The 72,089-nt window shown below is 42.0% G+C and overlaps 2 long non-coding RNA genes across 2 annotated transcripts; both read right to left on the reverse strand.

Annotated features, from left to right (window-relative positions):
- Window positions 1-590: 590 nt before the first annotated feature.
- On the reverse strand, window positions 591-26,753 carry LOC131383637 (uncharacterized). The gene is made up of 4 exons (XR_009213802.1): window positions 26,718-26,753; window positions 26,216-26,261; window positions 2,244-2,361; window positions 591-782 (listed from the first exon to the last, which is right to left on the reverse strand). It is a non-coding gene; the product is annotated as an uncharacterized LOC131383637 (long non-coding RNA).
- LOC131383636 (uncharacterized) lies at window positions 22,176-25,821 on the reverse strand. The gene is made up of 3 exons (XR_009213801.1): window positions 25,730-25,821; window positions 24,343-24,481; window positions 22,176-22,212 (listed from the first exon to the last, which is right to left on the reverse strand). It is a non-coding gene; the product is annotated as an uncharacterized LOC131383636 (long non-coding RNA).
- Window positions 26,754-72,089: the final 45,336 nt, after the last annotated feature.

Below are 72,089 nucleotides of genomic sequence, written 5' to 3' on the forward strand. Positions count from 1 at the left end.
TAGCTGATCAGGATGAATACAGAATGCAAGATCTCCTTCCAGCCAACAGACACCAGACACAGCACTAGGGTGGATGCATAAAGTTATAAATGACCCTGTCTCCTTTGTTCAGTGTACTTTTGTGGCAAAACTGCTGGTGAGTGTACCCTTTCCGCAGAAAGTAAAAATGGCCTTGCTGAGGAAGTTAAAATTTATGTTCAAGTGCTATTTACAGCACTGGGGAAGAAGCATTTCTAACAGGAGCCTGCATGCTGAGGATGGCAGAGGGAAAAGACAGAGCCACACCGAGCCCTTGGAGATGCCAACAATGAGCTACGCTAACCAATCCTGGAGGCACCATAACCTAGGACTTCTTATTATACAAGGTAATAACTATCCTTGACATCCACGTGAGTCAGGTTTCCTGTGACTTTGGCTAAAGGCAACTTGTAAGGCAACTTGTAAGGTGTGAGTGTGAAAGATAAAAAGATGAATATGGCAGAACATTGGTTCTCAGTGAGTATAAAATCTATGGCAAAAGGCAGGGAAGTACATTAAAAATTCTGAGAAGCATTTAAGTACAGGCATGGAAAAAGCAGAGTGGAGGCAGATAGAGTGGAGTGTTGGTCATAATTCGACCACAAAATGAACACGTAGATCCATAGTCTTCTTTTCCAAAGTGTGACCCCGGCCAGGCATGGTGGCTCATGCTGTAATCCTGCCACCTCAGGAGGCTACAGTGGAAGAATTGCTTGAGTCCAGAAGTTCAAGACCAGCCTGAGCAATGTGGCAAGACCTCGTCTCTACAAAAAACAAAAATAAAAATAAAAATTAGCCCAATGTGGTGGTGCACTCCTGTAGTTCCAGCTGCTTGGGAGGCTGAGGTAGGTGGATACATTGAGCCGGGGAGGTCAAGCCTGCAGTGAGCCATGTCCCTGCCATAGCACTTCAGTCTGGGTGACACAGCAAGACCGTGTCTCAAAACAAAACAAAACAAAACAAAAACAAAAAAGTGAAGCTGTTTAGTATGTTTTTCTGACAGGCTAAACAATGACATGATGACCTGGGTCTCGCAGCTCTTAAACTAGCAAGTGGCTGGCGGTAGGGCAGTTGGAATTCAGCAGTGTCCAGCAAGGCAGTCACTGGAGGAAAGAACCCCATAGTTTCAAAAACTGGTGCCACCAAAGAACTGAGACTCATGGACAGGACACCATGTGGTGAGCATGCTTGCAGTTCAAAGTCACCCCTAAATCCAGGGTTTTTCTTACTTCTCATCTTGGGCTGTCAATAGCATCTGAGATAGGTTGTCATTACCTTCTGGAAACACTTCTTCAGTTGGCCTTTAGGACATAATTATCTGTTGGTTCTCCTCTCGCCTCACTGGCTGCTCTTTCTCAGCCTCCTCTGCTGATCCATCCTCATTTTCCTGACTTCTCAACATTGGAGTGGCCCAGGACTCAACCCTGCAAGTTTATTCATCTTAGCAGATGGAAAGTCTATGCTTCTAGTTGCACAGGCCACTTTAGTCAGGCCTATCCCAACACCCTGCCAAAGCAAGATGAACTGACTGTTGATCTGTCCCACACATGCCCTCAGGGAGATGGAGTCTTTCTGTGGCTGTTCACCCTAACCCTGTTTCACCTGGCTGCATTGCTAGAGAAGAAGTGGTTTAGAATTGTGATGATGTGTGAAGAAGGAGTCACTTAAACCAAGTGATATCAGTATCATAAGGGGCATATTTAATCTCCCCTTCTCCCCTTCCCTTTCAACCTCTCCTTTTCTGTTCCGTGTCTGTTCTGTTGTGACCTGTGTGTGGGCTCCTTTTATAAAGATTACAAGCTCATCTCTGAGTTCCTACAACACCCAGACTATTTCCTTGAGCAGAATAATTAAATAATTAGATAGAGAACTTTTTATTTAAGCATCCTTTCTTACTTAGGGAATCCCAGCCTGAATATTTTATTTTGGTGAAAATGACAAAAGGGGCTTGGATAAAATGACTGAACCATGTCAGTCTTTTGTCCAGAGGCGTGGATGTGAAGAGGAAAGGGATGAGAAGGCACATATATGACTTCTTTTCCTGACTCTATCTGGTTCCACATTTGGGAAAATCTCCCCACAGTTTCCTGCCTTTATTTTTGTTTATCATGAAAAATGAAACTAAGTTTAAGATGGGTCAGGATCTCACATACCAAGTAAACAGGAAATCAGAATTAGAATGCTTGGTATTTGTGAGTGAGGGCAGTGAGAGAGCTAGGGCTTACCTTTTCTTTCTTTTTTTTTTTAATTATGAAAATCACAAAGTAAGATAAAAATCTTTGCTCCTTGTCTTCTTACCACTGAAGATCTTTGACATTATCCTAGTGGTTGCTTGCTGAAGCTCTGCAGGGAGAAAGATTAGTTTTAAAAACTGATATGGTGTCCACAATTCCATATGTAAAAGGATTTAAGGATCACCAAACAGGGATGGGCCCCAAAGCTTCACTGAGCCCTGATGAATGAATAGAACCACATTATAAGGTTCTCCAGAGAGTAGGGCAAAAGTTACCAATTGTTTTCCTGAAATATATCAACAAGAATGCAGGCCTAATTAACGAACCTCAAAGTTGATTTTTCTTGCTGCCTTTTTCTCTGAAAGACAAATAATAAATGAATAAGGCTGAAAGTAAATGAGAACCATATTGGGAAAGTGAAGCCTAGTCAAACTTTTGGCTGGGCTGGTTGCAAAGAGCTAAAGTTCTTTAATCATCTCACTGGAGATGTAGCCAAAAAATGCAATTTGAAACACACGCACACAGACACACACACAGACACACGCACACAAACACACACACACATCAACACACACATCTAACATATTTCCACACCCACACCCTCCCCCCTTTTTACTGTAGATGAATCAAGATGGTGGGGACAGGATATGATGAGAACCATTCCTGCTCTCCACCTATTTTATGAAAGGCTTTGACAATCAGTAATCTTTGCTGCCTTGGTTTTGGGAATCCATCTATGAATTCTTATTGTATAAACGTTCACTGTGCATTGTGCATTGGCTACAAGAAGCTAATAAGCAACTGGATTTGGTAATGAATTGGGAATATGCTAAGATGACAACCTATTTAAAATCCCGATTCTTCTAATAGATAATTTTTCTAGAAGATAAATTTGTTTGGGCGTAAAAGAATACTACTATCGGCCAGGTGTGGTGGCTTGAGCCTGTAATCCCAGCACTTTGGGAGGCAGAGGTGGGCAGATCACCTGAGGTCAGGAGTTTGAGAGCAACCTGGCCAACATGGAGAAACCCTGTTTCTACTAAAAATACAAAAAGTAGCTGGGCATGGTGGCACGCATCTGTAATCCTAGCTACTCTGGAGGCTGAGGCAGGAAAATTGCTTGAACCCAGGAGGCGGAGGTTGCAGTGAGCTAAGTTCGCACCACTGCACTCCAGCCTGGGCAACAGAGAGAGACTCTGTCTTAAAAAAAAAGGAATACTACATCTGAAGGTGGGAATGGAATGAGAAATGACAACTGTATTATAATTGAGGTAGTTTCTTATTAGTTGACAAATTGACGAAACACAGAGAGGTTTTTCTTGTGTCAGGGTCAGTCAGGTCAATTTTATACAGAGGCAGAACTAATAGTTGAATATGGTGGTGTGATTTCAGGATGGTTTAGTATACACTCCATTTCACTCTACTTCACAGTACTTCAGAGTTTAAGGCTTGAAAAATTGCTATTGTCTTTGTTAACAGAGGGGCAGAAGGCATCTCTATCTGGCTTAATGGAAGTTGGATGCGTGAGATGTGGACTTTTCAAATGAGGCCTCACTTAGATTGACATTAAATAAATTTGGCATATTGTAAGAATATTTTTACCCAACTCATGATGTTTCCTTTTGTTAAAGGGAGCTCATTTAGTGTTACTCCTGTCCTCCTCCGCTCCATTGCTCACCCTTCCAGGGTGGATGGATTATCTTACCTGACTGATACATCTGGGCTTGCTCGGCTCCATGTTCCTTCCTATTGGGAGTGAGTTGCTCACAGAGAGAAAGCATTTTATTTTGCTTTTCTAGGGGAGGGTTTTTCTTTATTGGGGTTCAGCACAGGCAGGCCAACTTGGCTAACAGATTGCCACATCCTCCACCCTGGCCTCTACCAGAAACAAAGGATATTTCAGTTTTCCATTTGCCAGTCCTTTTTCAATTTGTACAGAACATAGGCAAAGAGGAGAGCTATTTCTTGGGATTCCTTAGACACTCCAACATGGCTTAAGCATCAATCAAACTGAATGGAGAACTTGAAAATTTTAGTTCTGATCCTAGTTCTATCTTTCCTTAGGTGTTTGAATTTTGGGGATACATATAACATTTCTCTGCTTCATTTTTCTTAAATGTAAAACTAGTTCATAAAATCACTACCCTACAATTATACAGCAGTTTCCCTTTATCTGTGGAGGATATATATTAAGACCCCCCAGTGGATGCCTAAAACTGTACATAGTACCAAACCCTATATATACTTTTTTCCATCTGGTAACTGAAACAGCTGCTAAGTGACCAACAGGTGGGTAGCATGTACAGAATGGATATGCTGAACAAAGGCATGATTCACATCACGGGCAGGATGGACTGGGTGGCATGAGATTTAATCACATTAGTCAGAATGACATGCAATCTAAAACTTAGGAATTGTTCATTTCTGAAATTTTCCATTTACTATTTTCAGACTGTAGTTGACCACAGATAGCTGAAACAGTGGACTGCGAATAAGGGGGGAACTACTGTATGTGTAGTAGAGTGCCACACCATGACACATGTATATAATTCAGTGTATTGTTGGAGACGTTTTTCTAGACAGAGAAGCTTTCAAGGTTCTATAAAGGCATAGCCTGAAAAATACCTGTGAGTTACATAAGAATTGGCTGATCAGATTATCATTTCTGGGAGAAGGATATAATTAGACTTTCTGATATTTGAGCCTTCACAAACTTGCCTATCTCCTTGGGAAGGGAAGCTCTGGCAAGGGGCTACGACGTTTTTGGGAAACGGTCAAGAGGGCTTCTGGGAAAACAGGAGCTGAGATCTTAATCCTGTGTTCCAAGGACCAACGTTATAATGATCCATAGAAGGTAGGCTAGGGGAGCCCCTAACCAAGGCCAGGGATAGGGAAGACCAATAAATTCCCTGAATACTAAATTATATTGAGGAAGGGGGGAATCATGATGGCCTGGGCTCAACACAGAGTGATAGTCCATGGACCAATTAACAGTGACCACACTAATGCTGTAAAACAAACAACCACAAAATATCAGTGGCAAAATCAATAAACAGTATTTTGCTAAGGAGTCTTTTAGTTGACTAAGGGTTGGCTGATATTTGCTAGGCTCAGCAGCAAGGCTCTGATGATTTCCAATAGGCTCATTCAAATGTGTGCGGGTTTGCTGGAGCTCAGTCGATCTAGGCTGTCCTTGACTGCAGTGGCTCAGCTGAGTTCTGCAGTCAAATATACATGAGGCTTCTTAAGGCTCAGCCATAGAACTAACACACTATTTTCAACTTTTTCTATTGGCTAAGGCAAGTCACATGGCCAAATCCAAATTTAAGAGTGGGAAAATATATTCTGCCCCTCCCTGCTATCCTTGTTTTGAGACAGGGTCTCACTCTATTGCCCAGGCTGGAGTGCAGTGGATGGTTACAGCTAACTGCAGCCTTGACCTCCTAGGCTCAATTGATCTTCCCACCTCAGCCTCCTGAGTAGCTGGGACTACAGGTGCATGCCACTGTGCCTGGCTAATTTTTGTATTTTCTGTAGAGATGAGGTCTCACTATGTTGCCCAGTCTGGTCTCAAACTCCTGGGCTCAAGCAATCCTCTCACCTTGGCCTCTCGAAGTATTGGGATTATAGGCATGAGCCACCACAACTAGTCACTCTGCCCCTTTAGTAGAGAAATTTCAAAGTTACGTGGCAAAGGACATGGATATAAGGAGGGATGGAGAACTGACTAACGATGCAATCTGTCAGAGTAGAGGAGGATAGTTTTGGGCACACATCATGAGGTTCATAGTGAGAGGTCCTCCAGACACAAGCACCTGGGCACCAATGTTTGTGCTGTTAAAAGAAAAACTTCAGCTGAATTAAATTTAAAGGAGTTTAATTGAGCAATGAACAATGTGTGAATTTGGCAGCCCCCAGAATCACAGTAGATCCAGAGAGACTACAGGGATGCCCCATGGTCAGAAAAACTTTATAGACAAAAAAGGAAAGTGATGTATAGAAATCAGAAGCAAGGTACAGAAAGAGCTGGATTCATTACAGGCTGGCATTTGCCTTACTTGAGCACAGTTTGAACACTTAGCAGTGTATGAGTGGCTGAAGTATGGCCACTGGGAGTGGTCAAGACTCAGCTATTGTTACAGGTGCACACTCCTAAGTTTTCAATCTTGTCTGCCTATTAAGCTAGGTTACAGTTCATCCACAAGGACTCAAATACAGAAGTACAGAGTCCTTCTCAGGCCATATTTAGTTTGCTTTAGCAGTGCTCTGGAGAATGATGGCTGAGTAAGGAAATGTGAGCTTAAAAGGGTTGTAATTATTGCATGGAGAACTACAGTGACATAAGCAAGGCCGTCTTAACATCAGAAGCCAAGGGTAGCTGTCAACTCCTGTAAGGCCTACAGTGATTAGTGGATCTGGCATGTTCAATTCTTTCACCAGAAGATAATGTGTAAGTTCTTGGAACTCTTGGACAATCTGAGGGTATGATTGAGATGCAGGGGAGGATAATTAAAAAACAAGATTCTGGATTTCCTGATAATACATGCATAAGCTATGGGTTGTTCAAACAAGTTTAGCCTAAAGCTGCCTCCTTAGATATTTTAAGTTCAACCTAAAGGTTTCTCTAGACATCATGAACTCTAATAAGTGAAGGTATAAACAGACCATAGCCTACACTTGTGCCAGTCACTGAGTTTTGGCCAGTGAAATGTGGCCAACTATTTGAACTGTGTTCAAATAAGGCAAATGCTGAGCTATAACCAATCCAGCTTTTTGTGCCTCATTTCTGTTTTCCATATGTCACCTTCCTTTTTTTCTGTCCGTATATCTTCTTCCACCACGTGCTGCGCTGGAGTCTTAAAGCCTATTCTGGCTCAGGAGGCTGCCTGATTTGGGAATCATTCATTTCTCAATTAAACTCCTTTAAATTTAAGTCAGCTGAGGTTTTTCTTTTATCAGGGTTAAATGGAAAATTTAATGGAGAGATAGTTAAATATGCACCCTGAATTAGTGATACAGACAATTTCATGTACAAATGAAAACCACTCACAAATGAATCCCCCTCATCTATCGCTGCCACTCTCCTCTTTTTCCTTTCATTCTCTTTTTTCTTTCTGATTTTCCAAAGTTTATAGTTATAGATATTGAAGAAGGTGTCAAGATTCGGTGAAAGGAAAATATCTTGGGACCCTTCAAGCTAGGCACTATTCAGGGCAAGTCTCTCTCCCATTCTATTCAAAGTCACCCCTCTGCTCACAGAGAAAGATGCATATTCTGATTGCCTCCTTTGGAAAGACTTATTAGGAACTCAAAAGAATGCAATCATTTGTCTCTTACCTACCTGTGACCTGTAAGCCCCCAAGGTTGGAGGCAGGAGGGCCTTGCTGGATGGAACTAATGTACTTCTTACATACGTTGGTTGATGTCTCATGTTGCCCTAAAATGTATAAAACCAAGCTGTGCCCTGATCACCTTGGAGACATGTCATTAGGACTTCCTGAAGCTGTGTGAGGAACTGGCACATCCTCAACCTTGGCAAAATAAACTTTCTAAATTAACTGAGACCTGTCTCAGATTTTGTGGGTTCATATTTTGGTAACCATGGGGGATTCTGACTGGAGATGCCCCTGACCTTTCACAAATCTCCTGTCGGTGCTTGGTACCAGCACAAACTAACTTTATGACTCAAGCCAATAGGACAATTGGCTGAGGTCTGAGTGCAGCCCCTCCAGAGAATCCCTGATCTCCCACAATTTGGTTGAGATCTAAAGTTTATTTTGCTGTACAACTCCTCTTTGTTTTTTGGAGCTTTTCTTGCTTCCAACACAAGGAAGGCAAGTTTTTCCTGCTTCTGTGATGATGGAAGGCAGGTAACTCCTTTATGGAGTTTGAGCTGGCTTCCAACAAGGAAGATGAGTTGTTTTGTTTTGTTTTTTTCCCTTCTAGGATGCTAGAGAGCAGTCTTTAGCCTGAGACCCATCTCTAGGTCAGTAACTGAATTGGAGCTTGTCTTGGCTAAAGTTAAGATTAACAACAAGCTGGTCTTAATTTCTCCTTACCATTAGAGGGCTCAGTGATCATATTGTTGGGGTTTTTTGTTGTTGTTTGTTCCTGTCTGAAATTGTTGTTTAAGGATCCTAATTGTAGTTTGGAGATGCATTCTAAAGGGTCTTCACTATTGTTTTTTCTCCCTAATTTAATCTTAATTTGGTTTGTCTGTGTGCATTTGCAGGAGGAATAGAACTGTTGTTTTCATATGATAATGAGAGACTGAGCTTTTTCAGCTCTGAAGGAAAGGGCATTTTGCTCCTCCCAGACAAAGGGTGTCCCTGGGGGACCAAGGCCTCATGGGAGTTGACCCCTCCATGATGTGAAGTAGCCCTGCAGGGAAATCCCCAACAAAAATTAATTTTAAAAATGGCTCATCCAGGAAATGCATATAAGGACTGATCACCCAGCGTTTTGAGCCCTCTATGAGGTCATAGACCTTTGGAGAGAGAAACTGAGACATGTAAAAGGGTGGAAATGACTCAGTGGTGACACACTGTGGAGTCCTGCCCACAAGCAGCACATATTGATCCACCACACAAAAACCCCAGACCATAGCTCAGTTCCTTCTTTTTTTTTTAAAAAAAAAAAAAAGGCAGGAAGCAATCTAAGAATGAGGAGAAAACAAGGAGAATGACCCCCTTTTGAGCACTCCATAGGTTTTATGGCACCTCTACTTGCCAAAGTTTATGTAAAATGGAAATAATATGGTCTTTGTGCACATTTACATTAAGAAAAAAGAGCCCTAAAGTCGACCTGCAAACTATGAAGTTCCTAAGTCCTATTTTTCTCTGTTTTTCTTTTCTGCCTGCTCTAAATCTGCTGTTATATTTCCATTAAGATAAAAACCACTGTTTAGACCCTAGAAGTTCTTTTTGCAAGCTGGTAAATTTGTATTTACCTCATGGCTAAAAGTTCTGAAGTAAAAGCTGTAGGAACTTCCTGTATGTGTGTGTGTACGTGTGTATGTATATATTTAAAAGGCCTTTATAATTTATATAATCCAAACTTTTTCTCTCTGCATCTTACCATGTAAATTTTGCTATTTGACTTTCACATGAACAGCTTCCTTTAATATGCAAATTTAAGACTATTTAGCTGACAACTGCCCAGGGTGGTAAAACAGGTTATCAAGAATCTGAAATTCTAAGATAGGAAAAAAAAATGTTTTTATGAATCTATAAAATATACTTTTATCAGCATGCCTAATATGTCTCTGTATTTATGTGTGTGTACACAATGTTTCACTACTAGAAAAAAATAAAAGAGCTCTAATTAATTGGCTTAAAAAAATAAAAGTGCCTAAATCAGATACTAAAAAAGCAAAGGCTAGTCAAATACTTTTTCAAGTTTATGTGACTTAAGTAAAATCTTTAATAAATAAGCTAGCTTTAAAATTATTGGTAAAGTAATATGAGAAATGTCTTAAGAATTGCCAGCATACATTTTTTATTTGCATTTACTAGTCAAGCAATTTCATTCTCATCCCTGCCAAATACTATAAGGTGTCAAAATTTGGCACAGGGGTTACAAAACTATAAACCTGGCCCCAAACAGAATGATCTTTGCTTTTGTAAATAAATAAGACATTGATATTGGTTTAATGAAAATAGCTGCATCTTAAATTTAGCAAGATTACTATGAATTCTAATCTTGTGGCTTTAGGCAGTCTAGTCCACAGGCAATAAGGATGTTTGTTTTGGGTAAGGACTGTTTGTTTCAAAGCTAAACTATAAACTAAGTTCCTCCTAAAGTTAATTTGGCATATGCCTACAAATGAACAAGTATAGCTTGGAGGTTAACAGGAAGATGGAGTCAATTAAGTCAAATCTGTTTTTCACTGTCTTTGTTGTAATTTTGAAATGGTGGTTTTATCACTTTAAATCATGACTATCACAATTTTCATAAATAATGTAGGCAAAAAATTAAAACAAAATAATTAGGTAAATGTAATGGGATAAACACCTGTAGACAAGCTGGTCATAATTTAGAATATAAAGTTATATTAAATTAAATAATAGATACTTTATTTTTTGGAGTATTTTCCAATAAACATATCTTGTAGGAAAACATTCTTGCTAAAAAAAAAGAAAGGGGGGGTGTCCTTTTTTAAGAGAAAGGTGAATAAGTTTCATCTAATTCAAAGCTTATTTAAAGGTTATGTATAAAACAAAATAAAAAAACAGAAAATAAAAAGAGACATAAAGAAAGTCATAACAATAAAGAGGTTTGTTTTGCGATAAGAAAACTTAAAGAGAAATAATTTTATATGACAAAGAATCTTGTATGGTAAACGCAGTTTTAAAATAAAATAATTAAATGACTGGTTGTTTAAGAAAGAGAGATGTCCAGGACAAACCAGAAAGTCCAAGCATGTCATGAACAGTCTGCATAAGTCACAATACAAGGCTTTATATTAAAAAAAAAAACCTTTAATATGATCCAGCTGTCGTATTGTCATTAAGTTTTGGTTTGCTTAGGAAAAAAAAAAGAGACAATTTTTTTAAAAATTAAGGTTATTACATCCATGTATCTTCCTGTACATACTTTTAAAGTCCATGTGACATTGAGTTACAGGATTTTGACTCCTGGGTCTAAAAAGGACACCAAGTCCAGCTAAATCTTAAACACTGACAGCAATTAAAGCCTCATCTTCAGGCCCAATAGAAGGTGCTAATCAAAATAAAATGCATTCCTGACACATGGGGCAATAAATTAAAGCTATTCAACTCCTCAAGGCCCAGGCACTATTGAGGGAGAGGTGGACACATAAGATTGTAAGGGTTGATTTTGAAAGATAAAATAAGTTCTGTTTCTCTATAAGTTAATCATTAATGATAAAGGCATACTGATGCAAGACCAACACATGGACCCCTGTGTCAGATTAGCAAGGTTTTCTTGAAGCATTAGCCAACAACTATATAAAGGTTATAAATGTTATAAAAAGCTTATGGAAGCTATATCTTACAGTCAATATTAAAATTTTATAGATTGTTTATAAAATTTTGAAAAAATTAATTGGCTTCATACTGTTTTTATTAGGGCATACTGTTTGGAAAATTAAGCCTTCTCTCTCAAAGAATAAAGACTTTTGCCTGTGTTTTTTTTTTAAATCTTTGAGTTATCACTTTGGTTAAATGAATGACTTATTTTACTATGACCTGTGATCGTATTTTATGATATCAAATGTTTAAAACCTTTGATGTTTGACAAACTTTCCAAAATCAAATTATAAATTATGTCTTTTTATGACCTAATTAATTCTTTAAGATATTAGGTTCCCTAAAGTCCAAAAAATACCACATAATTTGGCTTATTTGGTACAAAAATTATACAGGAAGCATTGTCAAATATGAAATGGTATTTGGTTTCCTTTGGGCTATATTTGTATAAATAGGTTATTGTTATATGTTCCAAAATTATAGGAAACTCCTATAATTCTGATATAACTTAGTGTACATTATCAGTAATAATCATAATTATTATGTTAAAATTATTGTGTGCTACAGAGGTAACAAATTTTCTTGTCAATTTTGTCTTTGACTATGGCTGCCCTAAAACTTTTTGTTATCCACGGACAATTGTTGTCTTGTTTTGGTCCTCTTTAGAAGGTGGTTTTATAGCACCTGTAGTCCCAGCTACTTGGGAGGCTGAGGCAGGAGAATGGTGTGAAACTGGGAGGCGGAGCTTGCAGTGAGCCGAGATCACGCCACTGCACTCCAGGCTGGGCAACAGAGCAAGACTCTGTCTCAAAAAAAAAAAAAAAAAGGTGGTTTTATAATCAGCTATAAAACTCTGACAGGTGCTCTTGAATGCGGGTTTCCGATAACTTTGGAGACTGTGACATCAGAATAGAGGAAAAACTTTCAGGACTCATGGGCAGCTAAAATGTTCATGAATATCAAGAAGAACAGGAATATACTACATGGACTGAACTAATCTTTTTGACTTTTTTGCTTAAAAAGTTTGCTGATCCTTTGTTTTGTTTTTCAGAGTCTTAATAACTTTCTTGTATGCTATTGACAGCTTCTAACAACTCAGTATACTCCTATGAACAAAATTTGGAGCATATTTGTTTCTCTCTACCTGATTTCTTCAGACTGTGGAAACTATTTGTGAGTATTTTTAACTTATGGCAATACAGTTATTTGCATAAGTGCAATAAGAATCTGTTTTCATTTGTAACAGGAAACAACTGGAGAAACTCCTTATTTCACCAAGGCTTTGACTGGAATGGTGTGCTTTTTTTTAAGGAATCAAACTTGACTTATGGATCCAATAAAGCCCTTGGAAAAACTGGCCTCATATTTTGTGTACACAGTCCCTGTACGGGGTTTCTGACTTGTGGTAAATAATGAATGTCACTTTCCGACAGGCCCAGAAGCCCCAGGTTTATCTTGAAACCTCAAGAGGAGAGGAAATTCACCCAACTCATAGATATTTGATGACACAAATCCATGCCTGGTTTGGCTTTAAAAGTCTCATCTGAGATTCTTCTTATGAACAAGTTCCATCAAAGCCAATTTAAAAGCCTATGTTTTATATATATATTTATATATAAATATATATATGAATTTATATAATATATATAAATATATATATAAATTTATATATATACACACACATATATATATATAATTGCCACATTATATACAAATAATTAGGCCAAGTATAATAAAGCAAACCTGTCCTGCCATAATTTGTCTTCAGTACAAATGGGAAGTTGGAGAGAGAAAAATTATGTTTCAAAACTATAGTACCCCTGTTGTTAGATTGTAGTCTTGCCTAATGTTTTTTTCAAGTTTTATTATTTTCTACAGTTTGAACTGAATTCTAATTTTTCTTGGCTACAAGTCTTAAAAATAATGCTTTCAATTATTTTTCCTTCTTTTTTTTCAAGTTTTCCTAATTTGGAATCACTGAAAACTAAGTTTTGATTTCTTAAAACCCTGTGAACTGAAGCCAGACAACTTAAACTTCAGAAGAAAATAACAGCAGACTATTTACATACATAAGCCACTTGCATACCTGCCTACTAATATATGGACTTCAGAGTAATGTGGCCGATACACATTTTTCCAGGATTGTTCTTTGGTTTATTGTTGTTTTTCTCCCTTCTTCCCCCAATTTTCTCTTCATAGGACATGAGACTTCACAGCCTGCTAAAAATAAGCTTTTGGGACCTACCCATCTAGGAATAAACAGTCCTAGCCTTGAGAGATCAGATGAAACCTGAGGCCAGAGACTCATTTTCTTCTAAAATGCTTTCTCCAAAAGATTTTTAAATAGAAAAGGGAGAAATGTGAAAGGAAAATGTCTTGAGCGCCTTCAAGCTGGGAACTGCTCAGGACAAATCTGTCTCTCATTCTATTCAAAGTCATTTCTCTGCTCAGAGATAGATGCATATTCTTATTGCTTTCTTTGGAAAGACTTATCAGAAACTCAAAAGAATGCAACCACCTGTCTCTCACCTACCTGTGACCTGGAAGCCCATAGGGTAAAAGGGGCTTGCTTTGAGTTGTCTCTACTTTTCTGAATGGAACAAATGTACTTCTTACATATATTGATTGATGTCTCATGTTTCCCTAAAATGTATAAAACCAAGCTGTGCCCCAGCCACCTTGGGCATGTGTTGTCAGGACTTCCTGAGGCTGTGTCACAGGTGCATCCTCAACTTTGGCAAATAAACTTTCTAAATTAACTGAGACCTGTCTCAGATTTTCTGAGTTCATGATTCCTACTTGGAAAATTGTCAATATTGTGAATGAGGGGGATTTGAAGTATCATTCTCTTTCTCTCCCTCCCCAAAATCAGTTTTGGAATTATCCTTTCTCTCTCATTTCCAAAGATTAGGTATGAAATGAAAATGTAACCCCAAGGCTGCATCAAATCAGGGCAATGATTTTCTGATTTTTATCTCTTGTTCAGGTGAGGAATCCATTTTTCTTGTAGCACTATGGGCAATGTGATGATAGGAAAACAGTGGTGCTGGTTTTGAAACTGCCTTTGCAAAATTATAACTGAGGAAATTATAACAGTGAAAGAAATCAGACCTGACTGACTCTATCTTGCTTCCAACCCTTAAGCTGTCATTTATTCCTGGGCATAGGTGGAACTAACTTTGGGAAGGATTTCAATTCATGTTTTGACTCTGAAACAAAATTGATAACGGCCCTTTCTGGAAAAGACCCCCTTCTTGTCTGAGGCCCAGTCTGCCTTTGCAGGACTAACAAATTAGCTACAATATTAGATCACTATTGTAAAACCTAAATTCAACACTTGAGATATTTTGCAGACCCTGCACTCGATGAATCAGCTGACACCACCCAGACCTGTAATCTGGCTCAACCAGTTCTGCCATCACACCCAGGAATAAAAGACGTTAAGAAAATCTAACTTCAACCCACTATGACTCCATCTCCATCCTGACCAACCAGCAGTCCCCACTTTCCAAGCCCCTACCTACAAAATTCTTTAAAAACTCTGATCCCCAAATGCTCGGCGAGACTGATTTGAGTAATAATAAAACTCTGATCTCCCGCATAGTAATTCTGCATGAATTACTCTTTCTCCATTGCAATTCCCCTGTCTTGATAAATCGGTTCTGTCTAGGTAGCAGGCAAGGTGAACGCATTGTGCAGCTACAGTTGGCTATGTGTTTACAGGAGGACGATTTGAGAACAAGAGATCTTCTGCTGTGTACAGTGCTCCCCTTTCCCCAAACATGTGAGGTCAGCCAGCATATCTCTTCCACATTCTCACACTGTCCAAAGTCTGAAGTCACATAGGTAATGAGCAAACATGTTTAATGAGTAAAGAACTGCTGGTCTTACAAACCTTTTAAAGGGCTTGCCCCCACAAGTTTAATAGTCTTGTTTGCTCTCCAGGGCCTGTGAAGCCCTCTCAGCCTACCCTACCTGCTCATCTCTACTAAAGGAAAGGACAGCTTTGAAAGCTGAAGTCTAGTTATCAGGTGTTAGTGCTTTTATGCACACCTGTAAAGAAGGAGGGGAAAGGAATTCAGTGCTTTGAGAATATCAATATGCTTTTGTGTAGAGAGGATATGTAGATGTGGCTTGCAGAGTACAATTAACAAGACTGAGGTCTGGTATAAAGAAAGTGATTTAATCCAAAGCCAGTTTAGGGGAAAAAGTACAGGCTTCCTGCCTAAGGGTACCACTTTTCTTGTGGGGCAGAAACCGGGTACTTTTAAAGGGGAAGGCACACAGAGGAGGAAGTCAGCAGGTAGGAGGGCATCCAAGTGCTAGCTCTGGTGCTTTATCTACTGAGCTGTAGAGCTGGTGACTGCTGGTGCCTTTGTGGGCAGGACTAGGCCAAAAACTCCCCAGGTGGGAGAGAGTTTTTGTAGCCGGACTTTGGGTTGTAAATCAACTGTTTTCTCTTGAAGCTTTCTCCTGGTGGGTGAGAGTTCCTTTCTGGAGTATCTAAGAACATAGATAAACTTGCCTTATAGGGAGTGTCTGGTGAAGGGGAGAAAAAAGACTATATTTGCATTTCTAAGGGCCAAGTAGGAAGTGGCTTAAAAGACAAAGGTACAAATGGTGTATTGGAAAATCTCTCCCCTCCAATCCCAGGAATGCATGTTTTGGATTCATATAGATGCAGATACAAATCCTGGCTTTGTTGATGATTAAAACTGACCAAGGGTAGATAACTGAGTCTCTTCCATCTCACATAGTGGGGACAGTAATGAATACCTCATAAATTTATTATGATTGGGTGAGATGATATGTATAAAGTACTTGGCATAAAATAATAGCTAATATAGCAACTAGTCATTCACAAAACACAGATAAAGGTAAGCAAAAAAGTGTCTTTCTTTACTCTTCTTGTTTTTGGCCTTACTCTCTATCTTGAATACTCATTACATTGAAAGAGAAAAATTAATGTAATTATTTGTTATTATTATTATTTGAGACAGAGTCTTGCTCTGTTGCCCAGTTTGGAGTGCAGTGGTGCAATCTTGGCTCATTGCAACCTCCACTTCCCAGGCTCAAGGCATTCTCTTGCCTCTGCCTTCCAAGTAGCTGAGATTACAGGGGCATGCCACCAAACCTGGCTAATTTTTCTATTTTTTTTTTTGTAGAGACAAGGTTTCACCATATTGGCCAGGCTGGTCTCTAACTGCTGACCTCAAGTGATCCTCCCACCTTGGCCTCCCAAAGTGCTGAGATTACAGGCATAAGCCACCATGCCCAGACCAAAATTAATTATTAACATTATGCTTTAGGGTTCAGGGTAAACCCAGTAAATTCACCATTTTCCCAGTCATTATGGGCAATTATTATTTAATATAACCAAGTTACAGTCAAGAGTTTCTTCTACCACTTTATCTTATCCTTGGTTGGTCTTTGTTCTAGTAGGAAGAGGACCTTCAGCCACTAATGTCTGTCTCTTCTCACACTCGACCAACATAGTGTTGGGTGACAGGGGAGGAGGTAAGCTTGACACCTTTTCAGCCTCAGTTTTTCTTGGTGCTTTGTTAACCTACTGCTTCAGATGTACCCTGTCCTGTATCCACCCAAGTTACCCTCCCATTTACCAGCAACCCTCCAATATGCAGCTGTGTTCTCCTAGAATCTAAGCAGTTCTGTCCTCGCTGGGCTGCATTTTTCTGACACGATGTTCCCTTGTGCTGGCCCCAAGACCCCATGGGCTTGCCCCAAACCAGATAGCTTTTGTGTCTCACTCAAGGCCTTGGGTGTTTTCATATGGCCATCCACACCCCTCCAAGGGTATAGGAAACACAGGGTAGCCTCTGGCTTTATTATGTCAGGACACCATTTCCTCCCCACCGTTGATCTATAACAACAGGTCAGGCTTGCATCTTTCTGGATTTCATGCAGGGAGCAAGATGCAGTCCTCTCCATTCTCAAATCCCAAAATTTAAAAGGGGTTTCTTTGTGTATTCCCACCAGACACATCTGCATCTGTGCTCTGACCATGAGGGGAAAGATTGGAAAAATACACAACTTCTACACTGCATCTGATCCTCATATTTCCTCTTCAACTCTCTTCTCTCTACCCAGCTTAGACAGCATTATCTATTGGGCTTGGTAGTGGAGGAGGATGCAGATGAAGGGAGGGCAGGAAAAAATGAATGCTGCTGGCTCATAGCTCTATTCAGATGCTTTCTGTCTTATTTCTGGATAATGCCTTCTGAAGTCAAGGAATTTGATGTTCCTGCTCCCTATTTCTGCAGTATCTGGATTATAGGCAGCTATTCAGGGCACAGGTGAATGATGTGTGTGAGAATATGTTTGGGAATGTGTTCATTAATACTACATATTAGTCCATACCTAGTTTGCTATCACTGCTGAAGCGTCTGGTTGGTCTTTGTTCCAGTAGGTAGCGAGCTCTCCAGTGATCTTCAAGAGGAGGGGTTTTATTTTCTAAAAAGGCATCTACTGATGAAGAAGAGCATTGACCTTGGTGGGAGGTGACCTGGGTGGAGTACAGACACTGCCTCTTTATTGCTACATTGCTAGGTGACCTTGAACATTTAATCCCTTTGAGCCCAGGTTTTCTCATTTTAAATTAGGGCAAGGGTCATAATAATACCTTTCTTTCAATGCTGTTAAAAAATTAAGTAAAGGCCATTAAAACTGCAGGTACAGTTTTTCTAAATCTCCCATACAACTTAATTATCTTACTATTGAAGTCTGCACATATAAAACAGGAAGTGAAAAGTTAACTGTCCTCCCAGACATTTTGGTAAGAATACTAAGGTGATAATGATACCAACATAAATAAGTAATTTACAAGAATAGTTCTATAGATTTCTGGTGTTTAAAGTTATCTCGAATAGGATTTCAAAAATATTAGCAAATCTTGATGCAGTCTGTATTATGGACTTGACACTCTTCTGAGCATTTCAGATATATTATTTAATTTAATTCCATGCGAAGCAGTATAATCTTAGAGAAAATTTAGCTTTGATTTGAAATTTGACAAAATCATTTATATGTCTGCCATGGACTGAATTTTGTCCACCCAAAATTCACATGTTAAAGTCCTAGCCCACGATATGATGGTTTTTGGAAGTGGAGCCTCTGGGAGGTAATTAGTGTTACATGAAGTCCTGACAGTGGGGCCTTCATGATGGGATTGGTGCCCTTATGAGAAGAGACACCAGAGTGCTTGCTCTCTCTTGGGCTGTCTCTCTCCCTGTGATGTGAGGTTGCAGCATGTTGGTGCTGTGTACAAGCCAGGAAGACACCCTCGCCAGAAACCAACCACGCTGACACTTTGATCTTGGACTTCCAGCTTCCAACACTGTGAGAAAATAAATTTATGTTGTTTAAGCCACCTAGGCTAGTATTTTTTATGGCAGCCCAAACTGACTAATACAATAATCTTCATGCTCTCTTTCTCTATGGTTGGTTCTCTCCCATTGGCCGTGGGCAACATCTGTTGATAGAACTTTCCTTCAATGTAATTGAAAAAGCAAGCAAACATGTATCAACATCTGTAAACGTTTTCATTTAGTCCACCATGGAACTAAAATACATTCTATATTTACCATGCCTTTATCCTCTTTTGCATCCACCTTCAACCAACACAGTTATTTCTAGAAAGAATTTGGGCAAGCTTCTGCCTTTGTTCAAATATGCATGTGGCCAAGAGGTGTTTTTCCTCCATTTTTTTTTTTTTGAAAGAAACCTAATGAGTTCTTTTCTCATCCTCTCTATGAAATTATAAATTCCTTGAAAACAGTATCATTCTTGTTATTGAGTGATATGCAAATTCTAGTGTGGCAACCTTTTATCTCTTGGACACTCAACACATATCTGTTAAATTGTGCCAAATTTTTTAAAAGGGGACCTCAGATCAGTTTTGGCTTAGAGGAATGGTGGAGTTGGGAGGAGGGTGTGCCAGAGGGGTGAGTCCAAACCTGAGGCCTTGAGAACAAAATGCAGGGAAAACCAAAGCGCAAACAACAAGGCCAAGTCCCAGGGCAAGAGAAGCAGCCTGAAATAAGGAGTCATTTGAAATTGGAGGGGAGTGGGAGCCACTCTAGAATGCAGAGAGGAGGTCTGCCACAGCTGCTAAAAGTATTGCTGCTGTCCCTGGGCTTCCTGATAGGTCAGCTGGAGTATGAGACATGCCACTCACATAAACAAGGCTGTTTATGTACAGGCTGGGGCCTGACATTTCATTTTTGTATTCATCCTCATGCCGTTCTTTCAAGGGCGATTACGTCTTATCTTGGTTTGTTTATAAACATCCAGCACAGCAGTCCCCTGCACACTGTAAGGGTTAAATGTTTGTTGTCATGGATTGCAAGTCATTGTCCATAGGGCTTGGGTGGGGAGGGAAGCTGGGATTAGCCTGGAGCCTCCATAGAAGATCTGCTTCATCCTAAATTACATTCAGAACAGTAAATAATTCTTAGAATGCATTTCACAAGTGCAACACACTCATTTTAGTGTCCTGGATATGGTCCAGGGAATTGTAATCTAAATTCTCCATTTCATATGGTCATGTTTCTAACATTGCCCAGAAAGGCCATTCCTGGGTTGCAATGGCTTGAAAGGCAGGAAATAAGAACTCAATCTTGGCCCCACCACCAAATCATTCTGTTGTTCTAGGTCCCTGAGCAAGCTGTCTCCCGACTCTGCTCTCAGTTACTCTATCTGGGAAATGGGGATAACAAACTCCCTGTTGAAAACATGCAGATGAATTAGAGATAGTATTTTTAAAGTGATTTCCCAGCTAGAAAGAGAATGCTGCATATTTCACAGATGCTCCCAGGCACAAAATCACACACATGTAGTAGTCATTTTCTTTCCTCTGGAATTGAGAAAATATAGAACTTGAACTGGGCAATTCATTGTTCTAATGTTTGAGAGGGTGTGGATAGTGATCTTAAAAAATCAGCCAGTCACAGCTGATGTTGAGAAAGGGTAAACACTAGTGGAATCAATTGGCTTTAGAAAGAGGCAATGAAACCTCCAATCAAATAGCTCACTAAATCCTAGTCTTGGCTCTGGCTCAAATCCCCTCACTAGGGTCTTAAAGTATGATGAGAAGCTTCTGGCGTTATACCTGGCACGGCACCACCCGGGGGTCCAGCTGGCCTTATAAAACTCTTTCACTCATACACAAGGCTGCTCCTGTTCACCATGTAGGGTAGGCACCCACTGTGTGCTCTCCTGGTGGATGCAGGTGGTAGCCAAGGCGGAATGTCACATTGACTCTCCAAAGCATACGGCCTGGTACCTTGCGGGCACTTGGAGATATCTGACCCGGAAATAAATGAATGAATGAAGGTACCTGTTCCATGCAGCTGAAAGTTTGGGCAGCTTTCCTTACGCTCTCCTGGAAGAAGACACAAGTCTGTGCACACTAAAGGGACATTTGGTGGGCACCCAGAGCTTGAGAGAGGTTCGCAGTAACAAACTAACACCTATGTAGTACCTGCTGAATGTGCCAGGCATGATTAGAAGCATTTTTAAGTTTTTAACTTGTTTAATCTTCACAATAATCCCATGAGGTATGCTCTGTGATTATTATTCCCATTTTACAGATAAAGTCAAGGCCCAAAGGAGTTTTGTAACTTGCCTAATGGTTAGGATGCTGGGTGATCTGAATGCAGGCAGTCTGACTTTGGATCTCACCCCCTTAACCACTCAATTACAGTGTACTTCAGTGACTTATGACTCCTACCACAGCAGCAGACTTCGGGAGAAGATACCACTCGGTGCACTGTGCCGCCATCCCAGCATGAGACCAGAGCAGTGCTCAGTTTCCTAACATACTGGGGTAGGTTGGGCCTGGTGTTTCTGTTTCCTAACGGTGACACTGAGACTGAGGTGCAGAGCAGTTGTGTGTCTCACTCATAGTCACTAGGCTAACAGCGGCAGAGCAGGGATCAGGAATCGGGTCTGCTGGTCCCTGCCATGCTGCTTGGGGCTCTGCAGTTCAGCCACTCGTGCCAGAGACACTCACCTAGCATACTTCTCAACCCCGTCCCCACCAGACTCCTTTGCCCAAGGCCAACAATACTGGCCATGTCTGGGTAATCAATTGATAGACACCTGCTTTGTGTGAAGGACTTTGGGCACTAGAATAAAAAGCCAGAAATGGAAGACTTTGAGGAACATTTAATCCAACCTCTCATTTCACAAATGGAGAAATTGAGGCAGCTCATCCAAGGTCCCAAACTAGTTGGTAGCAGTCTGGAACAGGGCCCAGGTCTCCCAACAAGACATGTCATATGCATTTGCTACTCTGCCGTGCTGTGCTGGGCAGCGGCAACGGGAGGTACCAAGAGCCTCTCTGTACTGTCTGTAGAGCCTCTCCTTTCAGCCTCTCACTGCCTCACTCCATGGGTCTGGCTGCAGCCTACTCACTGCATCCTGTGGCTGTCAGTGCATGGGGTAAGCCCTGACATGTGGAGGGAAATAGGCACCCAGACTAAGGGATTCTGCCAGGCCTGTGTATGAAAAGGATCCTCAGCAAGCCATCCATTCCCACTGCCCTCCTCCCGCTCCTCACCAGAAACTTAATTAATCATGTTTGCATCTGGATCCAGACAAGACAATAGCAGGGATGTGTTTTTGGTTAGGAACTGAAGCTGCATTCGCAAAGGAATGTTGATTAGTTAGTGGTCGGTATCATTTTTCATGCCTTTTTAAGTTACAAAAATTTTAATATCAAAGCATTTCTCCCTGCACTGCACGTATCTATTTCTCGTAAGTGCATTATGCTGGCATAATTTTCTCTTCCTTCCTGCAGGCTCTGTTTATGAGATGATCCATCAGGTTGTCTCAGAGTCTCCATCCAGCCCTTCAGCAACGGGAGGCATTCCAGGTGAGCTCTGATCCCACAGCCCCTCCCCATGTGGAGGGGGAAGGAGAAAGGCAGGCTTAGGCTGGGATATGATACACTGTTGATCAGAGAGACAACAGTCACCCACTGCAGAGACAGCAGGCTCTCCCCTCTCCCCCGCATTTCCTGGGCCCTCATTATAAATGCTGCTGCTCTTTACAACAGGAGTGGGCCCCTGAAGAGAAGAAAAGAAAAAGTCCCAAACCTCCTCCAGACCCGTAGACGTTGAGGTCAATCTGAATGCCTCAATTCAGTTTTCAATTCTGCACCAGGAAAATGCCCTCAATATGGGAAAATCTTTGAATGCAAGAAGCATGTCTCAATGTGTACAACATGCCCATGTGTGCAGAACATGTCAAGTCACAGATGATAAGTCATGGCAGAGAAGCAATGTGGGATCTATATGGCAGAGTCAGAAACCTGTCTGTGTGCTCAGCCCTCCAGCTAAACTTCCCTTTAGACAAAAGTGGTGGAGAGGTAACAAAAGAGAATAAGGTGCCTCCTCCTTCTCTTCAGTGACCTTTCTGAAGACAGGCCTGCAGTAACAAATCTAGCTTAGGCACTATGTGTACAGCTTGGACAGGATTGACCAGTGGGAACAAAATAACAACATGTTCTAAGATGCTCAGATGCAGACTGACCTTCCCTCCAGCTGAGAAACCATCCTGTGGTCACTGATTTCCTGAATGCACTGGACTGAGGGGATGGGGAGGGCCTGTTACAGGACAGGATCACCAGGGGGAATTCAGGGGATTCAGTATACATTTGTGTCACATTGGTCCCCAAAGCAGTTTGGGTTTGTTGAGTCAGGGTTTGACTTGCTGAGAGCCCAGCCCCAGGTCATTGCTGTTACTCCAGACACTGGGAAATGTGGATTGTGGGGTGATACTGAAGCTGGGGACTGGCCTGGAGACAGACAGTACTCTGCACAACTCAACAGCAAAGTCACATTCCCAGAGAGCAACCAATTGATCCAAGAGTTATTTATTCAGAAAATAAACTGCAACTGTGTGCCAGGCACTGTGCTAAAGGTACACCACACTGGGCCCACCTACCTGCAGGCCTCACCCCATGGAGGATGGCCTGACTTGGTCTCATTATTTGTTCCTCTGTCCCACCTCTTCCTTGGTGCTGGCTAAAGGCTAGGCTGGATGTTTAGTTGTAGCCCTAAGGAAAAATTTTAATATGTCCACTTTTATACACAGAGGCACAGATGGTAAGCAGCTATGAAAGTTGTCTGAATCAAAATGGAGTAATTTATGTTAAAACCCTGGCAAATGGAGCCAGGGAAGGCCTTCAAGGGAGGGTTCTTACACATGAATGCCTGATAAGAATTGTCACAATATTTATTTGGCAGGGGAGATACCATGATCATGAAGATTTTCCGAGGGCAAGGCTTATCCACTGCAGTACGGTTGTACTGCCCCCTGTGATTTACTATAGCTTTGCAAAAAGGCCACTGCAAACTTATACAGAAAATACTTCTGTAAGGATGTCTGTCTAGCAACTGCTTGTTCAAGCTTGGACTTGTGCCACCCTTGTAGCCAAGGATAATTGATTCAAACAATTGTAATCCTCTTCATTTTGCCTTTATAAACTTCCCCTTGCCCCAATCTCTTTGAATACGCTCATAATTTGCTATGGCACACATATTCCCATTGCAATGCTACTCCCAAATGAATATCATCTTTTTAAAAGAGTCTCCCTCTCTGTTTGTTATTATTGAGTTTGACAAAGCAGGGGTCGGAAAGCTATAGCTTGTGGGCCAAATCTGGCTTGCTGCCTATTTTTGTAAATAAAGTTTTATTGGAATGCAGCCATACTTGTTGTAGTATTGTTTGTGGCTGCTTTTATGCTATGCTGAAGAGTTAAGTAGTTGGGAGGTCCACAATTCCTAAAATATTTGCTGGCTGGCCCTTTACTGAAAAATTTGCCCTGGTATAAAAGATTTGCCTGTTTCCACTAGAGAATCAATGGTCAAATAGCAAATATAGTCAGAGTTCTTGATTTCTTTCCAAAGACCCAAACCATGGACTGACCTTCTTATTAAAAGTTATTTTGTTTTGTCTTTAATATTTGTAATCTTCATGATTCCTGCCTTCTGGCAGAAAATATCTAAAATATTTAATGGCTGTTATAGAAAGCAAAGAAGGATAAATGTCTTGAAATCTTAAGCCCAATAACATACTTTAGAAACCAGAGGACAACTGCAGGCTCTGAATCTTCTTGGGGCCTAGACTGAACTCAGGACCGTGGCCCTCCTCGGTTACTGACTTAAGGCAAAGGTCAAACTTTGGGGTAGGTTCATGTTGACTCTAGTCAGCCACCTGCAGAACACATAAAAAAATCAGGTAACTTATACTCTTGTATTATAAAATTTTAAAGTATTTATGTATCTTTTTAAACCACAGATACAGGTCTATAAAGCATGCATAAACAAACTCTTAGGATATTGTGGTAATCTAAAAATATCCTGGGGGAAGATGAAGCAATATGTAAATATTCCATTTTATTATCCTCTGAATAAAAACAGATATTTTTGTGGTACTTTCAGGACCTTGGGGTAGGTAAACAGATAAAGAATGAAGCCCATAGATATTAAGTCCCTTGCATAGGGCCACGTCATCCTTAGTTCCGCTAACCCAAGTCAGCCTCACTTGAAAGCCCGTGTCTTTAACATTCTGCTTGCTCTATAGCCTTGCTTTCTAGGGGAGGGGAAACTTGATGGCTCTGTAAAGTTGGGCTCATGAACTGGCTCTAGGATGCCCCTTGCAGCTGGGCTCATAAAGAGTCTTCCAGGCTGGCTTCTGCAGATGCCTGCACCCTCAAGTCAAACATGAAGCTATTTTCTTGGCTCATCTCCCAGCCCCGGGTCTTTTTTCTGGTTTTGTTGGGATGCTGCTGAGTGAGAATTGCAGGATACCCAAGAATTTGCCAGAACTGAGGGTGCCTTCACACTTCTCCTAGATCACCTTCTTTTTGGACTATACATGGTGTGGTCCAAGAGGAATGGGTTCTACAAAGATGAGGCGGGTCGTTGTGTTCACACACTCATGAATATCAAAGAAGAGGCACCAGCTAAGTCTTCTGGGAAAATTTCCAAACTGACACTGCAGTGAAGGAACAGCTGCAATCCCTGCACCTCCCGTTCTGCTCAGCCCAGCATAATAGCCTTCACCGAGAATCTGCTCAGAGACAAGCCTGTATGGAGTGTTGGGTGCCAGGGTATCTAAGACCTTGGCCTATCCCTGCCAGGGATGGAGTGGCAGATACAGCAATGCAGCCTGCAGTGGGAGGATCTGAGGCAGCTCCAGGGCTGCTGTTGGGCACCTGCAGAAAATATCCTGCTGTTGGCAGGGCCTGACCACCTGCTGTCCCTTTACTCACTCTAAGGCCCAAGACAGACACAGATATCTCTTAAAGGCCCTTCCAGCTCAAAGATTTAAAATCATCTCCTAATCCTTCATCTTGTAAAGAAGGAGTGTCATTAGCTAGGATGGGCCTAGAATATCCAGTTGAGTGCTCAATGGAAACCATTTCACCCTCACAAAGCCATGTGAGAGAAGTAGCCCTACCTCCATTTCAGAAAAGAAAGTAACTCAGAGAGATGAACTGATGGGCCCTAATCATACAGTTTGTAAATGGCAGAGTAGGGAATCCGTAGCTCCGGATGCCAGGTTTCAACAATGAGCTCCAAGGGAGGCCTGTCAGGGAAAGACAAGTTACAGAAGGGCAGGTGAGGGCCGTCCTCCAATTTGGTTGTGCAGGCTGACCCCTGTACTAAAACCTCATAGGGATTGAAATTCAGCCTGGGTTCTGCTCCCCATGCCATGAGTCCCAGCAAGGTACTGAGCCCTCCAGGGAAGACTCTAATATGCACAGAAGAGCATTGGGGGCTAGTGCTGCCCTGCTTGTGGGTGTGCAGGTAGTGAAGTCAGGTGTAGGGAGGGATAGCAGATCCAGTTCTACCTGGATGATGCTGGCAGGGTTATGGACTGACCTTATGACTACCCCCTTCATACTGTAGGTTTTGCTGTTGTCACTTTGAGTGTTCTCCTTACCTCTTCAGCCACTCCTCTTCATCATTGAACACCTTTATGAGGTCATCTAGCAGGACATTTACTCAGCAAATGTTTTTTTCAAGACCAGCGCAGGAGATGAAAAAAGAGGGAAGATGAGAGACAAGAGCATACTGATGCTTTAAATTAAATTTATCTCCTAATTTGGCTCATAATTTAATTAATCCTAATTTAATTAAATGTATTTCCTAATTTAAAAAGCCTATCAATGTCCCAATTTGGAATATTTACAAAATTTTTGCAAACAAAATGTAGAGTTAGCCCATTTCCGAAGATCATGACAGAATGGAGTTTTAGGAGAGAGTAACAAGCACATATTTCAAATATTGTGGGCCCAAGAATAAGCTTGCACTCTAATTGAAGACAGAACAATTAGTGATAGATGAGATCCAATTAATCAAATTGGTCAAAATCATAAAACTCTCATTGGCATGGGGTACAAATGCAGTTTATATCTCTTTTTTTCAAGCCCTTCCCCACCTACCTCGTTAACAGTAAACCCAAGGTCCTCTTCCTTGCCTCCATCCTTACTCTGAATTGTCTGTGAATTCAGGGACTTACAGTTTCAAGATATAAGACCTGGAGTCTGACCGGTAGACTAAACATCCACTCCAGCCCCCCACTAACCCCGAGGAAGAAGCCTGGAGGTAGAGGGAGGAGAAATGAGACCAGCTCAGGCCAGTGGCCATGGTAAGGCCTGCGGGTAGGGGGCGCAGTGCCTGGCACACGAATGGCACTTTATTTTCTGAATAAATAACTGATTACTTGGTTCATCTCTGGGAACATTGAGTTTGCTACTGAGTTGCCCCATCAAACTCTTGGTCCACAGGTCAATCCCCAGCTTCAATATCTCACCCCACGATCGACCTCTTTCGCTGAAGTCAGGAGTAACAGCAATTAACTCCTGCGCTGCAGAGTCCCCAGGGCCAGATGCCACGTGAGAGACCCCAGGCTGGAGCGAGAACTTGAGGGCCCGGAGCTCTGGGGCAGGGTGGAGGGATAGCGACCTGGGGCATCCGCTGCTTGCAGGCCCGGCTAGGGCGGCTGTCAGCCACCGGGGAGAGGCGCTGGCAAGAGCCAGAGAGGATCCCCTGCAAGAAATATATCGCGTGCTGACACTTTTACGACCCGGGCCGGCTTACAGTACACAGGCCGGTGCACAGCTCCGCTTTCCTCTGCCCAGCTTGACATCACATGCTCGCCCCGGGGCTGCCATTTGGAGTCAGGAAAGCCCATATATTTCCCTCCTCAGATAGGCCTAGTGGTTCTCGTCAGGTGCAGAAAGCCAATAAATCACCAGCGAAGTCTCCGTGTATCTATCAGTCAGGAGCTTGTCATCCTCCAGCCTTGATCCACATGAAAGCCGGGAGTAGGAGGGGCAGGGTACAGGGAGGGGGGAGCGGGGGGGGGGGGGGGGGGGGGGGGGGGGGGGGGCGCGGTCGGGCCTCGGACACCTGGCAGGGAGCTAGCGGGAGGGCTCGGGGAATCTGCAAATGTTCACAGTTCCAAGGGACCGCGGGGGAAATTTACACCTCCTCCCGCTACTGCTTGTGGTTCCTTTGGCTTTGAAGTTCTGTGGCTCCGCACTGGAGTTGGGGAGGCAAGTCCTCCAGTCTGGGGCTTTTAATATTCATATCACGTCCTCTTTGCAGCTACTTTGGGAGGAATGAAAGCTACACAGGACCTCCCAACAACACAAGGTGAGGTAGGGGGTTTCAACCCACACTGCCCCGTCTTGAATCGCCATGGATGACCAAGTAGTTGAAACACGACTGGGGATTTGGGTGCCAGTCGTTCTAGGCAGAAGGGCTCTCTTGGGTAAGTCCCTTTTCAGTCCTCAGTGTCTTCCAGATGCAGTATAGTATCTGTGGAAACCGATGGACCTTGGTTTAAATCCCACCTCTGACACGTTCGCCTTTTGGATTTAGTACATTTACGTATACGCTTCACTTTCAATTTCCCCATGTCTAAATGGGAATACAAGTCCCTAGTTCACAGAATTGGTGTGGGAATTAAATGCGGCATATGTAGCAATTGCTCAGCACTGCATTTCATGTAGTAAAATCATGGAAAGGAGATAGTTGCATTTTAATTATTTTCCTGATCTATGAAATGTTGGTTTGGAACTAAAGCCATTCTAGTTTTCAGCTGCTCGCCCTGAGCCGATAGTGCAGCTTGGGCACTGGGCGCTACCGGTGCACGGCTCCCACTCTGCCAGGAAGGCCTGACCTCATGCTGCCATTTACCATGAGGCTCCTGAGCATCATAGGTCAGCGAGGTCTGGCTCTGCTTTTGATGAGTGCCTTTCTTTGGAGCCATTCAGGGGGCCTCTTTCTATGTCCTGGTCACAACTGCATGAGAAACACTACAGGTCGTTGAATAGGAGACCCCATGTCTCACACTGAGAACCTGAGTCTTCAAAGATAACAAGGGAAGGGTTCTTGATCACATGGTCAGCCGTGCACCTGGGACTGGAACTCAGTGGCCTTTTCCCATTCTGCGGGCCACACCAACATGTACAGGTGTTACTGGAAAGGGGTCCCCATCCAGACCCCAAGAGAGGGTTCCTGGATCTCACGCAAGAAAGAATTCTGGGAGAGTCTACAGAGTAAAGTGAAAGCAAGTTTATTAGAGAAGAAACAAAAGAATGGCTACTCCATAGGCAGAGCAGCCCCAAGAACGGCTGTATGCTAAATGAGGGGTGGATTATTCATGAATTTTCCGGGAAAGGGGCAGGGAATTCCTGGAACTGAAGTTTTCTCTTCCTTTTAGACCATATAGTGTAACTTCTGGACATTGCCATGGCATTTGTAAACTGTCTTGGTGCTCTAAGGAATGTCTTTTTTGCATGCTAATGCATTATTATTAGCGTATAATGTGCAGTGAGAAGGATCAGAGGTCACTTTTGCCATCTTGGATTTGGTGGGTTTGGGCTGGCTTCTTTACTGCATTCTGTTTTATTACTGGGGTCTTTGTGACCTGTATCTTGTGCCAACCTCCTACCTTATCCTGTGACTAAGAATGCCCAACCACCTGGGGATGTAGCCTAGCAGGTCTCAGCCTCATTTTACCCTGCTCCTATTCAAGGTCGAATCACTCTGGTTCCAATGCCTCTGACATAGGTACTACATTCACCATGTAGAGGAGCAAAAGCAGAAAGTTCCCTTAATGGACTGCATTTCTCTTTTTTAATATCTCTCACTCAAGAAACAGTTTTTTATAATCTACTATGTGAAAGCCACCTGTCACTCACCTCTCTGTCTTCAGTTTCTTCAGTTGTAAAATGAGGGGGCAGGAATACCTGTGTTTTTCAACTGGGAGCTATTAGAATCTCGGGCCAGGATTGTCATGCACATTGGAGAATCTTTAGCATTTGGAGCTTCAGACATTAAATGCCAGCAGATCCCCCAGGCATTGTGACAATCAAAATGGTCCTCATGTTTCCAAAACCCTTGAGTTGAGAACCGCTGGATGATCCCGTTTACTTTCTAGTTTTAATATTGTATCAATTGAGGAGTCGTGGTTCAGGTACTACCCAATTACCCCTGCTGTGACTTTGGCTAAGCTCTTTAACCTTCTTCTTCTTTTAAATATCTGTATCATGGGAATAATCAAACTTGTCCCATACTGTCTATGTTACAGAGCTGTTGTGAAGATATGATGACAAGAAAAAAAAGTCGATGTGAAAACATTAAAGTAGTCTCTGAAGGTAAGATACCATCATTATTATGCAAAATTTTTTTGCAAAATAATTTTTATTGTATGAAAATAAATAATTGTCCTTAAATTTTAACAAATAATTACAATACCCTTTAAATCGATTTTCTTTTTTTATAAAAAAGAAAAGAGATCAAAAGGGTAAATTATTTCCCCAAGGCTATGAAGCTAGAATTTGAGTTCAGACTGTCCGACCACAAAACCTGTGTGCTAAATAGTGTCCTCTATTTCTTGTTCATGTGGGTCAGAAAGGGCTTGTCCCCAGATCAGCACATTTTCTGTCCATAAGTGAGTTACGTAGGAAGCTAATATTAGATTGTTGCTTATCGGGACTTTCCATCCAGGGGAGCTAGTGATCTGAAGAAGGGCTCTCATTTTTGAAGGGAGGTGAGTCTTACTCTGTTGCCTAGGCTAGAGTGCAGTGGTATGATCACAGTTTACTAGAGCCTCCAACTCCTGGCCTCAAGTGACCGTCCTGCCTCAGCCTCCTAAGTAGCTGGGACTACAGGTACGCACCACCATATGCCTGGCTAATTTATTTTTTATTTTTTTAGAGAGGGAGTGTCACTACATTGTCTAGGCTGGTCTTAAACTCCTGGCCTTAAGAGATCCTCCCACCTCAGCCTCCCACATAGCTAGACACCCAGCAGAGAAAGGCTCTAAGCCACTCTGCTCAATTGCCTCCCTTAGTGTGACTCTCACTTTTTGGTTTCTTGTGCCTTCTCCACTTCCTCTGTGAAAATAAAGCCTTCTTAAGTTCACTTAAATCTTTAGTATATCCCATTACTTGCACACAACTCTTTGCTCCTGCTGTCTACTCTAAACGCACACACACACACAACTAGAACCAGGGTTGCCAGATTTACCAAATAAAAATAAAAGATTCCCAGTTAAAATTGAAGTTCATATAAACAATAAATTTTTAGTATATCTCAAATATTGCATGGAACATACTTACGTTAAAAATTACTCATTTTTATCAGAAATTCAAATTTAATTGGGTGTCCTGTATTTTATCTGACAACTCTAACTGTAACTCATATTACAGTGCTCCCCAGCCTCGCTCTGCCCCTCAGACAGAGAGCAAGAGAGGAGCAGGGCTCTGTATGAGACATGATCAGAGACCTCCAGAACACAGAAGTCTCTGTCCTAAGGGCATTTTCAGTCTGGCTGAGAATACAGAAGTCATAAGAGGCAGCTGCTTGACATTTGACTTGCATCTCATGTCAGCACCCTCTGGGAGTCTCACTGGACCACTTCCTCTCCTGCTACCCACATCCACTCATCTCTTACTCCCCTCTCCTTTTCACATCCTCTCAGATATTTTCTTTTCTCTGCATCTCCAATTTTGGTCCACTTTCTCAACAATTTGCAATTCTCCTAACTTGGCTTCCTGTTTCTATTCCTGATACTGAATGTTCTCTACCCTCCATATGGACATCAGGCAGATTTTGCTTTCTTTTATTAAAATAACATGCTTCCTCTGATGAGTGTAGTCATCCACATTAATTACAGAAATATTCCCACAGGAATATTGTAGAAAATTCCCATAAGAATACAGAAAAAAAAAATTGCAAAGTTCTCATTTCCTACACCAAAAAAATCCAAGCTTTGAGACTGAGTGGACATGGCCCCTGAGATATGGCCTTTCTTGACTATCCTGGCTCTGCCTGACATAATATAGCTTATAGCCCAAACTCGCTCTACACAACCATGTTCCAGTTCTCTAAATAACAAGCCATGCTTTTTGTCTGGTACGCCTTTGCAAAGCCTTTTTCTTCTCCTCCCTAGAAGCGGCTTCTTCCATTACCCACCAGTGGACTCTTAATTATACTTCAGAACCCAGTTCCAGTGTTATTTCCCTGAACTTGGCTTCCTGAAACAGTCTTAGCTATCTCCTTAGTGCTCCTAAAGTCATCTGAGCTTACACAGTCCTTGCAAATACTTTTCTTGCAGATATTTAAAAAAATAATGTGTTGCAATTATTTATTTCCACATATATCATCCCATCTAAACTTAAGATCCTTAAGGGTAGAGACCATGTATCTCTCAAGCCTAGCAAAATGCCTCATGCAATTAGGAGCTCAATAAAATGTTTGTTAATCGTTAAATTACTTAAATAATGGGGCCATTTATTTTCCTGTGCGTTTTATGCATTTCACTGATGGCCTCACACTAATTGTCCTACCAATGAAATGCTGGTTTAAATGCTGCTGTTACTTAACACTTGTCAATCCCATTAGATTATAAATATCTGTGATCCCCCACAGTGTATCTTTCAGGGCTAGCCATAAATAATTGTTGAATGACTGAATTATCTTCCTGCAGACCTAGTGGATGATGCAAATGGTTAAAAGGTCCCAGATAAAGATTCAGGGACTTGGGTTCCATCTCTGCTTTTCCAAGCTGAGTACATTACTATGGCTCTCTGGGTCTTGGTTTCCTTGCCTATAAAGTGTGAGGGTGGGTCCAGGTCATTTGTTGGGTCCTCTAAATTTTTAAAGGGCAATGAATTTATAAATAATCTTATCAGTTGTGACTTGCTAATAAGCTGCTCCTTCTGTGTTCATGGGGGATAAAAGGAACTAATGTTTGTTGCATACCTGGTATTTGCTAGTCAGCCCCTGTCCTAGGAACTTTCCATGTTTCCCCATTCAAGACAAGAAGAGAGCATTATGTGGCACAGGTGACATCTGCAAATCAGAGCATATTCCTCTGCACCCTCATCTACTCCCACATGTTGAATATTAAATACTGTATTAAAAACCTCATGAATTCACCCAAATGTATTGATTAAGTGGATTGCATTTCCTAATGTGGGTGGGCCTCATCTAATAAGTTGAAGGTTGAAAAGAACAAAAAGGCTTACCCTCATGTGAGTAAGGGGGAACTCCTCCTGCCTGAGCTCTTGAGCTGGAACACTGGCCTTTTCCTAACTTTGGACCAAATTGGGGTTTTCTTGCGTCTTAAGTCTTCAGACTTCAGACTGAACTATGCCGTTGGCTCGCCTGGGTCTCCAGCTTGCTGACTGCAGATCCTGAGACTCCTCAGCCTCCATAGTTGCATGAGCTAATTACTTATAATAAATCTCTCTCTCTCTCTATCTCTGTGTGTGTGTGTGTGCGCGTGTATACACACACACACATATATATGTATACACACACACACACACACACACACACACCTTGTTAGTTCTGTTTCTATGGAGAACCCTGATTAATACAACCTGTCAAGCAATGATCAGCCAGCCAGATGTCAAGGGCTCTTGCCAAGTTTAATAGCTTGGGAGAGGAATTCAAAGCCTGCCCTGTTTCTACCCTCCTCTGGCCCATCCATCTCCTTGGATGACCTCAGCAGGGCCAGCCTTTGACTTCAGTTTGAAACCCCCTTTCCCCTGCCATCTACTCTCTGTAGATATTTTCCCCTGCTAACTGTTCAATGTCGTTCCATTCTGATTTAGAAACTTCTTGCAGAAAAGGGAGCTACCTCAGATTTCCACACTATTATAACTAATATATCATCATCGATTATAATAATTACACTATAATGTTAGTGCTAATGGCTAACATTCATTAAGTGCTGTAAATGAATACTCTCATCTGCACTCACAACAACTCTGTGTAGTAACTACTGTCAGGCATGTTATAGGTGATAAAATTCAAGCACAGAGAAGTTAAATGCTTTTCTCAAGATTCAACAGCAAGTGACAGACCTGGGTGTGAATTCAGTAAACTTGATTCCCATCTTGGGCTCTTCAACAGATAATCTTTAAAGTCTCATTTCACCCTGATATTCCCCAAGTCTCTAAAACCATTCATACCACGGCATGAGTTGCCTGCCTCTACAACTCTGTATTAGGCCCCAGGTTTCCAGGGCCTGTACTGCTGCTAGAAAGTAGCAGAGGTTACGTAAGCATGGGGGAGCAGAAAGAGACTGGGCCCGGGAGCCACAAAGCTTGAAAATGAGCCTCCGCTACATGGCAAGCCATCTGTGGGAACTTGGGCTCTTAAACTCTGAATCTCAGTATTTTCTTCTCTTAAATGGTAATAATCACGATCATGCCTGCTTCTCGTAACCCACAGCACTATTCTAAAGATCAGGAGATCAAGGGCATGTGAGAGTGCTTTGTAAATTGTAAAGTGCCATACAAATAAGAATTATTATTGTTTCCAGCTGGAGTTGTCTGGGCCTACTTCAATGAGGGTATTATAAATGATTGATAAAACTTTATGTGGTATCTGTATCTGTGCTTTAAGGAGGGAACAAGTCTTAAACCAAATGGCTAAAAACTCTGGTATGGAATGTTGGTTGCAGCACCCTAGACAGAAAGATTTGGGCACATGAATAGGGATTGGGCCCAGATCCAAGATACTGGTCAGCTTAACTTAGATTCCAGGGTTAGAAAGTGCTATTAAATGTTGATTGCTAGTTAGTTATTCACTGAACAGATCAAAGAAAGTAGTAATAGAAAATGTGTATTTGAGTGCTTACCCTATATCACACATTGTTCTAAGTAGAGAAGGGAAAGAACAATGAAAGAAGGAAGGAAGGATGGAAGGAAGGGAGGGAGGAAGGAAGGATGGAAGGAAGGGAGGGAGGAAGGAAGGATGGAAGGAAGGGAGGGAGGAAGGAAGGAAGGAAAAAGGAAGGAAGGATGGAAGGAAGAAAGGAAGGAAGGGAGGAAGGAAAGAAGGAAGGAAGAAGGAAGGAAGGGAGGAAGGAAAGGAGGAAGGAAAAAGGAAGGAAAGAAGGAAGGAAGGGAGGGAGGGAGGGAGAGAGGGGAGAAGGAAAAGGGAGGGGAGGGGAGAGAGGAGAGGAGGCAAGAAGACTATATACTGAGTACTCCTCAGGTAGATTATAATGAGACCTAAGGAAGGAAATGACACAGATTTGGAACCAAATAATTGCCAAATAAAACATGTATTGAGGGAGTCAAAAAAAGATCCTTGGTCTATTTTTGCCTGTCAAGAAGTGCATGTTCACTCTCATGTATATGAACAACAGTGGAGCCACAACACTGTAATAAAAATTGAAATTGGGTGCTATGGAAATACAGAGGAAGAGTGAAGGTGAGGACTGGGGAAGGCCCTCTGGCAGAGATGATGTCCAGGTAAATCTTAGATAATTGATATGGTCTAGCCAGGCACAGAGTCAGGAAAGGAGGCATGAGACTGCACAACGCAAGTGCAGCTATAAGGAATTAGGAGGTATTAATATTACAATTACAAAAGGCAATGTGGCAGAGGTCAGACAGCAGGCCAGAGGTTCAAGTAGGGTCCAGGCCATGTGTGCTAGGACGCCTCTGTGACAAGCCAAAAAGTTCAGGCTTTATTTTGTAGGTGACAGAGACTCACAAGTGGTTTTAAACATGGTCGGACTTGTAATTTAGACTATCTCCTCTGACTAGAGTGGGGAGGGTAGATTTGACGGGTGGAGGTCAGGGCAAGAGAGAGAGAAGAATGGTCAAGATTCGATTCCACTAGTCTGGGCAAGAGAGAGAAGAATGGTCAAGATTCGATTCCACTAGTCCAGGCAAGTCTTTACAGAGCCAATGAGGAAGATGAAGAGATATTTAGGAGGTATTTTTATAAGCATTTCGTGATTCACTGGAGTGGGGTGGCAATGGAAGGTTTCTGGGCTGATTCTTGTTTCTTGGTTCAATAACTTGAGAGTCTGCTGTGCTACTAACAGAGGTATGGAATGCTAGAAGAGGAGCAGTTCTGGGAAATGGACTTCTCCAGAAGCAGATGGGAACAATAAATATGAAACTCTGGGAAGCAGTGAGGGATAAAGATGGCTATTTGTTTTGTTAATAAAAATTGTTTATTAACTACTAGATATTGATATAAGGCTAGGTACTAGACTTGGAAGTCAGGACAAGACAGGTCATGTTGCAGTAACAGACTATCCCCACATCTCAGTGACTTAATGCAAAAAAGGTGTTTATTTCTTAACTCATGCTGTCAAGTGTGTGTTATTGAGGGAATCTGTTTCCCATCATTACTTAGGGACTCAAGTTGACAAGGTTGCATCATCTTGTAACTTCAGTATCTAGAACATGAGTGCTTCTCAGTCACTTGGGAAAGAGAAGAGAAAGACTAAATAATCACACCTATGCCTTTTACTCCTCAGCCTGGAAGTGACACAGATCATGTCTGCTCACGTTTTATTGACAGAATTGGTTTTATGGCCCCACTTAACTGCAGGGGCTGAGAAATGTAGAGCTGCGAATGTAACTTGTGGTGAGCGTTACTGTCTCTGCTGCATGTCATCAGCATATGGGAGGTGATTAAATCTGAAAGCGAAAGGACAAGATCAATCAAGGTAAAGCCTACAGAGCGAAAAGAGAATAGTCAAGGACAAACCCCAGGGAATCACCTTCTATAAGTAAAACGAGGAAGAGAGGAGCCCAAGGATGACACCGAAAAGTGACATGAAAAGAGTTAAGAATCATGAGCCAATAGTGTCACTCGATCCAAGGAAGTATGTCTATACAGAGGTGCAGAGCAGCAAATACAGCCTGGAGGAGCAGTAGGATAAAGACGGAAGTCTCCACTGCATTTGGACATCAAGAGGGGGCTGGAGAACGTCTTAATAGAAGTGTCTCCTTGCAGTGAATATTTACCCAGGTGTTTGTTCTAGAAAAAAATGGTCACTTCTAGAGCTGTATGGGACAGGGCTGTGTGCCTGAGGCCATAACCCCCAGAAGTCTTCTGAAAGTGATGGTGGCAATTCAGTTAGGTAGTCCGTCTTTAGCTCACAGTATCATTTGAAATGTTTAATAAATTTGCAATTGATGACTAGCTAACGGGGTGAGATAAGACCTGTAAAAGTACAGACCCTGATAATTGAAAGAAACCTTAAGCTGTGTAAACTGAAATGAAAAGTGATGTTTACCTATTATTCATTAGTATTCTTATGGAGTGGCAATATCATAACTTGGGAAGTTTACCTGAAGTGCAGTTATTATTACACTCGATCTTAGCCAAAAGGCCAAGAAGCAATTAAAGGTCAGTTACTTTTAACTAATAAAATTCCTTAGATTGAATTAAGAATTGCATTTGTGGTTTCTTCATCCAGGAGAAGAAAGTGTTATTTCATTTTTGTATTTTCACTTGAAAAAAACTGAGAAGAGTGTGACTAGTCGATGATATTTTGACCATACAGCTGTTGAGCACTTCTGAGGAAGAGGAACATGGAAAAGACATTTGTTGAGTACCTATTACATGCCAGGCAATTCCCATACATATTTTACTTACTCTTCACAACCGCCCAGAGAAAGAGATCTCTTTTATCCTTATTTTACAGACATGGCAAAACTGAATAGAAGGCCCTAGTTTACAAACTCCAGGGGCTCCACTCCATTTGCTATCAGCTAAGCATACTCGGAGCGTGGACCCCTATTTCTGCTTCTCCCGGGACACTGTAAATCTCTCCATCTGCCATCAGTCTGGAGCTGTGGGCATGCAGATGAAAGGCATTGTGGATCTGTGAACTACCGCTCTACCTTCAGAGGAACTGACTTTCAGCTTTCAGCCACATGCATAAGAGGGGCTGATTCCATCTGTCGACCTGTCAGGCCGCCTCTCCTTTGGACATCTTTCCTCCCTTCTTGGAGTTTCTTCAATAAAACATTTCACTCCCTTGAAAAGCGTCTGCCCTGAGTGGCTGAGGGGGGCCCAATATGGTTCCATTTAGCTCTCTGGGGATGAGGAGGAAGCATCCTCCCGTTACATAACTTTCCCAGCAAGTGGTATTTCTGTTTACTCTCCCTCAAAAAACTATACAAAAATAAATGCTAGTTGTCCTCCCAGCTCATGAGTTCCACTCTGCCCACAGTTTCTGCTCGGAACTTCCCCACTCCCTTGCCTTCCCCCTCATTCTCCTCCATTCTTGGACTCCTGACTCCCATAAATACTGATGGGAGGGAGAGTATGGCGCGACCTTGTGGTCATGAGGTGGAGCTTCACCTTTCTCAGCGGCTCTGCTTCAGCGGCAGAGAAGACTCTGGCCTTTCTCTCCAGAGGGCTTCTGCTACTCATCCACAAGATCCCTGAGAGAAGCAGAACCCGCTGTGTCCTAGGCTCCCTTGAACAAGCCAAGACACAGGCGGCAAGCCCACACGTGGGGAAGGACAGATCAGATTTTTCAGATCCTACAGAAAGGAAGTTTATCTTCTGATCAGGCTCCCCTTCCGGAATCTTCTCTTACCCCTCCAGTGCCCAAGGCTAGGTCCTCTCCCTGTACCTGTTGTTCTCTCCCATGGAGGCTCATTAACCCCACTAGAGGACTGACCGAGATCACCTGGGAGGCTTAAGAAAACACCAAGTGCTGAGCTCCAACCCCGCAGTTTATGATTTGCCTTTCACTGAGAATTTGCATTTCAGGCCACTACCATTGGTTTGCAAGCCTAGATGCAAATTTCAAACACTGTTTTAAAAAATACATAGTATGTGTGCCCCAGACCAATTAGCACTTTGATAGCTTTAGAAACACCCCCAAGTAAACCGGGCGCGGTGGCTCACGCCTGTAATCCCAGCACTTTGGGAGGCCAAGGCGGGCGGATCACGAGGTCAGGAGATCGAGACCATCCTGGCTAACACGGTGAAACCCTGTCTCTACTAAAAATACAAAAATTAGCCGGGCATAGTGGCGGGCGCGCATGTAGTCCCAGCTACTCGAGAGGCTGAGGCAGGAGAATGGCGTGAACCCGGGAGGCAAAGCTTGCAGTGAGTGGAGATCACAAGATCACGTCACTGCACTCCAGCTTGGGGGACAGAGGGAGACTCTGTCTCAAAAACAAAAAAACAAAAAAAAAAACAAAAAAAAACAAACAAAAAACCCAGATGCTTCTAAAGTGCCCTGAGGCTGAGAACCTCTGTGTATTCAAACCAGCTCTTCACCTCCCAGATGTATTTAGACCTGAATAGTGGATTTGAGAAACTTTCACTCCTAACCCTTCAGGCCCCTAAGAAATACATTTTTTTTTTTTTTTTTTTTTTTTTTTTTTGAGACGGCGTCTCGCTCTGTCTCCCAGGCTGGAGTGCAGAGGTGCGATCTTGGCTCACCGCAAGCTCCGCCTCCGGGTTCATGCCATTCTCCTGCCTCAGCCTCCCGAGTAGCTGGGACTACAGGCGCCCACCACCAGGCCTGGCTAATTTTTTGTATTTTTTTTTTTAGTAGAGACGGAGTTTCACTGTGTTAGCCAGGATGGTCTCGATATCCTGACCTCATGATCCGCCCGCCTCGGCCTCCCAAAGTGCTGGGATTACAGGCTTGAGCCACCGCGCCTGGCCAGAAATACATTTTTTAAAGTTAAAAATTTTAGGCACATGCGCATATTGAGGGACGGGGCTGATATTTTATTGAAAGAGATCAGCCTTCCTGGAACTCCTTATGTTATCCTGCCAGCCTAAGCTGCCAGAATAATGCACTGGTAACTGGCATGGAGATCTGGAGACAGAGTTAAGTTCTAGCTCCACCCCTTACTACTATGTGACTTGGGCTACCTATTTAACTTCTCTAAGCCTTAGTTTTCACATCTGTGACACGGGGACAATAAGTACACCTATTATTTATAAGGTTAGTATGAGGAATAAAAGAAACAATCCAGCCCCTCACACATAGTTAGAATTATGTAAAACACAATTTTATTAAAAAAATATATTACTGTTATCACTATTGTTCTTCTTGTGACTCTGGAGCAGCCATTGGAAGAGCTAGTGCATTCTTATCCTGATTCCAAGCTTGTGGGGCCTTCCTCTGTGAGTCGTGGAGAAATAGACTGGCTATCTGAGAACTTTCTCAATTCCAGTTTCAGCTCCATGGTTTGTTACCGGTTTGTGATTTACCCCAACCACCATCCTTGCCCAAATATCTACCAAAATCCTTAGACTCTACTCCTCCTAACCTAACACAGGATCTTACTCCTTAACCTACCCTCACATCCTTCTAAACCCTTCTCTAGGAATGGCATCTCTGTCTACCATTGACTCAGCTGCCCAAACTAAAAACCGGAGAGCATTCTAGAGTCTTCCCTCTTGTTCTCGGCCTGCCACCACTACCAAGGAATGAGACAAACAAACAAAAAATGGACAACCAATTCTTCTAATTTTTAAATCAATTTTATATCTGTCCCCTCTTCCTCTGCCCTCATTTAAGTGCTCCCGTCTGGATTATTTTAGCTGTCTCTTACTTGTCTCTATCTCTTATTCTTAATTTTTCTGCCTTATGTACCATGTCACTACCAAGGAGATATAAATATAATTATGTTGTTCCCCTGCTCAGAACTCCTCAGTAGTTTTCGATCATCTATCAGGTTGAACTGTCTTTGCAAACACAGACACTGGCAGGGACACGGAGGCAACACAAACTCATGCCATGGAATGTTGCTAAAACAATATGCAGTCACACTGTGACTTGTCTAGCTAGGCATGTTACTTTTTAAAAACTTTGCAAACCAAACAAAACATCTCTTAGCCATGAAGCCCTTGGGCTACCAGTCTGAATCACTCCCCTGGCCTAACACGTAGATTCTGATTTCTTTGATATGACCTGCAAGGCCTTTCCTGATGTGGCTCTCGTTACCTATGTAGCCCCATACCAATCCCTCTCTTCTTTCACTTTATACATGAGTAATCCTAAAGTTCTCAGAATAGATCATGTGTTCTTGTACCCTCATGTTTTTCTTTCATTTTATTTTTCTTTTTAGCTTACATCTGTTATAGCCAGAAACCTTCATGTCTTTGCTCATGCTGTGCCTTCAACCTAGAATGCCCTTCTTCTTTTCGGTACCCCGGCCAAACCCAGTTAATACTTGACAGTTCAGTTCAGAGGTTAGCTATACATGGTTCCACTAGCCTAATACAGTTCTCACTCTCCCACTCCTAATCCTTGAATCTAATAGTGACCATATTGCATTGAATCATTTATTTGCATGTCTATTTCCTCCACTAGTCTCATAAGCTCCTTAAAGTCAGGGGCTGTCTTTTTACTTTAGTATCCTTAGCTCTTACCATAGCGCCTGGCATCTTGTCTAATGAGTACAAGAATGGAGGAATGGTAATAGGTAACATTTTGAGTGCTTCCTGAATTTCAGGCACTAACGTAAGTACTTTATATACATTATTTGCTTTAACCTCTTTATCAAGTACCAAAAAATGAGAAGGAGGGGACAAGTCTAGGATGTCTCCATGTAATATATACATAGATTTTTCCTAAGTGCTCTCAACTCAACTGAAAATGATTAAAAATGTCTGCAAAGGCACTGTTCACAATAGCAAAGACATGGAATCAACCAAAATGCCCATCAATAACAGACTGGATAAGGAAAATGTGGTACATATACACCATGAAATACTATGCAGACATAAAAAGGAATGAGATCATGTTCTTTTCAGGGACATGGACAGAACTGGAAGCCAATATCCTCAGCAAACTAACACAGGAGCAGAACACCAAACACCACTTGTTCTCATTCATAAGTGGGAGGTGAGCAATGAGAACACATGCACACAGGGAGGGGAACAGCACACACTGGTGCTGTCAGGGGGGGCGAGGGGAGGGAGAGCATTAGGATAAATAGCCAAAGCATGTGGGGCTTAATACCTAAGTGATGAATTGATAGGTGCAGCAAACCACATGACATATGTTTACCTAAGTAACAAACCTGCACATCCTGCACATGTATCCTGGAATGTAACATAAAATTAAATTAAAGAAAGAAAAAAAATGTCTGCAAAGGTAGGGTTTGACTATCTGGGATGCTCCAGAGTGACCTATAATTACCTCTACTTTACTATACGAAAATTACTCTCTTTATTCCCTATAAGATAGTGAAGCTCTTGAGGGCAAGTTCTACAGTTTTCATCCCATAATTCTTAGCACCCAACTTCCTTCCTGGTACACAGTGAGACTTGTATAAATGTTAGATAAGTAAATGAATAAAAGTTCTGGTAGATCTCTTATTACACAAGTTTCTGAAGCTCTGAAATTCTGGCTGTAGGTCTCTGGTAAGCTCAGTAACTTCTTTTGACTTTTTTTCAGAAATGTGCTGGGTATCTCGGCTATATAGGTTATATATGTTTGTATAACCACATGTTGCACCTGAGATAAAGGAAGAAAGAGAAAGAAAGATCGGTAGAGGAATAAAATACATAAAAGAAGGCAAAGAAAGTGATAGAGAATAAGGAATTTTAAAAAAATGTGCGGCCATTACTAAATGATTTTAGAGTATAACTTCAATGTGTTTTATTTGCCACTTTAAAAAAAATTCTGCAATTAAGCTACACGGTCATTAGATGTCAGTAAAGTAATAATGTGTCTCATCACGTTCACCAAGGTCTTGAGTTCCAGACTATAGCTTTAGGCTCAGTCTCCTACAGAGATTTATAATCATGAAGTTCTATTGTTATGGTGGTGAAAACCAAACCTTATTAAAGAATATAACATTAAAGAAGTAAAGTAAGAATTAAAACATATAACACTTTTAAAGGAAAATATAAAAGCAGTCAAATTCTACAAATATCTAAATGTATTTCTCAACTATCATATAATAGTTAAAATTCCTAGTTCAAATTTCATCTGTTATAGTCCTTTCAACAATTTTTATCTAAAATTAGAAATGTTAAATTTGGTTGATTCATCTAAATATACTTTTATCAATTCCTTCCTTCCCACTTATCCCTGCTCCCCCATCCTACCCCTCTTTACACAGAAATAGCCACTTGTCACTCAGATTTTGCTGTAGGAACTTTTATATAGGATATAATGAATATTTACTTCTATAGCTGATTATTATGCAATTCATTGAGTGAATCTGTAAGTACCTCTAACTTTTATCTGTCTTAGACAAAAAAACAGCTAATTGAGGTTTTGCAATTTCATCCCTCAGTCCTCTGATCGGTCACATTAGGCTCCCTCTCTATCCTCCCCAAGACCATTAAAACATCTTCATGTTTTAATTTTTTCAAAGTTATGCAGTGCTAAATTTTACTCATCAGCCCTAGTTCGAGGATTGGCTTTAGTAATACCCTTGCAACTGGCAGGGAGGTAATGGCCAAGATTTGACCTCTGAGTCAGACAGAACTGAGTTTGAATCCTGGTTCTACCTCTTCTTTCTGCCTTTGGGAATGGCAAGTGTATCATTCAGAACAGAAAAACTTGTGCTGCAGAACAAGCAGCTGCTAAAATTTCAGTGGCTTAAAACACAAGTGTATTTCTCACTCACACTGCATGTTCAAAACAGACTGGTAGAAATCTTCTGCTCATTGTAGTCCCTCAGGGACCCAGGCTGATGGAGGCTCCTTCCTCTGCATGGAGTAAGGTGGTCTTCAAGTAATCCACAACCAGCCAAGTTGGTAATGAGTAGAGACAGAGGGTCTTGAGTTGTTATTTTAGTGCTCTGGCCCATATCATTTCTGCCCACAACCCATTGGCCAGAGCTAATTAGAGGGCCCTGTCTGACTTCAAGGGTGTGGGTACGTGTAGTCTCTACATTCTTCAAAGAAGAGGAGAACTCAGTATTGGTAACAGTAGAAAGATCTGATATAGACTGACTTCAGTCTCCAAATATTTAGTTCTGTCCTGTTAATACATGCAGAACATACTCCTCCCTTTCCCAACAAGATAACATAAATATCCTGCTGAGTCAAGACATTAAATTCAAAGTCTCAGATCTCTGAATGAAGCGTCATGGAATCTTCATCACGGAATCTCATCTTGTGGTTTCTCCATCAGGTCTGGATGCGGCAACTCTTTTCTTTTTAAAAACAGAGTCTTACTCTGTCGCCCAGGTTGGGGTGCAATCTGAGCTCACCGCAACCTCTGCCTCCCAGGCTCAAGCAATTCTCCTGCCTCAGCCTCCTGAGTAGCTGGGACCACAGCATGCATCACCATGCCTGGCTAATTTCTTTCTTTCTTTCTTTCTTTTTAATAGCGATGGGGTTTCACCATGTTGTCCAGGCTGTTCTTGAACTCCTGACCTCAGGTGATCCACCTGCCTCGGCCTCCCAATGTGCTGGTGTGTCTGGAGTTGGTAGGTTCTTGGTCTCACTGACTTCAAGAACAAAGCCGTGGACCCTCGCGGTGAGTGTTACAGTTCTTAAAGGCGGCTTGTCCCGAGTTTGTTCCTTCTGATGTTCGGATGTGTTGGGAGTTTCTTCCTTCTGGTGGGGTTCGTGGTCTCGCCGGCTCAGGAGTGAAGCTGCGGACCTTGGGGGTGAGTGTTACAGCTCTTAAGGCAGCGTGTCTGGAGTTGTTCGCTCCTCCTGGTGGGTTCGTGGTCTCGCTGGCTTTAGGAGTGAAGCTGCAGACATTCACAGTGAGTGTTACAGCTCATAAAGGCAGTGTGGACCCAAAGAGTGAGCAGCAGCAAGATTTATTGCAAAGAGCGAAAGAACAAAGCTTCCACAGTGTGGAAGGGGACCCCAGCTGGTTGCCACTGCTGGCTCTGGCAGCCTGCTTTTATTCTTGCTGATGGGTGTGTTTACAAACCTTGAGCTAGATACAGAGTGCCGATTGGTGTATTTACAATCCCTTAGCTAGACATAAAAGCTCTCCAAGTCCCCACCAGAGTCAGGAGCCCAGCTGGCTTCACCCAGTGGATCCCGCATCGGGGCCACAGGTGGAGCTGCCGGCCAGTCCTGCGCCGTGCACAGGCACTCCTCAGCCCTTGGGTGGTCCATGGGACTGGGCGCCGTGGAGCAGGGGGCGGCGCTTCTCGGGGAGGCTCGGGCCACACAGGAGCCCACGGAGCAGGGGAGGCTCAGGCATGGCGGGCTGCAGGTCCCAAGCCCTGCCCCAACGGGAGGCAGCTAAGGCTGGGCAAGAAATTGAGCACAGAAGCTGCTGGCCCGGGTGCTAAGCCCCTCACTGCCCGGGGCCAGAGCGGCCGGCTGCTCCGAGTGCGGGCCCGCTGAGCCCACGCCCACCCGGAACTCGCGCTGGCCCACAAGCACCGCACCCAACCCTGGTTCCCGCCCGCACCTCTCCCTCCACACCTCCATGCAAGCTGAGGGAGCCAGCTCCGGCCGTGGCCAGCCCAGAAAGGGGCTCCCACAGTGCAGTGGCGGGCTGAAGGGCTCCTCAAGTGTGGCCAGAGTGGGTGCCAAGGCCGAGGAGGTGCCCAGAGTGAGCGAGGGCTGTGAGGGCTGCCAGCACGCTGTCACCTCTCACTGGATTGCAAGTGTGAGCCACCACGCCTGGCACAACTCTTGACCTTAAGGAACTGTGAACTAAAAAAAACATGTGCTCTGTGTCCTCCTTTCTGCTCCACCCAATACACAGTGATAGAAGAGGAAAGTGATCATCTTGATAACACCTACTCAGAAAGGGGGAGAATGGGAGATGTGAGTGGCCTGTGGAAGTTCTGGATCCTGCTGGGTTAACTTTTGAGGCCCTCTCCTTGGAGTGGAAATATATTTTAATTAATCTCTGATTCTTCAGGTTAGAGGAGCTTTTGGATCCATTATTCTCTGTCACTGCTGGTCTACTCCATGGGAGCTTCTTTATTTTTCTTTGTCCCTCTTGACTATGTCTAAAATAGGCATTGGGGAATATGATTTCATAGGGGATCGAGCATCTATTCCAGTTTACTTCCTTCCCTGAATGATTCGAAGTCAGGGTCTCAACAGTCACTGCCCTTTTAGCCAAGTCCCATGGCTCCTCTGGCTGCATGCCTCTCTCAAAAATTCAGTGAGCCGAGACTCCCCGTATATTGTACTTCAGTCGCTTTAAGTGCCACTAACCATTCCCTCAGCTCTCTCAAATATGGTTCCCTTATTTGCTGTTTGGTTTCTCTCTCCCAAACCTATCTCTAGACTTAAGTGCATGCCACATCTTTCTTTCCTTCCTTGAGTGCTTTTATCCAGTTAAAAGGATTTACTGGCACCCTGTCCTTCATTGGATCTTACTTTAAGACACCTTACTCCATTCAAAACTTTTAACAACTGTATTTAATGACTACACCCTTAATTTGATCCTCCCCACAAGGCTGAGTTTTATTAGCCTTTGTTTTTTCACAGTCTTCCTTATTCTTATCTTTTATAGCTTAGAATTGAGAAGCAGTTGACATTGCAACCCCACCACTCCCTGAAGTTTTAGATGCTCTCTATTCTCTTTCATTCTTGTTTGCAAGTAAGTGAATTCTTTGCTGAGCGCATCTCTTGCTTATAGGACCTTGACAGGTATAGGCAACAGCAACCAGTGCACACTACGATATTCTTTCCCAACCTCTTCTCCTAATTAGAAGCATGATATGGCTCCACAATAATTAGATGCATGATATGCCTCCAAAATGACTGAAGGTGGCAACTTTATAAAACGCTTTGCCATTAAATGAAGTGGATTACCAACCTTCAAGCCTCTAATATCAGTTTTCTCACCACCTATCACCTGGCACATAAGCCAATGTCATATATTTCAGGACTGTATTTTTTCCCCCTTTGGTCATATTATTGTTGTTGTTGCTGTTGTTATACTAGCCCTTCTTTCAGCTCCAATATTTGTATCAGGAGAATAGTCTAGGTTATGCTTTGGTAAACAACCACCCTAGAATTTTAGTAATTTAAAACAACAAAGGTTTTTGGTTACTCAGACTATGTGTTCAACAAAGATTGTCAGGAAATCTCTGCTCATTGTAATCACACAGGAACCCAGGCTGATGGGGGCTCTGTCACCACACCCAGCATGGGAGGGTCTTAGGCTGATAATTAAATGCTCTAGCCTCAAAGGAACTTGCATTTTGTCCCCCTACAACTCATTAAGTAACACTAGTCATATGGACATGCTGCCTTCAAAGGGTCACGTCCTTAATCCATTGAGTGGTTTTTCTTTTTTACTTTCCTATCCTATATACACAAAGCAGGCCACTGACAATAACTTCTACCGAACTACATTGCTGCTCCATGTACTTCAGTTTATTCATTTGTGAAAAAGAAACCCAAGTAATATTATCCGATTTGTGTTTTCCAGAAATTCTTTCAGATTTCACTAAGGAGAAGGAATTGTGGGCATAATGGGAGTGGAACACAAGGATGGAGGTAAGGAGACCAGCTAAGAAGCTGCTTCAGTGGTCCAGGTGAGAGTGGTGATGGACGTGAACTTATGGATTTGAACTTTTTGAAGATCAGTCAAGATCAAGACAGTGAATAAGACAGGGAAAGGTCCAGTTCAAACAAATCTAACTGTGGGTTGGTGGAGAAAGATGATTTTTTTTCAGCAATGATAACTGAGTGACATTCAGGCTAAAACAAAATCACTAACCCACAGAAAAGCACCTCTAATACCAAAGGGTGAGTGTTTCAGAGCATGAAGGAGGAAAGCCAGCAACTAAAATTCTTTGTCAACTGTGCCTCCGTTTATCCTTACTATTAATAATTGAGTCTTCACTTAAACAGCAGCTTGTAACCCCAGACCTCCAAACCTTGCAGCTGCTCATGGCTGTGATTTTTGCTTTACACATATAGAAACAGATGCTGAGACCTAATTTTTCTCTCTCTCTGAACTTACACTGTAGTTCTTTTATTTTCCTCTCCAAGTCTCCTTTTGAGATTGATGAAAACTCTGTATGTTAGAAAAAGAAGCCCTTTCCATTTTCCTACCCAAATTCCTCCTCTGTCAAGTTGCTTAGTTTCTATGAAGGAGTTACTGCTGCAGAATCTTCAGACTTCATTATTAGGTTTGGTTTTGGTTAATGTCTTTTAATGATGTGGAGAGAGGTGATAACTGCATATTAATGAGATTCACAAAGGAACCAAATAGAAAGCTGTTGCAAACTCCAGTGGTGACAGCAATAAACCAGAACTCTGGAGAGAACTGACTGACAAGCAGGGAGCAACAACATGTGCTGAAACCTGCACATGTGATACTGACACTGCAGGAGAAAGAAGCAGAAGTTTAAACATTTTTTTTTTTAAAGGGAAGAAGCAATGTATAAAACAGCAGTCAGAGAAGTCTTAAGGACGAAATGAAAAAACAAATGCTGAAATTGCAAAAACTTAGTCTCCATGGGAGGAAGTTGAAAGGATGTGGTAATTCTGCTGACCTCACTTGGCACCTTCCACTTTACCTTTCTTCCCCATGATGATGGTCACAGGTCCCAGGTTGAGAAAGCCAGTATATCCCCATCTCAAAAACACAGTGGTTCTGGTGTAGACATATAACCTGATGAGTCAAATAAGACTCGTTTCTGGGATTTTGTATTTTATTTTATTAGAACTAGTATAAAAATAAGAAGCTTTCTTCCTACAAGGATTGGAAGTTATACAGGTAGTATATACCTGTAGCTGTCAGAGTTCACCTAATAGAGAAGACCTGGCTATGATTGAAATCAACATAAAGAAAAGCAGAGTTGACAACAGAGAGAGAGAGAGAGAGAGAGAGAAAGAGGGATAGGGGAAAGGGGAAGAGAGGGAGAAAAAGAAAAAGAGAATAAGCCCTCTGGAACCAACCATGCCTGATGCCATAACCCTTGATTGCTCAATTACGTGTATTAATAAATTTCTTTTTGTATAAGCCAGTATCAGAGCACTAACCCAAGATATCTTTTCAAACATATTGCCCTTTTTTTCTATACCCTTTACTTTCTAGCCATACTGGATGACTCCAATTTCCAGAGTATTTTGGAAAAAATATTCTTCTGAGGTCTTGCTCAAGCAGCTTTCGTCCCCTTATAACGGAATAACACTGATTCTGCTATATTTCTGAAAACTCTCCTATCCTCAGGGTCCAGTTAAGACTATCTCTTTTGGACATCCCTCCTGAACATTCAGTGGAATGTGATCTTTCCCTTCTTTTTTATTATATGTGGATAGACTAGTATAGATTTGGAAAGTTGGAAGAAAAACAAAGTTGGAGGATTAAGACTGCTTGATATGAAAAGTCACTATAAAGCTATAGTGATTGTGTTGGTCAGGAGTCTCTAGAGAAATAGAACCAATAGGGTGCTTTTCCTCTCTTTCTTACTCTGTGTGTGTGTGTGTGTGTGTCAGTTGGCTCAATTCATATGTATATCACATGATTGTGGGGGCTGGCAAGTATGAAATTTGTAAGGGAGGGTGGCACTGGAAGCCCAGGCAGGAGTTGAGATTGCAATTGTGAAGCAGAATTTCTTCTTCTCCTGGAAGCCTCAGTTTTTCCTCTTAAAGTCTTTCAAATGATTGGATGAGACCTACCCACATTACTGAGGGTAACCTCCTTTACTTAAAGTCAACTGATTGGAGATGTTAACCACATCTACAAAATGTTTTCACAAAAAAATCTAAAAAATACCTTCACAGCAACACCTAGATAGGTGTCTGATTGTACAACTGGGTACTACAGCCTAGACAAATTGGCATATAAAACTAGCCATCACGGTATTCAAGACAATGTGGTATTGGCATAAAGATAAACAGATAAACTGATGGAATAGAATAGAGAGACTAAATAGAAAAGTACACACATATCAAGTGATTTCAACAAACGTCCAATGGCAGAAAATAGTGAGAAAATAGTCTTTCATACAATAGATCAACTGGATACCCATATGCAAAAATGAACTTTGATCCATACCTCTCATCATATACAAAAATTAACTCAAAATGGATCATAGACATAAATGCAAATCCTAAAACTGTAAAATTTCTAGAAGAAATCATTAGAGTAAACCTTTGTAAACCTTTGTTATCTTGGGTTAAGCAAAGATTTCTTAGTTATAATATCAAAAGCATGATCTAGAAGAGAATAAGTTGACAAGTTTAAAGCTTTTAGTAAAAGCTTTAAAAAGACACAGAGAATGAACAGACAAACCACAGACTGTGAGTAAATATTTGCAAAGCACATATCTAATAAGTGACTTATATTCAGAATTTAGAAAGAACTGTAAAAACTCGACAATAAGAAAACATCATAATTTTAAAATGGACGAAAGATGTTAACAGAGCATTTGCCAAAGTAGATATACAGATGGCAAATAAGCACATGAAAAGATGCTCAACATGATTAGTCACTAAGAAAAGCAAATTGAGGAAATGTGCATTAAGGAAATACACAAGAGGTATTACTGCTACATACCTATTAAATTGGCTAAAATTAAAAGACTGAGTATATCTTGTGTTGGCAAGGAAGGGGAGGAATTGGGACACTCATATACTGCTGGTAGAATGTAATATAGTACAACCGCTTTGGAATACAATTTGGGAGCTTTGTAAAATGTTCCACATACACCTAATATATTATGCAAACATCCCACTTCTACATAATGACCCAGGAGAAATGAAGACATTTGTCTACATAAGACTTGTACTAGCTGGGCGTGGTGGCTCACGCCTATAATCCCAGCACTTTGGGAGGCTGAGGGAGGTGGATCATCTGAGGTCGGGAGTTTAAGACCAGCCTGGCCTACATGGCAAAACCTCATCTCTACTAAAAATACAAAAATTAGCTGGGCGTGGTGGTGCACGCCTGTAGTCCCAGCTACTCGGGGGGGCTGAGGCAGAATTGCTTGAACCCAGGAGGTGGAGGTTGCAGTGAGCTGAGGTCGTGCCACTGCACCCCAGCCTGGGTGACAGCAAGACTCCACCTCAAAAAACAAAAACAAAAACAAAAACAAACAAACAAAAAAATTTTACATAAATATTTGTGGGAACTTTATTTGTAATACCCGAAACCCAAAATCAAGTGGAATGTTAATCAACTGGTGAATGGATAAACAAACTGTGACATATCAATAGAATACAATATGATTCCCCAATAAAAACAAATGAATTATTGACACATGCTACAAAATTATTGAATCTTGTGCTGCAAGAAAGAAGCCAATAAAAAAGAGTACATACTGTAAGATTTCATTTATGTAAAATTCTAAGAAATGCAAACTAATATATAGTGACAGGAAGCAAATCTGGTTGCCTGGGGACAGTTGGGAAGAGCAAGAAGGAGGGCCCAAGTAAACTTTTGAAAATGATGATATGTTCGCTATCTTAATTGTGGTGCTGATTTCACGGGTATATACATATGTCAAAACTTACCAAGTTGTACTCTTCAAATATGTGCAGTTTACGGCATGTCAATTATACTTTAATAAAGATGTTAAATAAAAAGTAAATGCAGGCTAATGACAGGAAATTTCAAACAAAATAACTAAAGAACTCCAAGGGCTAAAGTTGCATACTTTTCAGCCTAGAGCTCTTTTTTGTTTGTTTGTTTTTTGAGACGGAGTCTCAATCTGTCGCCCAGGCTGGAGTGCAGTGGCACAATCTCCGCTGACTGCAAGCTCGGCCTCCCGGGTTCACGCCATTCTCCTGCCTCAGCCTCCCGAGTAGCTGGGACTACAGGCGCCCGCCACCACGCCCGGCTAATTTTTTTGTATTTTTAGTAGAGACGGGGGCCCAGGAGTTCTTAAGTGGAATTTGTCAAGTTCTGACTCTGCCATTTTTAGCCTAAGTCCCTTATTTATCATTTGTAAAATGGGAGTAATAATCTTTCTTCCTCTACTACCTATCTCAAGAGGATTATCGTGAGGACCAAAAATGATAAGGCATGTGAAAGTGCTTTGCAAACTACAGCACATTGCACAAATGTCAACCATTGGTTTAGTTGTTATACACCATCTGCATACTATTCTTGCCCAATATATATGCCTCATGCCAGCTCAAGTCTTAATAGCCCATATATAAAGTGTAATTAATTGTACAAGTTACTGGAATAGCCCTGAAACCCAGTATTCCGGGCATGACACATCCTAAATACATAACAGATTTTAAAATAAATCAGTTTCAGCCCAAAGCAGAATGCAGGAAACAGACAGATGCCTTCACACATACGCCAAGTAAGTGAGACCCACCCAATCAGGGACAGAGTCCAGGGCAAGGGAACACAGCCAGGATACAGGGTTTTTGTTCCCTGCTGGAGGCTGTCATAGGGGACAGTGACCCCATAATATGGCCAGCCCCAAAGTGCTGAGAGCCTCTTTACATTTAGAGCCAAGCTCACTTGGAAATTAACTGCTTTTTTCTTGACTTCTGACACTAGCCGGCCAGAATAATGGGGCCACAGATCACGTTGATTTAGTTAAAATTGAAGACTACAGAAGGAGAAATGGGTAAATGTGCTTAGTGTCGCCCACCTTCTTTTCGTGCCTTTGGCATTGTTATTTAGCTGATTCTAAATCACAACTAACACTGTCCCTATAATTTGGATTTATTTGAACTTGTTGGAACTTTTCTCCCCAAAACTTGCCAGGTCCCTTGAACAGTTAAGACCTGCTGTTTGAGCCCGTCTTTCTCCTGCTGACCTAGGAAGGGGAAACCCTGTGGGGTTGGGCTATGCATGGGAAGGGCTGCATTTGATGCCACACAAAACCAGGGTTGGCATTCCCTGGATGAGCTGTGCCTGAAAGGAGCATTTGGGAAACAAAGAAGTTTGAGAGATGGCTTGGATGGAAGGAACAAAGGTGTCAGGCAGGTGTGTGTGTGTGTGTGTGTGTGTGTGTGTGTGTGAGAGAGAGAGAGAGAGAGATAGGGAAGCAGAGCAAAAAGTAGGAAGAAGTCAGGGAACACAGTGCCCTCAAAAGCTGAATGGTCAGTAATAAGTCAAGGAATAGATGTAAGAGGCATCCTACAAACAAATGTCTCAGATGAGGCTGGACCTTCTTCTTTCATGGGACTCTATGCATCTCTTTGGCTGGGGCTGGTTTTCCGAGACCAAGTGCACTGGTCACCATGACCCCTAGACGCCATGCAGCAGAGGCTTCTGTGGTTGGGCATCTCCTCATCCCACACTTAGGCTGGGAGGAGTGGACAGACAGCTTGTGGGAATTCATAGGTGTATTTAAAAGCTCTAAGCAGAGACATTGCAGCAATTACTGCATATTGAAGGGGTACAGTTTGGCTCAAGGGATCTCCTCTGGGATTTGGAATTACATTTTTCTAATTCTCAAAATATTAATCCTAGCTCAGCTGAGCTACGCTGATAGCCTGGGATGCTTGACCATTGCCCCAAGCAGATTTTGCTCTCAGGTACTCATAAAGCCCAGTTGAGGGGTTCCTGATAGGACCTGCCTTTTCTAGAAGGGGAATGATGATTCGAGGGATGCTAAAGCTTCACTGCAAAACACCATGAAACAGAATTCCTCTGTAGATGCTTGAGAGTTTATCATTAAAGATTTATTCATCTTGTTTGCCATTTTTCTTTGCTTTTTTTAAAAAAATAAGTTTTATTGTGATTATTTAAGGTATGCAATATGATGTTAAGGGATACATACTGATACTGCAAAGGTTGCTATAGGGAAGCAGATTAACATATCCATCATCTCGAATAGTTAACCACTTTTGTTTGTTTGTTAAATGAGCTGCTAAAATATACTCATTTAGCATGAATTCCATGTAAAGTACAATTTTATTACCTGTAGTCCTCATGTTGTATTTTGATCTCTAGACTTATTTATCCTATATCTCTGCTACTTTGTATCTTCTGATCTACATTTCCCCATTTCCTCCTCTCCACACCACCTGCTTCTGGTAATCGCTGTTTTGTTCTCTCTGTATAATGGAATTTTTTTTAGATTCCATAAATAAGTGAGATCATATAGTATTTTTCTTTTGGCGTCTGGCTTATTTCATTTAGCATAATATCCTCTAGGCTTATCCATATTGTGGCAGATGGCAAGGTCTCATTCTTTTTAAAGGCAGAATATGTATTAATATGTAGCACACTCACTGTTTCATATAGACATCTGCACTCCCATGTTCACTGCAGGGGGTATTTCTAAGAGGATTTAGCCACCAAGTCCTAGACACCTCAATATACATTTCTTGATCGTTTTTTTTTTTTTTTTCCACTATGGTTAGAGGGCTGACTATAAGTCTACATTGGTAGAGTTCCATATCTTAGTGGAGAGGGAGCTCCTATGAGGGGCAAAGGACAGAAAGTGAAGGGGACAGGAAACTAGGCAGAAAGGATCAAAGACAAACCTCATTTTTGTCACCTTTTTCCTCAATGTCAAGAGTCTAGTGTCCACCTTCAATAATTTGAAGACTATTATTGTTTGGTAAATGTGATATCTGTAAACTTCAGATAAAGGAGCACAGACAAGAACACTGGTAGCCCAATGAGAGATGCATTTTGTTATTACCGGTAAAGGGGCAGATTCCAGGCTTCGGCACTGAGCCCAAGCTCAGCCAGGCCCCAGCACATCTCCGTTGTTAATAATGCTATTCCTCATGTCTCCATGGTGCCTCTAGCAAAGCCAGCCTGGCCATGTTGGGGGATGCTCTTTCTGCCAAATGTCTGTGTACTCTTAAGGGACAGGCTGAGAAGCACAGCCCTGTAGAATTGTAATTTGAAATATGAAAGCATGAAACTCTTCCAGATACTGGATATTCCTTTGTGTCCCATGCTGTAGAGTCCTTCTTTGAGCTAAAGCTGCTCCTGCAAACTCCATGCTAAATGAATGAAAGTGTGCTTCTCCACCCAGGGTTCACACAACCAAGGGGGCCCGTGACAGATAGCAGGGTGGGGCAGGGAACCACAGGATAATAATTTTGCATCTTCTCATACAGTCAGTTTTATTCAACAGGAAATAGCTGAAAACATGTTTCTGCATGGAATAGAATAAAAATTGCATATGAGATTTCAAAAACGTAATTTTGAGCTAGCTTTCTGCTGCCTCAGATGGTGCCTTGCAGACTCCCAAAAGGAGGCTTGAGTCACCCCTTACAGAGGGACAGCCTTGCCCTTAAGCCCACCGTGGATTTAAAAGGCTTCTCAGAAATACTTTGGGTTCTTGTTCATTTCTGAAATTAATTCTACTAGTAGAATATAATTATTTAACTTTAAGACTTTGAATTTCCGTAACATAAGGATACCAACCCTTGTCTCCAAATACTTTTTGACCATTGTCAGTTATAGCTGATGGATTCAGTGTGAACAGAATCCATCGGGCTTTTAAACCGAAGCAAAATCTGGTGAAAAGGAGAGAGGAACACTATGTGAGTAGCGTTAGAGTGTATTTCCCTGATTTCATGACTGTGCCAAAGATCAGTCTTTATCACGCAATGTTGTAGCTTTGCCTGCAAACACCTAGCCCTGAATTTGTCCACAGCCTTATCCAGTGATGTGCCCTGACAGTTTGAACCTAACTTCATTACATTTGGTCTGAAGGAACTATTCCAACAGAGTTTTGTGGACTAGGAAGAGAGGTTCTCATTTAGCAGGGGGACCATCAACATTGTTGTTGATTTGCTACTGAACATTTCAGCCTGCCCTGGAGGTAGATCCAGGTTTTGTGTCCTACGAAGCTTATGCAATTTGGGGGAGCTCTACTTAAAAAAAATAAATGTCAAAATAGCGTATCTTTGCAAATTTACAAAAATATATGAAGAACACATTGCTAGGCTCTCCCAAGCACTTGGAAGGGGCCGACACAATTGAGATAATTGAGGGGTCTAAAGTCTCAGCCTTGTTAGCTTGACAGTAATCTACCTCTGTTCCTACGCTTAAATGTATTTTTATATTTGGTGATGGGGCTTGCAGGGGTTGCTAGTGACATGTTATTTTCTCTCCCAGATGTAGCAATCTGTATTTTTCCAAGCTGCATCTCATTTCACAGCTTCCTGCCCAAATTTTCCAGTCTCATTGGGTCCATATCTATTTCTTCTTTCTGGCCAGGCTTTAGAGCAGCTCCTTGGGAGATGTGCAGGGGCATTCAAACAATGGGGTTGGCCCAGGAGCATGGAATTTCCTGAAAGACAGCAGGCATCTCTGGTGGGTTGTTGGGATAGATGATCAACAATGTTTAATATTGGAGATGGAGTTGTACCTGTCCCTGCCAAGAGCCTTTCAGAGGCAGCTCATGTGGAAACCATCAGTCCCAGTCCCACTCATTAGCTAACTCAAAGGCAGCCAAGCCTAGGGACCAGAGCGCCCATAGCCAAGAACAAAAGTACTGTATGCCCCAAACCAGCTAAGAGTGCTGATGAGGAATCTCCCCAAAAGAGTCCCCATTTTCCCATCTATCTATTTAAAAATAGGTATAATAAAAATTTACTGGATTTGTTAGTACTCACACATATACCTCAGTCAAGATGAAACGTCACAAAATCAGTTACTTTATTACTAGGCTTACAAGCCTTCAAAGGCCCCCCATTGCATTTATGATATTTATGATATTCTAAATAATACTTCCCTCTCTCATCTTATTCCTCTTCCTCACACTTCAGGATCAGGCTGCACTAAAGTTACATCAGCTCCTTAGAAAAGCTCTGCACTCTTTCTTTCTTGCCCTCACACAAGCCCATGCCTTTGGAACCCACATCTCTTTTATAAATGGTTAACTCCTACGCTAACATCTCAACTTAGAGACATATTCTATACTCTCCTAGTACCTTGGACACTCATCACATTTTACCATTGTACTTAATGCCGATCTTCTCCACTACACTAGAAGCATTATGTTTTCATTATCTACTTCATCATAACAAATGACCAAATAGTGGCTCAAAACAACGTTGATTTTATTACTTCTCATGATTCTGCAGGGTGACTGGGCTAGGCTGGATGATTCGTCTGCTCTAAATGATGTTTGGAGCTTCGGTCATCTGGGGACTGGACCAGCTGGTGTGTCTAAGACAGCTTATCCATAAAGCTGTTAGTTGATGCAGGCTGTTGCCTGGAAACTCAGTGAGGGCTGTTGACTGGAGTGCCTCAGTATTCCTTCCATGCAGCCTCTTCATTTGGCTTGGCTTCTTACAGCATAGTTGCTGGATTCCAACAGGAAGAAAGTGGAAATAGCAAGTCTTTGTAAAACCTGGGGTCAAAAGTCCCAGGATTTCACTTCTACTGCATTTTATTGGTTTAAGTCGTCATAAATCCAAGGGGAGGAGAAATAAACCCCACTCATCAATAGGGAGTGGTATGCACATATAGGGAGGAAAAAAATTGATGGCAGTCATTTAAAAAAATTATCTAGCACACTATGAGACCAGTGAATAGGTCTGTCTTGTTCTCCAGCACCTGGCTTAATGCCTAACCACTAAGGGTTGGCACTTTGCCTATTCAACCAAAGCATCTCTTTCTTCTAATTCTTTGCTAATGCTTAGGTTTGGTCTTCGTGTTTGATGTATGTTCTACTCTTCAAACCATGTAGGTTGACTTTTCCTCTTTATGGTTTGCCAAAAGTAAAAGTAACAACTCCAATAATATATTACTTAAATAAGAGATGTATTACTCAAAACCAAAAGGTTACTGGATGCAACCAGAATGTTATATGCATTAGCTGAAATTCCGCTTCCAGCTGCTGCTTAGCAGATTATTAGGGCCTCCAGGAGCAGTGCCTGCCTCTACCACCCCCATTTCTGTTGCTGTTACATCTGACCACCAGAGTATAGGCAAGGATGAGGGATCAGAAATTGGGGTTCTCCAGGAGGTGGAGGTTGCAGTAAGCTGAGATCGTGCACCACTGCACTCCAGCCTGGGCAGCAGAGTGAGACTCTGTCTCAAAAAAAAAAAAAAGAAAAGAAAAAGAGAAAAAGGAAATTGGTCTGTTATCTGGTGACATACACTTGGAATCTGGCTACTCTAGCTGGTTTCTTTGGGCCAACTTTACAGTTTCTATAGAGCTTGGTAAGTGTGATTAAAAATGTTTCCTAATCACTCGCTTTTATGTTAGAAATGCCTAGGGTTCCATTTAACTTCAATCATTAGGAAAGAAGGAGAGCGTGATGAAGTCAGTTATTGGTGGAACTTTAGGCAGTACATTAAATATGGGGTTGACTGCCACTATCACCACCCTAACTGGTGCCACAGGCTGGCACCAGAGGAACGGGCATTAAGATCACATATATTATCCTGGGAACAGAGTGTCTCGGGGACCAAGACTTCTGTCTTTCTTGGTCTTCAGCTGTGATACCTACCCAGGCTTATGCTTTCCATGCTCTCACTTACCCTCAAGGTACAGAAATGAGATGACTATACTTCTCAATTCATGGCACCCTCCTCAGGCCATGGCAACTTAGAAAATGTAGATTCAAAGTTCCTTTCTTCCTTGCACATTTTTGGAGATATTAACTACCCTTTTGTTCTTCTTGTTTTCAGTGTTGATAAGTCAGATATGAATCAGATTCATATTCTTTTGTAGTCAGTCTTCCTTTCCTCTCTAGAAGCTGTTTTTGATACTCTTACTTTTCATTATAATGTGTCCTAAAGAGTTTTGTTGTTGTCATTATTAATCCTGTTTGGCATTCGGAGCTGAGAATTACAGAATTTACCAATTTATGAAGGCCTACTAACTAGTACGTTATGCAGATGGGCATAAACATCATTTTTATTCAAAATTATAAGTGTTGAACTTTTCTGGATGCATAGAGACACACATATGGTAAGCATTTAAAATAGGCTTTACGGACTACCACAGGTACTCAATAAACATTTGTGGGTCAGTGAATGAATAAATGAATGAGTAGCACATTGCCTAGCACATAGTAAATTGAAGGTAGCTATTATTATTAACAGAAGTACCACATAAGTTTAGAAAACTGCAAAAGACTTGATCTCTGCTCTGTAGTGATCTTAGTCTAGTTGAAATAGGTAGACAAACTTGCAGTACTTATCACATCATAATTTTCATTTGAAATACTACAGCATCACTGGAGAGGGAGTTACTAACTCTCTGAGAAGCCTTCCCAGAGAAAATAGAGCTGAGTTTTGAGGATAGCATAGGACATTACAGGATAGACTAAAATAGGACAGGACAGGGTAGGATAAGATAGGACAAGACAGGACAAGATAGGATAGGACAGGACAGGGTAGGATAAGATAGGACAGGATAGGATAGGATAGGATAGGAAAGGATAGGACAAGAAAGGATAGGACAGGATAGGATAGGACAGGATGGGATGGGATGGGATGGGATGGGATGGGATGGGATGGGATAGGATAGGACAGGACAGAACAAGAAAGGATAGGACAGGACAGGATAGGATAAGAAAGGACAGGACAGGACAAGAAAGGATAGGCCAAGACAGGACAAGACAGAACAGTACAGGACAGGACAGAACAGGATAGGATAGCATAGCAGAGAAGTGAAAAAAGGGCATTTTAGCCAGAGAAAGGCTCATGCAAAGGCCCGCATGGGACATGCCATCTTCAGTTTGTTGTGGCTAGAATGAAGACTAGAGGGAGAGAGAGGAAGAGGAGTGAGAAATTATCTCAGATAAGTGAGAGAGCTGCCTTCTGAATCCTTACTTAATCCTCACTTACTCTTCACACAGTGCCCTAAGTAAGTTTTACGGATGAGAAGACCGGGTTGAGAATGGTTAGGGGAGTCACCAAGGCCACCTGGTTTTGAGAGGCAGAGCCAGGACATGAGCCCAGATCTGCACGCATCTGCTAAGAACTTGAAGAACAAGGACCTACCTGCAGCAAATTCCCTGCACTTGGTTTTATCTGTCTCCAAAAAATTATCAGGGAAAAAACTCAACAAAGGAAAGAGCTTTGTAATTGTTTTTAGGGACAGTGACAAAGCAAGGGCATCTGCCTTGCTCTGCACAATCAGGAGCAAGACTTAAGAGGGCCAAAGGGCCAGAAACAGCTGAAGGGAGGAAAGGAAATGGCTCAGCTGTGAGACTCACAGAGACAAAAAAGGGAGGCTTGGGGAAAAGGGTCAAGAGGCTGATGAAGACTATTAGACGCCCTAAGCACTGAAAAGAGGACACTCTCATCAAGTTATAGAAAATTAAAACATAGGGGCCAGGAGCAGTGGCTCATGCCTGTAGTTCCAGCATTTTGGGAGGCTGAGGCGGGAGGATCACAAGGTCAGGAGATCGAGACCATCCTGGCTAATATGGTGAAACCCCGTCTCTACTAAAAAAATACAAAAAAATTAGCTGGGTGTGGTGGCAGGCACCTGTAGTCCCAGCTACTCGGGAGGCTGAGGCAGGAGAATGGCGTGAACGTGGGAGGCGGAGCTTGCAGTGAGCCGAGATCGTGCCACTGCACTCCAGCCTGGGCGACAGAGCCAGACTCCGTCTCAAAAAAAAAAAAATTAAAAAAATATATATGAAAACATAAAGTAATGATAAGGAAGTCCAACAGAATTCTCTATTTTTCTTTTTGGATGACAGCTCTAATTTATTAAATTTTTTGAGGGTGCTAAGGTTGTATTTGGGGAACCTGATGCCCACTGAGTGGTGTTCAGAACTACTCCCCCATTTTGCCGACAAGGTGACTTTAGTCACAGGAGAGATGGGTCCAGGGCTTTGCCTGAGCCTTCAATCTGGCCTGGGAAATGAACAGCCTTAACTCAGATGAAAGTCTCAGTTTTTCCATTAAAAGCACTTTCCCATAGCAAATTCTGAATGCAGCCTGAAATCAAGATGTGCTATGAAATTTATTCCTCTGGGGCATACATGCAGCTTAAACTGCTTGTTTTACAAACAGGAGAAAATTTATGGTTAAAAATTTTCTCTGGGGAGAGGTTAATTAGAGTTTGTACTCTGGTTCTTGAAATACCACTAGCAAATCTCATGCTATTACCCAGAGCTCATCTTACTTGGCCAGAGGATAACCCAGGGCTTAAAATCAGCTGAGGTTCAGTTTTAGAGAAAGCAGGAGCTCTCTCCAAAACTTGCCCTCTTCATACCTGCTTGAAGCTCCAAAATTTGACATGAGGAAGGAATATGATTTCAGAATGCAGAATCTGGACTGTTTTGGCAGAAAAGTAAGCTTGAAGAGAGGCCTCATAATACAAAGCAGTAGAGATCAAGAAAAGACACTCCAACTTCTTTACCTGTATAATTTCCTAGTGGGTCTGAAGGGGTGCTGGGACCTCTGATATTTTCAGCAAAGTGAACTTTCTTATAGCCTGGTTAAAGCAGCATGGTCGTCCTGACCTCTAGGAAGCTTAATATCAGGTCTAATGAAATACAACACGTGGCTGACATCAGAGCCTGTCTCAGACCACACATCAAAGGGAAGGAAGTAGATGCTTTGATCCTCTCAGTCATTGCTCTCTACAGAAAGTTTTAACAAAAGAAGGAGGGAACTGGATGGGGGTGGGGGTGAGATTCAGGGACTAGTTTTTCCTTCTGCTGGTAATGTTATTCTTCAAGTTTTGGAGAACAGGCAGGAGGGTGGGTGTAGGGAGTGATTTTCCTGTTGTAGTTTCCATGGGCTGAGGGGTCTATCTTTTCCCAAATCCCTGCCCTGCCTGTACAATGATTCCTGAATTCTAGGGTTTAGTTTAGTTAGCTTGAGTTTTTACTTTTATTAGAATATAAACCCCTCCTAGGACAGGCAATAACTAATGCCATATTATCCCACTCTTCAGTAAAATATCATGTTAGAATGCATTTCAGATCTTGTCATTATACCAGCTAAAAGTGTCTTGGCTCCTGGTGAGCACAGGGTGCAGTCTGCATGTGTTCCTGGGAGGGCTCGCCTTCCCACTAGGACCTCGACCCTACCTAGCCTCTGGTCCCCATGTCTGCCCCTCCCTGCATGAACATTAATCTCCAGCAATTGCCCTGAACTGTCCTGTGGCTTTTCATCCCTATCCATGCAGTTGCTTGCTCCTGCCTTAGGATATGCTGTTCTCTGGGGTGGAATACCAGCCAAAGGTCAAATGTTATCCTGGTTCCTTACAAAGATTAGGCCATGAAAATATTTATCATATAAATAAAAAAAGATAAATCGCACCATGGCGTATCTGTTTTTTGTTTGTTTGTTTTTCTATTCTGCAGGTTTTCAATGGAAGGAAGAGTGTGAGGCATTAAGAAGTCTGAGGAAGAGAGGAGAGAGGGGCTAGGGGCTCCTGCCTGGGGACAGGGAACTGCAAGAGGGGCCTGTTCAGTGCTTTGCCTAACTCAGAGTGGTGCCGCTAAGGTAGGGGTAGGAATCTGACTCAGAGCTGATGAGCACAGGGACAAGCCTGGCACACTTGGTTGGGGTGGGGAGGAGGGACAGAGGAAGCAAGAGCCAGAGGAAGGGGTTAGGCAGAGGAGGCAGAGCAAAGCTTAGGAAACCCTGGCTAGCAAGGCAGAAAGGAACAGGAAAGTTGCTGCCCCAGGTGCAGTGGAGTCAAGGGTCAAAGAACCCCAAAATAGTTGCCTATGAACTTTTTAGAGTCCATCATTTTGAGTCTGTTTTCCCTCGGCAGTTAAAACGAGTCTCAATAAAATGTGAGGGAGTAATTGCTAAAACCCAGATGAACCTGAGGAGGTGGTAGGTTAAATTGTGGTTGGAGGTGTGTGATGGGAGACTGAAGTGAGATACAGGGGTATAGAGAAAAATGGCCAGTGCCCAAATGGCCTTCCCCTTCTCTCCTCCGGGGCTGCTGAGGTCCATGGAAGGAAGAGCACTCTCCCCCAGCGCCCCTCCTTTCCACCTGATAGGGCTGAGGCCAAGGTTTTCTCTAGGACCTTGACTTTGACATCTGCCCCAGGGGAAGATGACAGCGTGGTGGCTGGCCAGGAGTGAAAGCATTGAGATAGGGACATGGGGACAACGTGGCGTCATTCTCTGCTTCTTTTCCTGCAGCATGTGCTATTTTCACTATTCTCCTCATGCTGGTGGCACCTATGCTCCCTACCTACGAACTGAGAGTGGTAGCCACCTGTCACCCTAAATGGAAGTCATGGGTAAGAATGTAGCAGAGAGCAAGCACTTTGTAATCCATTAGCTTTGGACTACATATACATATACATATACGAGTTTATTAAGTATTAACTCACGTGATCACAAGTTCACACAATAGGCCCTCTGCAAGCTAAGGAGCAAGGAGAGCCAGTCTGAATTCCAAAACTGAGAACTTGGAGTTCAAGAGCAGGAAGTATCCAGCAAGGGAGAAAGATGTAGGCTAGGAGGCTAGGCCAGTCTCTCTTTTCACATTTTTCTTCTGCCTGCTTGTATTCTAGCGTCACTGGCAACTGATTAGATTGTGCCCACTCAGATTAAGGGTGGGTCTACCTTCCCCAGCCCACTGACTCAAATATTAATCTCCTTTGGCAACACCCTCCCAGACACACCCAGGATCAATACTTTGTATTCTTCAATATGATCAAGTTGACACTCAGTATTAACCATCACATTACCTAAGCAATCTGAGCATCAGTTTCTCCCCTGGAAAACGGAAGTAACAATAACATCCACTTCTTGGATCATTGTAAAAAGTAACTAAAGGAAAGTATATAAAGCATATAAAAACAGCACCTGGCACAAGGATATGCTTAACATACTGTACAAGAGGAAGCTGGAACATCTTCCAAGGCATTGACGAGCTTGGTGTGGGCACCTTGGATTTTGGCTTCTCTTTATTACCTATAGTAATAAAGATAATGCATGTTTTTACAGTAAAAAAAGTATGCAGAGAAATTTCAAATGCACTAAAGGCCTATCTCTGAAAAAGTAAAGGCATTATACACATCTGTCTTCTTGCTTTTCTTAGCTCAGCATTGCAGCATTCATCAAAAAAGAGGATAAAAATGGTGATTTTGTCCCACTGAAGTCCTAATTATGCTCATTGAAATGTACATATTTAAGTATTCTTCAGAGGTACCATTCTCCATTCCTAGATAAGGGGTGTATGAATACCACTTAAATGTGTATATGTTTACCCTTTAAAGTCAAGTCTCTACAGACAGAAACAATCCCCCAGCAGAAAGAAGTTGGGGAGAGAAAAGGGAAATAATGAAAGAAAGAAAGAAAGAAAGAAAGAAAGAAAGAAAGAAAGAAAGAAAGAAAAGAAGAGAGAGGAAGAGGGAGAGAGAGACAAAAAGAGAGAAAGAGAGAGAGAGACAAAGGGAGGCAGAAAGAGAGAAAGAGAAAGGAAGAACAAAGGAAGGAAGGAAGGAAGGAAGGGAGGGAGGGAGGAAGGGAGGGAGGGAGGGAGGAAAGGAAGGAAGGAAGGAAGGAAGGAAGGAAGGAAGGAAAGAAGGAAGGAAGGAAGGAAGGGAGATAATTTATCCAATACTCCTCTCTCACTCTTTGCCTCCAATTGGTTAATGTTCTGCCCTAGAAAAGTAACTCCCTGGCACTTCTGGGTTGTATGACCTGTCCTTTGGTTATGCCCTGGGGAAGCCAGATTCCATGCCTTGGGGAAGCCAGATTCCATGCCTTGTGGTGTAGAGCTTCATCCAAATTTGGACTTGGTGGTAGGAGCTAGAGACTTTAGCTGGTGCAGAGCTGGTCACCCTGACATCAAAGCAAGCAATTGAGGGCCTGAGAGACAGTGGGGGCTGAGAAAATCTGTGGAGACCCTTAAGATGAGTTTGACACAGAAAGTTAATTTCTTAAGTTGGAAATTGGCTCATTCCAAGTAATCATTTCCTTAATATTGAGTGTATTTCTCTTGCTTCTGGAGACTTTGACATTAAAAAAACTTTGAGTCATCTATAAATAACCAAATCTAAGCTTCTCATCTATCAGCTTCTTAAATTTTATTTGGAGGAATGAATAAAATAATATTTGAAATCAAATTTGTATTTGGAACTCTGGCATTCAAATCACCAGTGCTTTTATTTTAAACTTTAGATTTTTAAGCATTACCTTACATATTTTAAAATTCATATTTATTATTGTTCACTTCTAAATGGGAGGTCTTTTATGTGGATGGCTTTAGTAGTAGATACTTGATAGAGAACTGGGTCCTAATCCTGTTTGGTGTCATGTCACTTGGTCTTTCCCTATGGACTAGAAGAGTGGTTTTAATTTTTTGGGATTTGAGGTACACTAGGAGTTCTGGTAGTACTCCTTGAAGGGATGAAAAGCCTCTGAACCATATGAATTCACTCCATAATCATCATATCAGTACAGCAAAGTCTCACGGTGCCTGTAACAGTGTCCTCTTAGGGCTCTAAGCACAGTCACCCTTTAGTTCTGGGCGGCTGTTTCAGTAGAATCAGTTACTGCTCTGACCTTGGCTTCTTTTGCCTGCTCCCAATATTCTCGTGTGTGTTCCGGTAAAGGTCATACTCCTTAGCTCTTGGTCCCAGTGATTTCTTCTTACCAGATCACATGACCTGCTCAATTCCGTATTCTGTAGGACAGTATTGCCATAATGGCAATTCACGTATAACAGAAATGGACATATCAGTGAACATTTGGCAGCACGCTTTTTTTTTTTTTCTCTTTTTTTTGAGATGGAGTCTCACTCTGTTGCCCAGGCTGGAGTGCAGTGGTGTAATCTCAGCTCGCTGCAACCTCTCTGTCTGCTGAGTTCAAGTGGTTCTTGTGCCTCAGACTTCCCAGTAGCTGGGATTACAAGTGAGCACCACCACGCCCAGCTAATTTTTGTACTTTTAGTAGAAACGGGGTTTCACGTGTTGGCCAGTTTGGTCTCCAACTCCCGAACTCAGGTAATTCACACACCTCAGCTTTCCAAAGTGCTGGGATTACAGGCGTGAGCCACCGCGCCCAGCCAGCAGCACCCTTCTGGAGGGACTGTACTTCCCTGTTGTGCTGTGACACACAGTTGCAAAACTCTGGACTAAATGTTAGACCAAATCCCTTCTAGATCTAACCTCTTTTTTTAAACAGCTTTATTGAGGCATAATTGATATACAAAAGACTGTACACATTTAATATATACAACTTGATGAGTTTGAGATGAGTAAGTTCTAGAGATCTGCTGTGCAATTTAATTGTGACTATAGTTAACAAGACTGTATTGTGCACTTAAAAATTTGTTAAGAGGTAGATCTTGTATTTTCTTATTACAAAAGCAAACAAAACCCCCAAGAAACAAACAAAAAAAAGAGTCACGAGGAAGCTTTTGGAGGTGGTCTATATGTCTCTTACCTTAATTGTGGCAACCATTTCCTGAGTATATGCAGAGATCTAACATCCATTTTTATAATCACAACAGAGAATAGGGAGAATGATAAAGTAAGTTAATGACAAGCAACCTTAAAACCCAGAGATCTCCTATTCAATGTTAAGTTGTGGAAGCTCTGGTTCCTGTTTAAGAAGCACATGTTTCAGTCTCCCTATACCCCTACCCCCACCCTGCCATTTTCTTGTCTGAGAAACACTGTTTTTAGACATTATTATTATTATTATTATTATTATTTTGACACAGAGTCTCGCTCTGTTGCCCAGGCTGGAGTGCAGTGGTGCAATCTTGGCTCACTGCAACCTCCGCCTACCCGGTTCAAGCCTCAGTCTCCTGAGTAGCTGGGATTACAGGCATGCGCCACCATGCCCAGATAATTTTTGTATTTTTAGTAGAGACGGGGTTTCACCATGTTGGCCAGGCTGGTCTTGAACTCCTGACCTCATGATCTGCCCACCACAGCCTCCCAAAGTGCTGGCATTACAGGTGTGAGCCACCGTGCCCAGCCATTGTTAGACATTATTATCCATTCTTGATACTCCCAAGATCTCTTTTCCAGGAAAAAAAAAAAGTGGGATGACTAGGTACGTTAGTCCATTCTCATGCTGCTAATAAAGACACACCTAAGACTGCGTAATTTATAAAGGAAAGAGGCTTAGTTGATTCACAGTTCAGCATGGCTGGGGAGGCCTCGGGAAACTTACAGTCATGGTGGAAGGGGAAGCAAACATGTCCTTCTTGACACGGTGGCAGAAACGAGAAGTGCCCAGCAAAAGGTGGAAAAGCTCCTTATAAAACCATCAGATCTTGTTAGAACTCACTCACTATTATGAGAACAACAGCATGAGGGTAACTGCTCCCATGATTCAATTACTTCCCCGAGTCCCTCCCACAACATGAGAGGATTATGGGAACTACAATTCAAGATGAGATTTTGTTGGGGACACAGCCAAACCATATCACTAGCAGACTGTTATTCAGTTTGGATCTGGGTCCCCACACTTCTTCTGCTACATCAACCAGCTATGTGACCTTGAGCAAGTCATTTAAATTCTTTCTCTTTCCGGCCTTCAGTCCTATGAGATAAATATAGTAGCTGCTCCAGCTTCCATACTGGTACATTCTGAAGTGAGGACTCCCCCCCGTCACCTTCTTCATTCAGTCCTCCTCTTCTCACACGTGGTTAATTCTACTCCCTGACCCCCAGCAGTCAGCCCTGTGCCAAGTGTGTCCTTGGTCCAACCTCCTACACCTATGGCCACAGCATTTTTCTAAGCATACATCTAGTCATGTCTCTTACTACAAAAATCTTATGAAAATACTTTATTATTATTTTTTTAGGAGACAAGGTCTAGCTCTGTCACCCAGGCTGGAGTGCCATGGCGTGATTATAGCTCACTGCAACCTCAAACTCCTGGAATCAAGGGATTCTCCTGCCTCAGCCTCCCAAATAGCTGGAACTAGAGGTGCACACCACTGTACCTGGCTAATTTTTGAATTTTTTGTAGAGACAGAGTCTCATTATGTTGCCAGTCTGGTCTTGAACTTCTGGACTCAAGGGATCTTCCTGCCTCAGCCTCCCAAAGTGCTGGGATTACAGGTGTGAGCCACTGTGCCTGGGCTTTTAAAAAATATATTTCTTTTGAAAAATGTTTATTTTTGTAGAGATAGAGTCTATGTTGCCCAGGCTGGACTCAAACTCCTGGCCTCAAGTGATCTTCCCACCTCTGTCTCACAAAGTGCTGGGATTACAGGGTAAGCCACCATCTCTGGACATGATAATACTGCCTTAATGGCTTCTAGCTGTTCATGAAATAAAGATTAAACTGCTTAGCTTGGCCTTCAATGTCCCCTAATCTTGCCCCTGTCTAACTTCATTTCTCACCACTTTTACCCTCATCTTTATCCTCAGGGTATCTTGGCACTCCTTTAGTTTCTCTACCTTAGGATCTTTGTACATGCTGTTCCTTCTGTCTGGAATGCTTTCCTCCATCTGACCCTGTCCACCTCCTCTTTGCCTAATAACTAACTTCTTTTCCTTTACATCTCAGCTGAAATGGTCCTTCCTCCAGAAAGGCCTTCCCTGAACATTCCATGCCCAACTTGATCAGCCCCCCATTACATTCCTTCATAGATGCCTACACTTTTATTTCCTAGAACTTGCTGCCATTTATAAATATATACTCATATGATTTTATTGATTAATGTCTATTTTTTCTCTACTAGAATGCATGTTGCCTAAAGTCAAGAACTATGTCTGTTTTGCTCACTATTTTCTTCCCAGGGCTTATTACAGTGCCAATTGCTCAATAAATATTTATTGATAGAATTAAAGGAAAGATGGGTGGATGACAGATAAATGCAAAGGAGAAATATGTGACCTTTCCCATCCTGGCCTGATTTGCCTTTCCCAGCTCCATTTCCCATACTCTCTGCCTTGATTTTTCAAGGTTCCTCTATGTCTCTTGCATTCCAGTCATCTACAGCTACTTAACTATTTTTAAGATGACACTGTGTTTACTACCTCTGCTGCTGTTTAGCCAAGACAAAAATGCTTTGATATGTTATATCAGTTGTTGCTATGAAGATGATTCTAGTGTCACAATAAAAAAAATTACAGTCTGTTTAAGGGAACAACGAATAAATAATGAAGAGATTTTGGTTTAGAAAACCGAAGACACCCAGGAACAATGGTGGCTGTTTGAATGCTTGAAGGACTGTTATTAAGATGACTAGACTAATTCCCTACAATATAGAGATTAGACCCAGAAACAAAAAGTGGATGATACAGGGAAACAAATTTTGGCTTGATAGAAAGCAAGAATTGTGTGATAAACATACGTGGCAGAAAAGGAAATGGGTTGCTTCGAGTGCTGGTGACTCCATATACTTAGAGGTGCTTCAGCCGAGGTTAAACGGTCACTTTGAGATACTTGGATTTGGTCACCTCCAGGTCTGCTTACACACATTGTGCCTGTGGAGTGATGTTTATATTAAACATCTTGTAGTGTCTGAACCGGACACTACAAGAACTCTAGAGATGGTGGTAAGACCCAATCAGTAACTTAAATACTGAGGCCTTTTACTTCAAAATTTTACAAACGGCTTAGATAAAATTGAGAAGTAATCTCTGGGCAGGCAGAAACCAATATAGACTCATGACATTACAGAATACTCTCTCCTTTTTTTTTTTTCCTTTTTAACCTATCAAGGAACCTAGTTCTCATGCAAAGGTTACACGTTTCCAGAGACCTCAGCTCGCATCTTTTTCAAAGATTTTGGCTCCACCTAGTGGTTTGACTAGGTGTTTTGCACACCGTGGGTGCAGGGGTGGGGCTGTCGTGGAGGGTGGGGGGACCTCCTGTTGCTGGAATAGGTTTCCATGCTCCTTGACTGGACCCTTCTCCCCAGTCTTGCTCTGTTGACTGAGAACTAGTTGACTGGAGTTGGTGATAGTACCACTCCACTTTGCACCTCTAAGAGGTTTGTCCTCCAGGTCCGTATTAACCCACATGGTGTTGGCAAGGAAAAAACTTTAGAGGTCATTTTTTCTACTTACTGCTCCTCAAACTATGCCTTATGGAGACCAAAGTGTTCCAGAGAGGTGTTTTGGGAGTCATTGCAGGGTGTGAAGTAAGAAAGGCTGAGCTGTAGGCCAGGCGCGGTGTCTCAGGCCTGCAATCCAAGTGCTTTGGGAGGCCAAGGCGGGTGGATCAGTGGATCACTTGAGGTCAGGAGTTCAAGACCAGTCTGGCCAACATGGTGAAACATCCATCTCTACTAAAAATACAAAAATTAGCCAGGTGCTGCAGTGGCACGCACCTGTAGTCCCAGCTACTCAGGAGGCTGAGGCAGAAGAATCGCTTGAATCTGGGAGATAGAGATTGCTTTGAGCCAAGATCACACTGCACTCCAGCCTGGGAGACAGAGCCAGACCCCATCTCAAAAAAAAAAAAAAAAAAGCTGAACTGTCAGGGATGGTAACATGCATATAGATGGTTTCCTGCTCCACTTCAGAATAAACTGAACTAAAATCTTTTCCATCTTGATAACGTTTTTATTAGAGTAAACAGTTTAAGAAACGTTGAGCCAGGTGTGCCCAATATGCCTGTGTGTGGTTTTATTCCTCAATAATAGAGGGCATTCTTAGAATATAATCATGTAAGATATAAAAGGATAATAGGAAAAAGGAAGTAGGTGTTCTAGGTCAGTACTCTATAGTTGCTTTACTGATGATATTATAGGACCAACAGGTTCATATGCCCCCTGTGCAGTAACACATTAAATACACTGAGACAGCAGGATTTGCAGTAGAAAAAGAGTTTAACGATCTCAGGGCAATGCACAAGGAGGTGGAAGGAGACTCTCAAATCCATCTCCATGAGGAGTCCTTGGATGGGGTTTTAAGGAGATTATGGAGGGTGAGGGGCTGGAAACTTGAGGCTGTTGATTGGTTGGGGCAAGCAGGGATGAAAACATTAGGATGTGGAGACTGCATTGTTTGGTGAGTCAGCTCCTCTTGGGATCCTTCAGACCAGCTGAGTCAGTAGTTTCATCAGTACACAGAACCTGAAGGAATATCTCAAGGGGAAAACGTAATGTTTCATAATGTTCAAGTCATTATCTATAGAACAGTTCAGGAGAACTATAATCTAGGGTCTACCTGATTCTAGCACAGTAGGCACCAAATAACTGTAAGGAAGCAGGTCCGAGAGCAGGCTTCCTTCATGAGTAATGCGGAATGTGCTGCAAGCTTGTTTATTTTTATCTCCCTCCCTTCTTCCCTAATTAATTTTATAAAGTTTATAGGGAAGATTTCAGTGATTGAACACCAATAATGGAATGCTTTTCTATTTAATAATAAACTATTAACAATTATCTTTGAGTTTTGGTCTCACTACTCGGGAGCTTCCTAATCCAAGTACATTTAGCCAAATGTCACCCAGATTTCCTATGATAGTGTCCAAATCAGCACCTCAACTTGTCATTAATCACAGGCAAAGAAGTCTATAGAAGGTGATGACAATTATTACAATGAATGATGTAGTGAAAATGCGTATTTCAGTTATTTATTTATTTATTGTATGTTAACAGTGAATTGTAACTGAAAGAAGGTATGGAGCACAAAGTTCCCACTCAGTGAATAGAATTTCATGATAATTCTTTGACTACATAAGAAATAAGCAGATTTCATGGTTCTCTGGGGAGTCTAAGAACACATAGTTTGAGGAGAACACACAGAAGCACTTTCTCATAATCAACATAACTCCTTAGAAGATTTTATTTCTGCACTATGATCATATGAGATTAGAAATTAGATACATTTCAAAAGTCATTCCTAGGTTTTGAAGAATTTCAGACACATAGATTCTCAAGTCCAATTTTCACCATGGCTAAAGTGCAGCCGTCAAGTTATCTACAAAAGATTGTGAAAACTTGAATAATATAGATTATATACAGGTCAAAAATCATTGGGCTGTGGCTCAGCTTGACCTATGTAGATCCAGTCTACTTCACAATTTAAGATCTGAATCAAAAGCACATGTATTTTTAGCATATATTTTTATTAGGGTGACAATGGTTTTGACAACTGTATTCTCCTGAATTTTTATTTGGTGGTTGAATACCATGGAAACTTTAGAAAATTTGTACTGATAAGCTGTGGAGGTACCCCATTTCAAATACCAGGGCAAGAAAATTGATGGTATCTTAAGGGTTGATGCCTTTTGAAAGTTAGTTAGGCTAGAGGGAGAGAAAGAGAGAGAATCCTCTAATACTCATATCAATTATTGGAATGATATGCTTCAAAGTAATACCTGCACCGCTGTTAACCCCTTCTCAGCAACTTGCTTTATGTAGTCCTTCTTGAATACTATGTACTATGGAATCCAAGCTTGTTACTTCATATCTTATCGTGCAGCACACATAGGAGGGTCTTTTGTGAACTAATGCTGGGATAGATCACTAAATGCCAAATTGCTCCTGTAAATAGAGATGAGCTTTTTTGGCTAATTTCAAGTTGGTCATTCTACCTGATCTTCTTTGGGAACCAGAAGATAAATTGGACCAATTATTAGCATTGTATCAGAATTCTTCTGATCAAAGATTCCAGAGACACAGATCTTTATTGGATATGGATTGTCAGCTTGAGTGGCTTTAAACCAGAGTGAGGACCAAACTGTCTTCCGGAGACAGCTGAGTGCTGGTGGCTTGGGCTGGGCAAGGGCTCTACCTCTTCACCTTTTCACTTGAGAAGTCTTTTTTTTTTTTTTTTTTTAGACAGAGTCTTGTGCTATAATCTGTAGAGCTACAGAGCACACTTCAGTGGGAAAAGAG

Source organism: Hylobates moloch, unplaced genomic scaffold (genome assembly GCF_009828535.3).
Source record: "Hylobates moloch isolate HMO894 unplaced genomic scaffold, HMol_V3 SCAFFOLD_5, whole genome shotgun sequence".
In the NCBI taxonomy this organism is placed as follows: domain Eukaryota; kingdom Metazoa; phylum Chordata; class Mammalia; order Primates; family Hylobatidae; genus Hylobates; species Hylobates moloch.